Source organism: Equus asinus, chromosome 24 (assembly GCF_041296235.1).
Source record: "Equus asinus isolate D_3611 breed Donkey chromosome 24, EquAss-T2T_v2, whole genome shotgun sequence".
NCBI classification, from domain to species: Eukaryota; Metazoa; Chordata; class Mammalia; order Perissodactyla; family Equidae; genus Equus; species Equus asinus.
This window is the reverse complement of record NC_091813.1, coordinates 64,971,376-65,043,464: the sequence shown is the minus strand read 5'-3', so window position 1 is coordinate 65,043,464 and position 72,089 is coordinate 64,971,376. Positions and strand designations below refer to the sequence as shown.

At 40.1% G+C, this 72,089-nt stretch overlaps 1 long non-coding RNA gene across 3 annotated transcripts; it reads left to right on the top strand.

Moving 5' to 3' along the window:
* Positions 1 to 19,253: 19,253 nt before the first annotated feature.
* On the top strand, positions 19,254 to 47,109 carry LOC139041814 (uncharacterized). 3 transcript variants are annotated; one of them, XR_011497784.1, is made up of 3 exons: positions 19,254 to 19,513; positions 30,321 to 30,533; positions 41,288 to 47,109. It is a non-coding gene; the product is annotated as an uncharacterized lncRNA (long non-coding RNA). The 3 variants fall into 3 exon arrangements; XR_011497785.1 differs by lacking the exon at positions 41,288 to 47,109 and adding an exon at positions 34,476 to 40,027 and having other exon boundaries at positions 19,254 to 19,501; XR_011497783.1 differs by having other exon boundaries at positions 19,258 to 19,501.
* Positions 47,110 to 72,089: the final 24,980 nt, after the last annotated feature.

Below are 72,089 nucleotides of genomic sequence, written 5' to 3'. Positions count from 1 at the left end.
CACCTTTTACAGATAGAGATTTACCTTACAAATGTAAATGTGTCCCAACAAGGGCAAGTTCCATTCCCCAGAGCCTCCTTCCCTGTCCCAGTTTATCGAAAGCAATCAGCCCAAAACAATCCTGATGCCAAAGAGACATATCCTGGGGTGGCCAATTTCAGGTCCCTACAAGGTCATCCCCCCTTCCTTCACAAACGCAAATGTCTCAAAAGGGCAAGCAAAATTCCAGTCCTCGGAGACTGCTTCTCATCTGCAGTTTTAAAAGTAACCAGCCTAAAAATCCTCATCATAAACCGTTTTAAAATTAAGCAGCCTAAAAATCCTCATCAATTTCCAGCTGCCTGAATCCAGTCAGAGTTTGGTCCTTACTAAAAGTGTTAAGTTTTTTCAACTTACAGCAGAGACAAGTGCAAGAAAAAGGTTTTGCTTAAAATATTTTGAGAATCAAAAGGCAGGGCCCCTGTGACCTAGGTAATAAAGGGTACACCTAAATCATCAATTTGGAGGACATTTGGCCTGGAAAGAGGAGGATGAGAGTTGAAGAGGAAGCAGGCTTCAGTACTGACAGTGTCCCCATTAGAAAATCTTGTGCCCAACCTCAGCCCCAGGGCCAGGAGGGCAGGAGGAGCAGGGCGGTGCTGATGGGGAAAATGAACTACAAACCTCAGGCAGATTCTGTATGTTTGAGAGTATAGGATGACCATATCACATTTTAGCCCAAGTCAGAATCACCTGAGGGCTTGTTAAACCACAGTGTTGGGTCCACACCCAGTGGTTGATTCTGATTCAATAGGTCTGGGGTGGAGCCTGATAATTTGCATTTCTAACAAGTCCCAGGTAGGGCTGTAGATTTCAGCAACTGGATGTGAGGTGCTGACATAACAGAAACCTAAAAGGTAGGAGAAGCTTTATAAGTGAGCAGTGGGCAGAAAGTGGAAGGACTCTAAGGAGAGTATTAGGGGAAATGTAAAAGCTTTGAAGGTGGGTTGTTAGCAGAATCCTGGTGGCATTTGAGGAGACTGCCAGTGAAGGCTTGAAGGTAAGTACGGAGAATGTTGTTGGGAACTGGAGGAAAGGGGATCCTTACCATGCCAGGGGCAGAAAGGTTAGCAACACTGCCACCTGTGGTAATGGGGAAAGTAGAAAATATGCCACTTAATTGGGTACCTCACTTGGAACCTCAGATGTGAGGATGTCACGTCAAGTGCAAATGACAATTGGCCGTTCTGGGGCACCAAACATGCAAATCCCTCTGGTCAACTAACCTCTCAGGTAGCTAAGGAGGTTTCCAGGTAGTGTGTTGAAGCTGCTGCCTTATCTCTTCTTGATGCTTGTATTAGAAAGACAAAGGAGAGAGAAGGTAAAGGAAGGACTGTTAGCAAAAAGGAGGCAGGAATTGCCAAGGTTGAATATTCCCAACCTCTACAAATGGCTAGCTTTGAGAAGTGGATTCTGGGCAAAGATCCTACGCAGGATACTATCAGGAAACACGATCTGAAGATGAAGCTGAGGATGTGACTATAAAATCTTCTAAGGCTTCATGAAAAGCTAAGGCTTCGCCTCAGAAAACCACTTGATCATACAATAGGGCTTTTGTCTAATGGAATGAACCTCGGTGAGCTGCTCAGTTTGGGGGTAATCTGTTGCTCAGCATTAGCTGACTAATACAATACGTTGTGGATAATTGGGTTACTTTTTGTTGTTTTGCACAACTAAGTTTGAAGCCTTGGAATTTTCATCCACAGCATTTTGAAATTCCAAAGGAAAACACGCATTCAAGTGAATCAAAACTGAATTCTCATTCTGTGTCCCACTGAATGGAATCGCCACCCACTCTCCTCAATCACTACTTAGTCCTTTCCACTGGCACGCGCGCACACACACACACACACACACGCGCGTGCGATCAATTACTGGATATCATAGATTCTGCCTCCTTAATAACTCTCTATCTTCAAGGCCATTGTCTTAGTGGGATGCTTCTTGTCCAGATTCTTGCAACCCTGGCTGGTCTGTTGGCTTCCAATCTAATCCCTGACAGTCCCATCCACCATGTTACTACAACAGTAATCTCCCTAAAATGAAAATCGGGTTATAGCCCTTTTCTTTATAGATAACTTTATTGATTTTTAGGAGAAAATTCAGCTCAGCACACAAATCTTACCACACTTTGATATCTGACTATGCATCTGCTTTACCTTCCATAGCCTTCCCACAGAAATGCTTTCCTCTGGCCATATCCGTTTACAAAGCACACAATCTTTTTTGACTGTGCTTTCATACCTGTGGTATACATGATGTAGATTACTCTTCGTTTACTTCTCTGACTAGCTAATTCCTTTTTATATTTTGAAACACTATAAGTGTAACATCCCTAACTTAAGGGTATACGATATTGGCCAAATTACAAAAAATCTCTGAGCCTCTATTTTCTCACGAGTGAATGGAGATAAGAGTAGTACCTATATTCTGGGCTTAAAGTGAAGATTAAATGAGATATTGCCTGAAAAGTATTGATCAGAGTGCCCAGCATGGTACCATTGTGTATATGTGTTTTCATAGCTTCACATGAAAGAATTTCTTTTCAGAACACTACAACCTTGTTTAAAGAGAAAAGATCTCAAGATGCTAACATCCTAAGACACGCTTAATCTCACATGCAAATGTGTCACTTCAAGGGCAAAGAGCACAGTCATTCTTCTCTGCTGGCTATCCTGAGACATCAGACAGAATGCAAATATCTCTAGTCAACTAAATACTCTCAAGTACTATTATTTCCGTATGATTCTGGGCTTACATTCCCAACTATTTTTTGTTCTATTAACCTTCCTCCTGATTCTTTCCAGTATGTCTTTCGAAAACATTTTCCCATTAAAATAAATCCTACATTGCATTCTCCAAAACATACTCGCCAATCTTGTCTGACACTAAAATCTTGCTCCCGGCCTGAAGAGCAAGTGATGGGTATTCATTTTCCCACACTGTGATTATCAAAACATCACAAAGGCAATGTTTACATTCTCTCTTCCCCCTTTTCTGTGGCTACTTCTAGGCCATTGCTTTTCTATATTTATGAAAAGCAAGCAAACAAACAACAAAAAAACCTCTTTGAAGTTCCTGGCATTTCTGTAGAATATGCCTCATCTTTTTGGATGGAGCCTGATTCTTACCTCTTTTTTTATGTCTTCCCCTATCTTTTTAAAAACACTTACCGTCTTTGTTTAAAGTTTTTATTATCTGAAGTTCTTATTGATCTGCTCTTGATGTTTTTTGTGATCTGCCGATTTTTCCGGAGTGGTGGGTTGCTTCCTTGAGTGCATCTGTGACCTGGATGGTGATCTCCTCTTCAGGGAACATTGAGAATGTGTCTTCCTCCAGAGTTGTGTTATGTTTACATTATTATAAAATCATCACAAAATTATTATAGAAAGTAGACGTTACTACTTTCAAAAAATAGTTTCACCATTTTCAGCTTCCAGACCCTACAGGAAGGATAAGTTCAAATCTCAAAACCACGGAGCAGAAGGCTCATGGGTACAAATGACGGAGGAGATTCTTTTCCCATCCTGACTCTGGGGAGGGACAGAGTACTCTGCTGTGGTCTCCCTGTGCTGCAGGCAGTTCGTTGCTCCTTCACCAGCTCACTGAGGTTGCAGCCCTGGCTTTAGGCAGAGCACTCAGAACTTCCATCTTGGGGTACCTCAAAGCTTAATCTCCCATTTCCAAAATCAAGTCAAAGCCAAATCCTTGGCTACTAAGATTGGCAAATACCTCTGGCCACTCCTACCTAAACTCCCTCTTACTGCTCTGGTTTTCATTTGCCTCTCGGGTTCTAGCTTCCAGAAATTGCTTTTACATACACATATGTGCATACTTATATATGTATGCGTGAACGCATGTAAGTATATGTGTTTGAAAGCTCAGTTGGGCTTTGAAATTGATATTTGTTGTATTGTAGCCAGCATTTCCAGGTGGTAAGAAGGTTTTTCAGGATGTCTAATCTCCCAGAAGTGGAAGTCTTCTGGTCTACTTCTCCTACCTTTTTTGTTTCTTTTTTCTTCTTTTTTGGTGAGGAAGATTGGCCCTGAGCTAACATCTGTGCCGATCTTGCTCCGTTTTGTATGTGGGATGCTGCCACAGCATGGCTTGATGAGCAGTATGTAGGTCCACCCCAGGATCCAAACCAGCAAACCCAGGACTGCCAAAGCAGAGTGTGTGAACTTAACCGCTAGGCCATGGCTGGCCCCTCACCTACCTTTTTTATACTGTATGGTTTCTACTTACTTCTAATTTCCATTTATTCAGAGCTTTAACTTTTCATGGCCTCTGCTAACAAATACATCCTTTTTACCATCTGAATATCATGCTTCATGAATTTTCCCATTTATAACCCCAAGAGAAAGGAGGGCCTGTCCTTGCTAATGACCATTATTCCTTGTGTGGGCAGAGCTCTGTATACCAGGCCATCTCTATGGGCCACTGGTCACACTGTGGATTGGCTGTCCCAGTGTTTGTTACCCATTGCTCGGTCCGGTCAGCAATGAGCACAAAGGTACAGCCATTCAAATACAAGACAGATGCTATCTCAGCAGGCTCTGTCAGTGAGGCAGTTCTCTTATATAGTGGCTATAATTATGAAAGTAGTTGTGAATGACCTATATAGTACATTCCCACAATCGGAAAACCCACAAACATGACTTGCACACCAAGGGTGAAGTCCCAAAGTCAGTGTGATAGAGCTATTTATCCTGTTTCCACTTCAGTTTAGCCAAAGGCTCCCTCTGGAGAGAATTTCCCCCAACTTCAGTAGTCCTCCAAATGGTATGATTATGTTGTCATCAGTTCCCAGACCCCTAGGCCTAGAAAGCATCCCAGAGACCATCTCTCCTAAAGCTAACATGGAACAGGTTGCCAGTAGGCGGTAGCTTCTAAGGCTGAATATTAGCATTTTTCAACCACAATGTTTTGATGCATGTTTGTTTCAATAATTGTGAGGTAATTACACTTTGTTATTAACAACAATGTAAAATATTTATGAGTGATTTACTCTATATTTGATAATGTCACTTGCATTATGATCATTTGCATTCTACATGAAATTGTAAAAATGAAATTATAAGTAACATGCCTGTGAAATCTCTTGGGTTGAAAGCTACAGACATAGAATTTATTGGAAGGATATCAGAGGGGGAAGAAGGGTTCAAAGTTTATCAGCAGGTAAAGAATAAGGCTTCAGCATGCTCGGGAAGCAAGTCAGCTCCCAAAGCTAGGAAGCAGGAACCACCAGCGTGGTCTCACGGCCGGGCAAGGACAAGGAGGTTCACACCAGCAGGAGCGAAGGAGCCTAACCATTTTGGTCTGTTTTCTACTCAACATTAAAATTCTAAAACAAAGCACCTGATTGGTCTAGATTCATCTTTGAGCAGACGACATCAGGCCTCTGATCATAGCAGTAAGGATGCTGTTTAAAAATACAAAATGAAAGGAAAGGAAATGGGTGAAGGTGTCAAAAGGTACAAACCTCCCATTATAAGATAAATAAATCCTGGAGATGTAACGTACAGCATGGTGACTAGTTGATAATGGTGGATTGTATATTTGAAAGTTGCTAAGAGAGTAAATCTTTAAAGTTCTAATCACAAGAAAAAAAACCTGTAACTGTGTGTGCTGATGGATGTTAACTAGACTTATTGTGGTGATCATTTCATAGTATATATAAATATCAAGTCACTATGTTGGACATTTGAAACTAACATAATGTTATACATCAATTTCATTTCAAATAAGAAAATAAAATAAAAAGAAATGATGACTAGAAAAAAGGAAAATGCATGCTGGAGCAAAATAAAATAGAACAAAACCACTGTCCCCTGTTGCTTTCATTCTGGGAATGGCAGATAACAGGTGACCTTTAGGCTTCTGTACGTGCTAAGCATCCAGATCTCAGCTGAGAAACACACCCCCTTTAGAGCAGCTTCTGTAAGCTAGCCTCCTTTGCCGTGTTTTCCTTCTCACTGGGAAGAGCAGATGGAGAGTTCCAAAACAGTAGGAACCAAGGATTTGTATAAAATCGTAACCTGAATTTCTTAGAAACTGCTAATGCTTTTTAAAAAATGTGTAGGATGCAGATAACCCCTGATTCAAATTCAGAAGCGTAACTGATGAGAATAATGTATGCAATTTGTAAATATTCTTAAATCAACAAATGCCAACCTATCGCTTGTTATAAAACTGCTTGCTCTACTCTTTACCCCACCCCGACAGCCTCCTTTGTTGAACCCTGACTCAGTGCAGGGTTTGAGTCTCTCCTCTCCGTTCCTTCCTGCTCTGGACTGACTGCGTGTGAGTCATGGTAACACAAGAAGCAGGAGGCCCAGCGTGGGGCTGGCATAGGCGGTCATTCTTGAAGTGCCACTGGGCATGATGTGCGGACGATTCCAGACTCTTACTTGCCTTCACAACTTTTTGTAACAGGTGCAGCAAATGAACTTCTGCCCCTGTCTTCCTTAAATGCACACAAATAAAGCGTTACCATGTCCTGGATATGAAGTCATGCCTACTTCCATGAATCGTATTTTGTGTTCATGACTCTGCAACTGGGAATTAGTCATTTAGACCTAATTAGTTTCTTCAAAATAGGAAATGCTTGTACCAACGATTTAATATCCAGATATAATTTATATAGTCAGAAAACATCTAAAAAAATGCCAGTTAAGATGTTCAACCAACAAAAGCAAATGTATATATTTTTGCACCCTGCCATCAAAACCCCAAATGAACCCTGAGGGTCATATGTTGAAACTGGCTGCTCTCCTACATTTGTGGAGGGCAGTCACAATCAAGGGCAAACTTTCAGCAGTGTTGAACCCAGCCAAGTACTTGACAAGGCTCCATTCAAGGAAAACGCAAACAAACAAATCTTGCTTCATGCAGCTTTTAAAAATTGTATTTAAATTCAATAATTTTGTCATTTGACCAAAATGACACGTATTCAGGTACTCAAACCACAGCTATTGAAAAAGCAAGCATGCCACCAGAAATATAAATGACTCTTTGAATCTGATGCCTGTGTTTTACACAACAAACACATGTATTCAAATGTATAGAAATGTACCCAGCCCCCAGCTTTATTTCTCTATGCATTTAACATTCATGAAGACAAAATAAAAGAAAATTTAATGTGTAGACTGTCACTAAAATATTTTAAAAATTGTTTGCAATTCCTGCAAAAGTATAAAAATCTATTTTGCTGAAGATGAGCAAAGCACATTTGTATTTCCAAGTAAATTGACAAGACTATTTCTTTTTCTACCTAGGTCTAAGTATATGTAACAGCTCCAAAAGTGACTGGAGAATATTTTCTAAACACAAGTATTTGGTGTTAATTTAATTAACATTCGTTTAACATCCACTAGTATGTTTTATAATTTTTGGTGTAGAGCTCTTATACATCTTTTATTAAATATATTCTTAAATATTTAATTTCTGATGCTAGTATTAATGGAATTGTTTTATTTTGTAATTTTCGCCCATTTTTGGTTGCTAGGAGATCAAAATAACTGATTTTTGTATGTTTACCTTGTATCTAACAATTTTGTTAAATTTATTTATCAATTGTATTAGATTATTTGCAGATGCTTTTGTATTCTCTTTGCACAATCATGTGATCTACATTTCCCTTCTTTTTTCAAATATTTTAACATTTTATTTCTTTTTCTTGTCTTATTGAACTAGCTAAGATCATGGAGAGATTTTGAAGGGAAAAATGTCATGGTTTCATCAGTATTTTTAAATGATATTCTGGTAGAGTTATGTAATACTTATTGAAGAGAGAAGTTCGGTCTAGAGAAATCTAACTAAGGAAGCATATGTGGGAATTCAGAGAAAGACGCACATGCAAGCGAACTTTCAAAAATAGAATTGACAAGGGATAGTAATCATTTATGGGGCCTGAGATCTCTAGCCAGGGGAACTAACCATTACATGAGATAAAGGACGTTTAAAAAGAATTAACTGGAAGTAGGTTGAGAAAGGGTAATGCAGAAGAACATATTTTTAAAACCTTTGATATCCGACTCAAATCACATTTCCAGATCTTATAAAACTAAACCAATAATTTTGACAGCTGGATAGTTTAGGTATCTGCCTCACCCAAGGGAGGTAAGGCAGATGGCCCTGGGTAACCATTGTTTGAACCCTGAGCCACAGCTGGGGGGTCTAAGTGTGGGATCCAAGAAAGTTGATTTACAAGCTGACCAGTGGCCTGGGGCAAAAAATAGTGTCCCAATAGGAATTAATTTGAACAGCCTGTTTCACTAATCAGAGCTATAAAAGCTGAAGGGATTCGGGTTGTAGGAAGAAGAAACAAATCTAAAAGGAAAGAATAGAATCCATGAAGAAACTCTTGTTATGGTTTAACCTCAGTTGTAAGGTAATAGAAAGGTAAGAGGGAGAGAAATGATCTAGAGACAGAGACAGACAGATAACAAGGAGTATTTAAATGAAAATTCAACAAATATTTGAGCACTTACTCTGTTCCAGGTGCTTTTCTGGGTTCTGGGAATACAGCAGCAAATAAAACAGGCAAGAAGATGCCTGCCGTCCTGGAAGGATTACCCTTAAGTGTGAAAAGGCCAATACAATGAACGAGAAAACTGTGTAGCATATCAGAAGGTGGTAAGTGCCATGAAGAAAAATAAAGCAAGGGAGAGAAAGAGTGTGTGCTGAGTGGAGGAGAGTAGTACAAGTGTAACAAAAGGTGGTCGGGAAAAGCATCCTTAACATGATAATATTTACAAAGCCCTGAAGGAGGTGACAGAACCAGCAGTACAGTTATCTGAGAAGAGTGTGCCGGGCAGAGGAAAGGGCCCTGGGCAGCCATGTAGGGGCAGGCCTTGAGAAAGGGACACCTTTCCTAATGCACACAAAGGCAATCTTAAGGCTAATCGTGATCTTGCGAACAGCTGGTGCTAAGTCCTGAGTTGGGTGTATGTTTGATATATTCAGAGAACTCCAGAGAAACAGCAAGGCTGGGATGGATTGAGCCAAGAGGAATGTAGGGGAAGAGAAGTCGAATCTAATGGAGGCCATGGAAAGGTACACTGATGTGTGTGTGTGAGGGTGTGTTACAGACGGATTGGTCACTCCCAGATTTACAGTGTCATTGCGAGACTGACTTTAATATATCACCCATCCCCTTGGTCTGCCCCATCCATGAAGTTAACTAGCCCATGATATTAGCCAGAATCAAGCCCAGGTTCACTCTTCTTTTTTGTACAACTTCCATTTAAGTACTTGCTACTCACTTGGGGATCCAGTTTCTTTAGCCAAGTCAGCTTCTCAGCTCCCTTCCTCCATTATTGCTTTTCAGCCTCAATTCTTCTTCCATCCCAACCAGACTCTGACACTGGCATTCTGGCATGAAACAGTTCACCTAGTTATGACAGTAACACTATAGATTTTCTTGCTCTGGTAGTCACAAGTTTAGCAGAAAGCCCAATCAGGGTAGTAAGATTTTCTTTTTTAAAGAATATTCCCAGAGGAGAAACTCACTTCCACTGGAAAAACTCACAGGAGGTCAGTGGTTACTCGAGGTCCCTCCTGGCCTAGGGGCTTGATTTGGGAAGTTGGTCAGCTCACCTCTCATCAGGGCTACCCTGGGATTGGCAGAATTATAATGATGTTGTGGGTTTGGGAGAATTAGACATAAATAAATTACTTAATTCCGTTTCTTGCAACTAATGTCTTTCTTTGCATGTGCTCTAGTCACAGGGCATCAGCGCTGCTTCTCCAGTCAAACCACTTCACTCAACAGGACACTGAAATAGACAGAAAGCAGGGTTTCTTAGAGATCTGATGCTCCGGCCTTGGTCGTCTGCATTATTCCTCATTTCTAGTTTCTTTGCACATGTGGGAAAAAATAAGAAGCTGCTGTGTTCATGAGATCTCAGAAGTCTCAGTACAAGGAAGTGATTTGGAATAAAATACGCTGATGTACTTTTAAAAAAGTTAATTCTCTTCTTTTTCCTAATATAATTCACATCTCCTAAAGAAACGATAGCAGAGTTATAGCTTGAAAACAAAAGGTCCAATGTAAACCAAGTTTAGAAAACAATGAGAGGCTGGAACACTCAAGTTTGCTTGCCTTCAGTGAGCAGAAAATCTTAATTTTAAAAGGGTAAAAATATATCGCAGGAAAATCATTTTCAAATTTGGAATGACCCTTTTACCCCCAGAAACTCTAACAGATCGGGAATTCTCTAGGTATAATAAAATTCAAAGCATATGAACAAATTTCTCCCAATTTTTAAAGTTGAAAAGGAAATTATTAGTCCACATAAAATTGGCCAAAATCGAAATTTGTGTAAAGGATGGAGAGATTCAGGAAACTGAAACCATGACAGTGTCGCCAATCTGTATTGTTAAAGGTCAACTCTGCTGTCTTCTGTACAACGTTTTCGGTGGGCAGTGGGGTGGAGGACCAAGGACTGGTGAAAGACTGTAGACTTGTTCTGGGTGTCCTCACTTTGCAGAACGGTGATCAAATGTTGGATGCTACCGTGAAATGGGCTTTACACAGATAAGAGCGAGATGTTGAGGTGTTCAGAGGTATCTGAAGGTGGAGGAAGCTTGCTGGGCCAGCAGGGAATTTTCCACTCTGAGCTTCTCAAACAGAAGCCAAAGGCCCACCAATCTTCACAAATGATGGTAGAAAATGATTTCTGAAGCTTTAGTCATTTAAAAACTTTTATTATTAATTTACCATATTTATGTACCGTCTTAATTTTTTACATTAAAAAGATAACTTTTTGCCTAAATAATTTTGTTGAAAGCAATCATATCTGTTATATTAAAGGTCTGATGTCTTGGTGCTTTATTTTTTTTCTAAAATACTTTGAAATGAGCACATAATTTAGAGAGTTCACTCATGTACCATCTAAAGTCACCTCCTGGACTAGCAGTGGGGCACATTCCAACTTTAGGAAACTGTCATAAATGACACTTATCCATAGAGAGGCACCTTTACTTTCCTTTTCTCTGAGATCTATCTTTCTAAATAGTTGATAGTTGCTGAAGCAAGACTTTTTTTTTTGCTGCTAAGCATGAGAAGCCTCCATAGTCACCTAGAACCTTCTGTATCAATAGACTTTTATCATTTCAAAACTGCTTCTACTTTTATTACCTTATTTTACCCACTGAGCTCTGCATAGAAATAGTAGAGATGAGAAAATAAAAGTACATGAAGTTGCATAAAACTCAGCGTCACACAGCTCCTTCATGACAGACCAAGTCTACGGATGAACTCTGAGCCCAATTAAACTAAACTCTGTCCATTAAACTAAATTCAGCCTTAGCAAAGAGAATTATTTAGACCTTTGCTGTTTTATACACTTTTTTAAGAAGAATATTTTTCCAAATTAGTTTTCCTTTATTTCTCTAAATGGGGAAACTTTGGCTCAAACAGAAAACGAAACTCTGGGTAAGTCTTTTCTTAAATACCTTGTCTTTATACACTCATGTAAAGACAGTTCTAAGTATAAAATGCTATTTCACTTAAAACAATTATGATTGTAATAATATTTAAATGTTGGAAGGAAGGACTTGGGTAACATAACCTTTTCTGCAATGTATTTGTAATGTATTTTTCTTCACATTGTTTTGAGTCGCATTCTGATAGCCCAATAAATCAATTAAGAAACCTGTGTCTGCTGAAGACCACATGTATGCCCAGTACTAGAATAGATGCTGTGGAAGTTTAGGTAGAAATATAAATCAACAATAAGCTCACATCTAATTAATAGAACAGATCTAATACAAATGGAAGAAGTAGTAAATAGCTCATTTGATGGAAAAACCATATTCTAGTGTATTTGCTCTGCCTTTGGATAAGACGCTTATCCTTTCTGAGTTCTTTCATTTGCAGAATAAGAGGATTGATGTCGTTCTCCTCACTTTCTGAAATTCTAAGATCTACGTCTTGGAGTATATAAAATTAAATAAAAGAAAAGGTCACTTAAGAAGCTTGGATATTCTTTCCTTCCAAAGAATGCAAAAGAGATCAATCTGATAGTCATTAAATAAATGTTGGAAAGCCTGCTGAAGTGATACCCATATTTAAGATTTAAATAAGACATCAGGATAGGTTAAAGTAGCAGTAAGTTAGTTAACAAAAATTTCTTGAGCAACTTTTGTGCCAGACACTGTTGGCATAGCTGCTGGTGATACAGGCAAGAGTTCCTGTCCATCGTGGCACTTATATTCTAGAATTGGGGAGGAGGAACCAAAGAACAAACATTAAGTTCAGGTATCATCATGATTTTGGATTGTGTTGAATGCCTTCAAGGAATAATTGAGTCCATTCCTTGTAACTTTTGTCTTTCTTCCCATGTGCTCCAATCACAAGGCATCAACTCTGACTCTCCAATCAAGTTGTTCCTTCCAACTGGACAGTGAAATAGACAGAAAACAGGATCAGACTCGCGTTCCTAGGAGCTTTCTTCCGTTCTTGGGAGAACTATCCCTTAAAAACCGCTTGAGAGCTCTCCTTCAAGTTCTGTTACCAAGGGCAAATCCACCTGTGTTCTGGCCAATCTTGCTCCTTCTTCTACCCATAGGCATCCAGTGCCTTCTGTCTGGTGGCCTTCTGTTAGAGTCTAAATTAACCCCATGCCATTCTGTCACACTTATGGTCCGCAAGATGATCTCACACATCCTCTAGTCTGATAAACGTCAGGAGTGCAAATCTCAACACAGTTGGCCCTCCTTGGCTTTACATCAGAGAAGCTGGTGCTTCCATTACTGACTCTTTAGATTTTCTAGGCAGGATCCAAACACTGACTAAATGCAGAGGGCTTATATTAAGCTCTCAGAGTGTCTCATTAAAGCCTTTTTCTCTTGATTTGAGGTGTAAAAGAACTCATAGCATACCAACTCCTCTCTTTGAACATCCTCTCCATTTATAACCCTTACTCTTTCTGTCCTCTTTGTGAGGGAAGGGTTAAGAGGATTTGGTTTTGGCCATCTTTTTTAAAAATGTGGTGTTCTTCAAGTTTACAAGGAGAACAGAGAGCTTATTAAACAGGAATGCAATCAGCAAAATCCAGAATATGGGAAACTACAGGACAAACATCCCAGTTTCTTCAACAAATAATTACAAAGGGAAAAAGTAAAAAGGGGGAAAAACCAATAAAGTAAAAGAGGCTGAAGAGACACATCAACCAAGTATGATTCACGGACTTTGTTTGGATCCTAATTCGAACATGCTATCTACAAAAAAGTTACAAGGCAACTGGGAAAAAGTAAACACTGGCTGGATGATTGACCATATTAAGGGGATATAGTTAAATTTTTCAGAGGGGTAGTAGTATTGTTGCTATGTTAAACATTGCAGAATCTTTATCTGTTAGTGATGTGTACTAAGGTATTTATAGATCAAGTGATACGATGTCTGAAATTTGTTTTAAAGTAATGCACTAGTGGAGAAAGTAAGGAAAGAGATGAAACAAGACTGGCCATGTGTCAAAGCCAAGTGATAGATACTAGGGATTCATTAGGCAATTTTATTTGCTGTAAATGTTTGGAATTTTCCATGAAACTACAAAGGAAAATGCTGCTTCATGGTTTCACAGATCCCTTTGAATTGTGGCATTGATTGTCTTGATGCCTCAACTGAAATATTCATTTAATATTTTTCATATAATGCATACAGATGTCTATATGTCCAATTCATGGGTTGTCTTATAGCCAGCCCACTTTCTACCATACTGTATTTCCCTTCTTCAGAAGTTCAACCTGGACAACTGGTCCACTCTTTCCCCGACCCCTTCAGAACGCTGTTGGATGGTCACATGATGCAGGAGCAGCATAGTATGGAAAGCAACTCACAGCATTTATAAGTCTACGAGTCACTGATTGAATACTTTGAAATTTCTTCTTCTATGGCAATCCTGAGATTCAACAAGTTCTATCATGAAGTTTTGTGTAGGAGACAGCTATTTTTCTTATCAGTCTCAAGGGAGTGACTTAATTTTGAGGCCAAGCACTTTAAAATACATGCATTGATACCTCCGTTTTTATAGCCCTTTAACACAATATTTTAATGCAGATGATTTATGAAGCAGCAGTTGCACTTCTGGAGTACACTGGAATTAAATGTCATTTAGAGTCTTTTCCTGTGATGGCATTATGCCATTCTAGATACTTTCTCTGTGAAATTGCTTCTCTTTTTAGTATCTGTTGCAAATTTCATGATTGATAGCAGATATTTGTCTGCAGGGCCCAAAGCCCTTATACTTGTTTCTTGTGTTGCATTCTTTATTAGGTCACCCAAAAATAACAGTACCAAAAGCCATTATGAAGACAGACATTTAGAAGAATTTTAGGGTAAAGCTCACGGAAAGCAAATAAAAAGAAGGAGCCAGATAATATTTCCTGCTTGGTGTTTCACTCTCTCTCAACTCAAATATTCTCTTTTTTTATAACATGGGTAAAAGAGAGGGCAAATTAAACTTTCTCACCACTATTAAACATTACAAGTTACAAATCTATTTCAACCAGGCATCATTAATATGTCACAAATTAATCTGAATCTCTTTCCCTTCTAGGAATGGCCAGAAAATCTCAAACACACACAAACAGCCCCAAGATGACACTGAATTTATATCACTAAGTATAATTTCCAAATTTCTTCATTTCATTTCCTTGAACACTCAAATAATGGGTTTCAGGGCAAGCAAGAATGAAAAAGATCTAAAATCTCATCATTCAGAATATTTAGATAATTGCAACTTAATTTTTTATTAGTGCTTGGGAAAGAGAGCAAAGGTTGGCACTGAAATACTCTCCAGTTAAAAGAGAATGGACATGGGACTGGTTATAGCCATCAAACTGACAGACAAAAGGTTGGAAATATATTAAAACATTCACTCAAAATCTATTTATGAGGGTCAAAATCATTGGATTAAGTAAAATTTTAATGTGATGAGTGAGACCAATAAACCAAATTAGCTTGAGAATGTTTTTCATAGAACTACAAATCTAATAAATCAGAAGAAGGAAATAAGTATGATAAGTTGACCCCGAAAAGCAATTATCTAAGCATATCCTATAGATGCACTGAAATAATGGGGATAAAATAGTTTTGCAAATGATGAGAGAATAGGTACCTGAGAGGAGGCCCGGCCAAGGAAAACGGCTTGTGCTAGAATATTGGCCAGAAGGGGTGAAAAAGAGAAACACATATGACAAATGCAACTGAGCCAAAAAACAGAAATTATCTTCAAAGAATTCTGTGTTTTTATCAATTGCTTGGACTTTTGAATGATATATTACTTCTTGATAATAACTATATTTACTGTGCTTATTATGTATTAGAAATTGTTCTAAGCACTGCATCGACCCTTGCAATCTTCGTAACAATTCTATGAGAAAGTCCTATCATGCCTGGTTTTACTTGTGATAAACTGAGGCACCGAGCGGTTACATAACCTGCCCTGAGGAATGATTGAACCAGAGCCACCACTCTCTCTACTACCTCTTGCCTTCGAAAAGAAAAGACTAACTTAAATTAAATAATTAGAAAACAATTATAAATGTATTACAAAGCTCTATGTGCAAACCAAGGAAACAGAGAATGAATATGCATGTATTAGAGAAGGAGCTTTGCCAAAGGATGAAAAACAATCATAATGTAATTGGGATAAATGCAAAATAAGATACTTTCACATCTGTCATCTGATTCAAGGGAGAAATGAAAAAAAATAATCTGCACAAAGATGGTACAGAAAAGAGACATGCTAGAGCACAGTCTCAACCTGAGTTAGCAAAACAAATTAAAAATTAAAAAATCTAAATAAAATTAAAATTAAAAAATCCAAAAATGATGAATAGGACCCCAAGAAGTAAGAACCTTGAGGATGTCCTATCAACATATAAGGTCAGGTTATTCTTTACCATCATGTCATTTCGGGATGCAGTATCTGGAGCTCAATCATACAGGAGACAACCATGTAAATAACTAGTAACTTCGTATTTCCTATTCTCTAGGCACTGTGCTTTATAAGTAGTAGCATTATTTTCATTATTACTGTTAATGACAGAAAATCTACTTTTTCTTGCTGTGGTCCAAAATCAGTGTTAAAGCAGACAAGGTAAACTTGACAAGAATGTTAAGCACAGGCCAGAGGTAGGAAGGACCGTGTTAAAAAACCCAGGTCAGAAAGCCTGCAGCAATAAGAACTTGACCAGAGAGAGAAGCTCGGGCCTGGCCACTGTTCCCAGGGGAGACTTTGTCCTGTCAGGAGTCTCCTCAAGGTGGTCCCCGTGGTGGAAGGTTGTGAAGGGATAGTTTATGGCTGATAGTAAAGACTTGCTTTTTTAGCACAACTAGAAGAACCTGCAACTAGAGCATACAGCTATGCACTGGGGGGCTTTGGGGAGAAGAAGGAGAAAAAGAAAAGATCGGCAGCAGATGCCAATCTTGGCTCAGGTGCCAATCTTTAAAAAAAAAAAGAATTGTTTTCTTAAAATTTTATTTTAATAAAGAGCAGAATGAAATGCTGCTTTAAAAATGGTTGGATTTAGTTTAGACTTAGGAGAAATTTCTTGTCTGTAAAAACCTGCAGCCTCTGTTGTAACATAGCAAAGTAAAGTAGGGACTCAACATCTCCCAGTATTTTTGTGACTGAAGGAGAGAGGATATTGCTGGCCTGCCTGGAAACAGGGGGATGGACAGAACGCCTTCAAGGATTCCTTCGTGCTAGTTGGTTTGGGGATAATACAGGAAAGAACAGAATCCAGTCTACCGTTCAGACTTTGGTTTACCCTCAAGTGATTGAAAACGTTTAAAAATATTTGAATAAAAACACTAGAGTACATGAACTCATTAAGATATCTTAAATACCCTTTCATCAAAATCCTTGCGGGTGTGAAAATGTGTTTCTCCTGCCTTCTTGTATCTAGTATCTGCTGCCCTGGGCAAATTTAGCCCTGGTGTATCCCAGCACTGAGGCAGAGGTTTCGAATTACCGATGAGGTCTTCCACCTCTTTAAAGGTGGTATTAAGAGTACCTAGGAGTTGTGAGCAATATCATCCCTTTTTAGATCTGTCCATTCATCATGATCCCGTGCCAGAATTTGTTAGGTAAACATGATTGACAGACAGCCATCTTTATCCTTTATATGGCTGGAGGTCAGCCCTGGTGGAAAGTAATGCTTTTTTAATTAGCTGTTAGAAGATTGAGTTTCCTTTGTGTGGATCGCATGCTGCTCTCTCTCTGAGCCAGTATCCAAAGTGGCTATCTCTTGTGCCTTTCATGCTTCGTATAACTCAGATGACTGAAGCACAATCATAAAAGATTCATATTGAAGCTGTTTTATAAAAATTTGCACAGCTGGCAAAAAAATAGGGAGAGAAAACATACTTCAAATAACAGAGTCCTCAGAAAGGAAAATGAGCAACATTTTCAAGGCTATCTTGGCAAACAGTGACTGCAAAGAGAGAACTGTTGTCACAATACTTCTGCTGTGAAAATAAAATAAATGTAATTTTTAACTGTAATGTGCAAAATATAATTTCCCTCCGAGGAATTGGTCCTTCCATTTAAAGGTAAAATAAATCCCTGAAACAGTTTTGGTTTGGCAGAGTTTGCAAGAAAAACAACGCAAGCATTCGTGACTAATTCAATGGCACTATGCTTCTTCCACATCTTTTGTGAGGCAGGATGTTCACTTCAGAAAAAGCTGATGATTTTGATGCCTAAAACAATTAATTCAGCAATATGTGAAACCACCGTGAAATGAAGAATGGGTGTGCACAAAATGTTAATACATCTTCAAAACACATGCTTTTTATTTAAATGTAAAATTGTTGGGTTGCAAAAGAAATATTCTCAAGCTTATAATATAAACTTCTAACTAGTTTCTAAATACAGTGACTATATATGATGGTTTAGTGAAGGAGTGATATTATATTAAGGTCCTAAAAATAAATTTTTCACTTTATGAATCAAAAAATAAAATCGATTATTTGAATACAATGCATAAATAGACCCAAACTCTCTTTTGTCTAGTTAATGTTGAAGCTCCTGTATTGATTTTCTCTGTTGTTTTCTGTTTCCAATTTCATTGATTTCTGGTCTTTTAATTATTTGCTTCTTGAGTATATTATACTCTTCTTTTTCTAGTTTCCAAAGTGAAAGCTCAGATAGTTGATTTGAAATTGTTCTTCTTTTGAGAACTTTCTTCCATCACGAGCTTCTTTGTTCTCTCTTTTTCTTCCCTTAAGAGGTAGTATGGTGTTTATAAGAGCATGAGACCTGGAGCCACACTGCCTGGGTCTGAATCCAAGCTCTGCTACTTACAAGCTGTGTGATCTTGGGAAAATTGCTCAAGCTCCCTGGGCCTCAGTTTCCTAATTTGTAAAATGGGGCTAAAAATACATCTTGTCCATTAGATTGTTGTAAGGAATAAGTGAGTAAAGATATAGAAAGAACTTAGAAGTTCTTTGCAATATATACAATTTGAGTGCTATTATCCTTGCAAGTGGCATGCATTCATAAAATGTGCAGGCAGACATCAAATATACTCCACGTTAAATAAGCTACCTTCATTTAAATAATGCATCAGCAGTAGTCAATAATTCTTTGTTTTCTTGTTTGTGCCTCGTTTCTCACTGTATAAACAAAATGTTGGGTTGTATTCAGGAAAGGGGAGGGAAATTCATGTACGATGTTGATGACAACTGTCACCCCGTGAAGATCTCTAAGCCAATCATATGCAGTTTCAACAGAGAGGCTTAGAGAAGTCTGCTGCGTGTCTTTGTTTATGACAAGAACTGATTGGTTACAGGTTGTCCTTGTTAGCTAATTAAGCTCCAGAAAATTAATGCATTACTAATCTCTATTCCTTCACTTTTGAGTGACCTGGCGGATATATTGTTTAAACAAACAACAACCTGCAAAAGGAAATAGTTCATTTAAAGCAATGACTCCAAGGCCAGATGAAATGCATGATTTTTAAAAATCAAGGATGAAATGGTTTTAGGAGGTACTCCAAAACGTAGTTTTCTAGTTTCATGCTTGACATTAGGCAGGCAAATGCTTTTGCCCTGCATCTTGCAACTTCAGACGGCAAAACTGGTCCGTACCATCTGAAACACGGACCACATTTGAAGTCACTTGAATTTTTAACTTGCTAAGGTTGAACGTTTCCCACAAAAGGGTCATAATGGCTGACAAAGAAATCCACATATAAAATTTGTTTACCGCAGTTTAAACAAGCCATTTAATCTGCAGCTGGTCTGGCCGCACGTGACCTTACGGGGTGCTGAGCAAAGCAGCAGCAGTCACACCGCGTGGACGGCCGAGATTCGTGTTTTTACACCATTGCTCGCCAAGACACGGCATCTTTGCTTTCGGCGTGTGACTATAGGAGTGGTAGCCAGGGTGGAGACCAGAAAAGGAAGAGAGGATAATCCACTTCACTGAGAGTTACTATGTGCCAGGTACTGTGCTGGGTAAGCCTATGACATATTATCTCATTTGATCAATTGAACGAAAGCAAAATTAGAAAAGCCTTTCAGAATGAATGATTGTATGAGGACTGGAGGCTGCAAAGAGGAGCTGTTTGAGCCAGTTGGAATACAAGTCACCGCATAGGATTTTAAGATGCTCCTTTGGGGAGGGTTTTTTATGCATCTCTTTTCCTCTGTGTTACGTGATTTGGGGGCCAGGATTCCTCCTTGCTCTAGGTGCACTCCAATCCCAACATTAATGAACATAGAAAGTTTAAAATGCATTGGCTCCATTAAAAGAAACCTGTTACAGGAACAGGTTTCAGTTGTACATTTTTATTCATCCTAATTCCTTTTGCTGAGATCTAGTTTTGAAGGGAAAACACCGCTGCTCTGGTGTTTCATTTCATTCAAGTCCTCCGTGGAAAAGGGTTTGCTGGAAATTTATAAACAAATGCAGCATTATGGGTCTAAGTAGCTGGAAGAATACCTGTATAAACGCAACCTGTCGGGCACAAAACGCTGCCCTTCCCCCACTCACTTATATAATAATCCTGGCTTTCAGAAGACTAATCGCACACACCATCTACACAGCATCTAATTTCCTCATCAGATTTCTCTGCTGGGTTTAGCCATGCTTGTCAACTTCCCAGCTCCCTGTTTAATAACTGGGTTTATTCTTAGTGTCTCGCCAATAAACATTCCTATGAGCAAACCCCTGAAAGAATGAAGTCCCAATTTCTTTATCGCTCCCTCTTTCACGAAGGGTTTTCTGCTCACGCTCCTGGGAAAGGTCACAGGTAATTTTGGCTGGTCACCTTAGGGTGGCAGGATTGCACGAGCACATTGGGCTCTTTTGTTTAAGTATCCCAAGACCACCAAAGGTGACCACAGGCTGCAGGGAGACCCTTAGAAAAGTGAGCAGGCAATAGTGGAGGCAGCCTGCCCAAGTCAGGCTCCCTGTAAGCACAAACTAAGTGGCTCCTATTCAGTTTCAGAACAAATGCAGCTTTTCTGCAAGCAAACTTATCTTCTATATTGTTCACATGCTGGAGATTGCTGAATGTCTACAAGGAGTTTTAAGATCATTTATCGTGGCAGAGAAAGTTACCACGAGTGAACTGAAAGCTAAGTCCTTTTCACATTAATTTTATCACTTTAAAATAGAAAGTTCGTTTAAATCTTTCCCACTGAGTCTCTTTGAGATGTCTGCATTTCTAGAGTCTCAGAAGGAAAGTGAATACCCAGTAAATTGTGGAAATGCAAAACAACTGAACCGGCCATTTCTAAACAGCATTGGCCTATGGTGCTGCATGGGTTGAATTGCGTTCCTCCGCGCCTGAAAAAAAGGTATGTTGGAGTCCTAGCGCCCAGCGCCTCAGAATGTGACCTTATTTGGAGACAGATTCTCTACAGAGGTCATCAAGTTAGAATGAGGTCATTAAGGTGGGCTTGAATCCAACATGACTGAATATCCTTATAAAAAGGGGAAATGGGACATCTATACACACAGGAAGAATGCCACGTGAGGAAGGCAGAGATCAGGATGACGCAGCAGAAGCCACGGTTCGCCTGCAAACCACCAGAAGCTGGGAGGGAGGGTGGAGCAGGTCCTCCCTAAGAGCCTTTAGGAAGAACGACCCAGCTGACACCATCACATTGGGCCTCCAGCCTCCAGATCTGTGAGACAACAGATTTCAGTGGCTTAAGCCCCCCAGTTGGTGGTACTTTGTTATGGTAGCCCTGAGAAACCAGTACAAATGTTCATGAGAAGTTTCGGCGTACTCAAAAATACAGGTGGACCTGAAAATTCATTCCATGCCCACGGAAGAGTCAGTAGAAGTTATAAAAGTGTGGGCTTGATTCTGCTGTTACATAAGCTTCTTCTGGGGCAAATTCGTCTTGTTCTCTCCTTCTGCCTACATGAGTATCTAAACAGGATACGTGCTCTATTATTCTCAAAAGCTAAGAAGATCTCTGCATGGTAACGTTTTGGGTTGGATAATCCTTTGTTGTGGGCTGTCCTGAGCACTGGAGGATGTTTAACAGCATCCCTGGCCTCCACTCACTAGATGCCAATAGCATCTCCCCCGGGGTTGTGACGATGTCTGCAGACATTTTCAAATATTCCCTGGGAGACAAATGCCCACCCCAGTTGAGCACTACTGCTCTAAACATATTTTCAAGGGGCAATTGCAATTGTTTTATGCAAAAAAAAAAAAAAAAAGAAGAATTATAATTGGTATTCTCTAATCACTAATTTTCATGGCCTTCAGAGAATTTTTCCAAACCTTAGTAATGAAAGCCTTGTTTTATTCACTGGCAAGCCAATCCTTTTCAATCCTGTTCTACCAGCACTTCCTGAGAACTTCTCATTGGCGTCCTCGGTTAGGCTGGAGGCTCCTTGGCACATGGATCTTACTAACGTTGCCTCGGAAAAGTACCCCTCGTCATACCTCGAAAGGGGTCCCTCCTCATACCTTCCGGCCTAAGAAATGTGTCAGCTCAGCAAGCATCATCTCCCCCTTGTCCTGGGGGTAAAAAGAGCAGTTTGTGGGCTTGAACATCACTCCACCTGGAGGAAAGGGTGGTCTTCCATGGCTGTGGGGCACCTCCCCGCAGCGAACACTCAGTAAATGCTTGTGGGATCAACCAATGGCTGTTGTTCCTCAAAGACAAAAAATAAACACGGGAAGTTTCAGGGAGAACACTGAAAAACTGGTATATTGTTAAGTTCATATTTAGTGAGTGAAATAAACCTATTCTTTTTTTTTTAAAGATTTTATTTTTTCCTTTTTCTCCCCAAAGCCCCCCAGTACATAGTTGTATATTCTTCGTTGTGGGTCCTTCTAGTTGTGGCATGTGGGACGCTGCCTCAGCATGGTTTGATGAGCAGTGCCATGTCCGCGCCCAGGATTCGAACCAACGAAACACTGGGCCGCCTGCAGCGGAGCACGCGAACTTAACCACTCGGCCACGGGGCCAGCCCCTAAACCTGTTCCTTTTATTCTACACCATTTTTTATGCTACACATTTTCAAATCCCAGAATATGCACTTGGCCCAAAAATAGAAGGATTTTCTTCTCTCATGGTTGCTTTGTGTAGGAGGTCCCAGTAGTCATCATCTTGGTACATTATTGTTCTGTGATGCTGAGATCCCGGGCTCTGGGTTCAGGCAGCCCTGGACGTGGGTTTGCATCCCAGATGCAACAGGGAGTGGTCGTTTGCCAGCTCCTTGTCCCGACTGAGCTTCGGTATTTTTATCTGTAAAATGGGACTGATAGTACCTGGTAGAGTTACTCAGGGATCGAATAGGACAATGCTTGCAAAGCATTTAGCTTGGTAATAGGAGCACAGTTACTGTTCATTTGTTTTCGGAGCTAGACATTTTCCAAATTGATCCATGTAACATTTTCTTTTCCTAAATCTTTCTAAATGACCAAATTCTGCTGCCACAAAGATTTTTTTCCATGCCGGATAACAATAAATAAGGGAAGTCTTTCTAAACTAGGGATCAGCAAACTTTTTCTATAAAAGAACAGGTAGAAACACTTTAGACTTTGCCGGACAGACTCTGTCTCAACTACTCACTCTGCCATCGTAGCATGAAGACAGTTGTAAGCACCATGCTGGCAAATGAACCTGGCTGTGTTCCAATAAAACTTTTATTTACAAAAACAGGGGAACGGCTGGCTTTGGCCCACAGGCTGTAGTTTGTGAACACTTATTCTAAAAAGAACGAACAGCTTTCCCTTTTCATATGTCACTACCCAAGCTTTGCATGTTGGTGCTTTATTAAAAGATGACTTCAGATAAAAACCGTGCCTCACCCTTATTCCCTAAAGCTTTGTATTCTTGCATATGATTCAGAATAATTAGTAATTAAAATGGATTTGTAAACTGTGAGATGAAATCAAGGCTGAGGATATCAACAATCCATTGTAGTAAAAAGAAAGCTGGGTGGTTCTTATGTTTCTCTTCTGCTCAGGAGTACAAGTTGGGCACCCGGGGCTGCAGGCCTCCCCACCATCCCACCCATGACCGGCTCGAGGGGTCTCTATGGAAGCCTGTGGGTATGTCTCAGTTGGCCCTTCTCCGGCTGACTTTATCAAGAACAAGTGAAGATGGATTTCCTGGCGTAATCTCCTATGGTATCAGAAGGACTTCGGTGGGACCTGCATCTCATACGTCACGGTGGCCATAAGGACCCAGTGCCAGGAATGTCAGAAGCACTCAAGATTTTTTGCCCACTTTACGTTTACAAATCTTTGATCCCTGTGTTCCAGACTTGGAGTGGGGGTCACAGCTCAGAGAATAGAGTCTACTTCACCAAAGTCATTTCAAAAAACTCTCAGTCACTTATTTCAATTTTTAATACCGTAGAGGGGATTTGTAGAGCAGAGAATGCCTCTAAAATCCCATTTTTGCCTGCCATCTATGTCTTTGTTTAACGTAGTTGATAAAAAAAAGTATGTTAATACCAACTACATGGTAGACAATGCATCTCACACCAGGTATATTGGGTCCCTGCCAGGACAATTTCCCCAGAACAAGATACCCAACCCTGGCATTTGTGCCTCCTGCCATACTTTCCTTTCCCTTTCCTTCTGGTTCATCATTAAAAAGCCAAAGGATTAGCCTGGGAGGAAGCCAGACATCTCTTTAGAAGACAGCACAGAGAAAAATCTAGGAAACCTCATGAATAATTATTTAATCCCATAACAAAAATGTTATGCATCTTGATTATGATGCTGTGTTTTAGAGCCTTCAATCAGAATTCAAACAAAGCCCTATGCCTTTTGAGAAATGAAAGAGTAGCTACTAACCATAAAGGAGAAGAAAATGAGATGTTTGACAAGAAGAATGCAACAACCACTGCCACCATTTATAATTTCACATTCTTCATAGCAAGTAATTTGCGGCATGCGCCATGTGGGTACACTTTTCCCCTTCTTGAGAATGCCAGTCTTGTTGATGTTCAAACCCTAGATACAATTTATACTGAACACAAGTGTATTCGTTTTGTGTTGCTGTGTAACAAATTACCACAAATTTAGAGGCTTAAAGGGACATCCATTTATCATTTCACAGTTTACCCAGGCTCTCTGCTCAAGGTCTCTCCAGGCTGAAGTCAAGGTGCCAGCCAGGGCTCAGGTTCAGGTACTCTTCTAAGCTTACATAGTTTGCCTGAATTCAGTTCTTTGCTTCTGTAGGGCTGAGGTCCCTTTCTGGATGTCAGCTGGGCCTGTCTCAGCTCCTGGGGGGGTCTCTAGTTCTCGCCATGTGGCCCTCTCATCGGTCCTCTCACAAGATGAGAGCTGACTCCTTCAAAGCCAGCAAGAGAAGCTCTCTGATCTCAGGGAGGGCCTCAGTCCCTCTTTTTAAGAGTTCAGTTAATTAAAGCTCATTTAATTTAAGGACTCACCTAATTAACTCAAAGTCAACTGATTAGTGACCTTAATTACATCTTCAAAATGCCTTCACCTCTGCAGTTTAACACAACACAACCTCAGGGATGATATTCTATCACATTCACAAGTCTTACCTACAATTAAGGAGAAGAGATTATACAGGATGTGTACGTCAGGGGACAAGAATCCTTGGGGTTATCTTAGAATTTTGCCTACCACAGTAGGAAAGATCACTACCATGGAAGTGGCAAGAATTGACCCCAAACAACTAAACGTAAGTGTGTATATATTGGCATGTGTGTCCGTGTGCCTGTGTCTGTGTTCGTACCCTTAGGAACTCACTTCTGAGGATGGGCTCCCAAAAAGTATAAAATCCCACACTTAAGATCCACAACTATCACACAGAGTATTCATTGTTTATTTATTGAGACTATTTCGCAATTGGCACACACATTTAATATTTTCACTCCATGAAACAGGGTGAAATCTTGGGGTAACTCTGATGATAGGGACAGGACCCAGATGTGCCTTTCAGGCAAGGACTTTCTCTTGCCTGGAAAACTACAAAGTGAATCTGAAACCACGGGCAACACAGTGGCAGTCACATGGATACGATTTAAAAAAAAAAAAAAGAGGAAGAAGAGAAACATCAGGAGCCTTTAAGCTGTTTTCTAAATTCAGAATCAGCAGAATATTTATGTTGGCAGCATCCTGTAACTCTCAGCAGGAGATCTGACAGAACGCACTCCATACATAACCCACGTGAGCCCCAGATCAAGAGGAGAGTATTTGCCTAAACAGAATCCTAGAGACCATGTCATCGCTATCTTTCTCTTCCTCCTTCCTGCCTCTGTGCCCTACAAGCTTGTCGTCGTATCAAGTGTCCCGGGCTGCCTTCCATGAACATCAAGGAATGCAACAGAGATGAATGTTACATTGACACCAGCAGTGCCACCATCGAAAACTGTTTGTCCGCTCTTTTCATTTCTCAGGACAAGCAGGCATCTAAAGACTTTGCACCTGTTCTCGTTAGCCCTGGCAAATGCGGTCTGTATTTGTATTAATAGAATGATGTTTTCATAACAAAATGGATGTGCAGCTATGGGGGTGCTCACTGTGGATGCTCTCGTAAGTGCACAGATACGGGGGAAGGGCAGCTCTTACGTAAAGTCCCATGGCAAGGCTGAAAGATGCACAAATCCCGAGCTGGATCATCAGGACGGTTCGAGAACTCTTTCAGCATTGACCAGACTCAAGTATTGGAAATTAAATCAGATCCTCGTTTAAGAGGAAAATAGGCTGGATATAAACGGGCTTTTCATGGAGAGTTTGCAGCTCTGCACTCTTTTGTATTCCATCTCCTGTTTCTGTAATTTGTGTCTTATCTCCCCAGAGCCGAGCCGAGAACTGGTGAGATCATACTGGGCTCAGTTCCTGAAAGTTTGTTTTGAGTCACCAGTGTAAATATTGCCCACCCAATCTGTACATTTGCACAAATTAACTGAAACCAGCTACCCAATTCCTTGTTCATGTTTGGATCTCTTGATTAACCCTGACAGCTGTAACCTCATTAGTCCAGGCTCTGGCCATGGCAAAGCAGCTGTCAAATTAGGAGGAAGTGGACTCGCTGAAGTCGCCTCTATGGACCAGGCGTGTTACAATCAATAGGCGCTCTAAAAGGTTTCAGTTATGATTCTAATTCTAATTTATGTTGTGCTGTAGGCTTTTCACCTAGATCCATAAGATGGGCCTGAAACCAGCTGTTTATGGAGAAAGCAGAGCCTCTCTCACAAAGCAGGAACATGGGTTTTACCTGAAGATTTTGGATCCGTATCAGTTGAAAATGGGTTTTTAGCATGCACTGTAACACAGACATTTTAATATATTTTAAAATATTAGTTCCTAATGTATTTTTTGGCATGAGAGGGTTTGTTAGTTTTGACAAGAGGCCAACAGGGTCCGGACTAGAGAAATAAGAAAGATCCTGCAGCTGGTGCTCACTGGAAAAGTAGAGATAAAAAGTGAGGCAAGAATGAGAACACGCTCCAGCAGGAACGTGGCTCCCCGAAGCAGAGCGTGAAGTCCTCAGAGCAAATTCTGTTCTCTTTCATAAGAATCTCTAGGGTGAGAAAAGAAGGGGACATTCTCAGTCTCTATCCATAAAAACTGGGGTTCCGGGAACGAGATGGCTTTCCATCTACCAGTGTTGAAAAGGACTGTGGGGCAGATCAAACGAGGTGTGTGAACTTCCCTCGTGCTCTTTTCCCTGTGAGGAGACAGCATGGCGGAGAGGAAGAAACTCTGAAGGAAAACCCTGGAGACCTCAGTCCTGGTCCTAATTCTGGTCCCGGTTCTGTCACAGCCCACCAGCAGGAGATTTGGACAAGTCCTTTCATCTCTCTACATCTCAGAGACTCGTTCATAAAACAAGGAGTTTCGCCTGATGATTGCAATGGTCCTGTCTGTCTCAAGTGGGTAAAGCCTCTTGGCACAAGCCCGTTATCCTAAGAAGATACTCCACCACGGACCAAGGTGGCTCCGAGCGCTGGCATCTCTCCTTGGGGTAATTCTCTTCTGCTCTGTTTCTGGAGCAGACAGGTGCTGTCCTTTGGCACCCCCTGCTGGTGCATCCAGCTGTTACACCGGCCTTCGCCCTGTGGCCCTTGAAGACGCTAAGAATGCTCCCAGTGGGAACCCGCGGGGCCCACTCCAGACGGCTGCTCAGCAGGGCAGAGCCGTCCAAACCCAGGCTGTCCTTGCATCAGAGCTTTCACACACTGCTTTAGAGACTCCCGTGAGCACGCTGACTCTTGAAAGAAGCGGCATTCATCAGATGGTTTATTGGCCTAAACTCAGCCCGCTTCAAGTTGAAGGATTTACCAAATGGCAAGGACTTCTACTTTCATTATTGAGAAAATAGATTGATAAAATAGGAAGTCTTTCTGTATTTAGTAGAAGCCAAGTGTTTCCTTTGCACATGACGAATTTAAATTACCAGTTATAAGATATAATGTAGACCCTGAGGAAACAAGAAAGCACTAAAAGTTTACCGAACCTTTTCTCATACCTTTCCTTCAATTTAAAAATCCTTTACAGGGAAAACTCTGAAAGTCAAAAGTCAGTGAAGATGAAAAAATAAAGAGAAGCATTTTTTGGTTATGGAACGGCAAGTAAATATACTTTAAGTATTATGAGTCCTCAGAAACCAGATTCTACCCTCAATCATGATAATTTATATTTAAGCTAGCAATTGGATCATGTTTGTCCTAATCACGCCAGCTTTACTCCTCGTTTACAATTATATTCTGTTCCTTTCGCTTTGAAACTATATTGAAACTTTGTAAAAACTCGCCTTTGATTTAGTATAAAAACAGATACAACGTTTTTAATTCCAATGCCAAAAGTTACGAGTATCCAAAGAAATTAAGCAAATACAGTGTAAAAAGGAAAACCTCACAAAACTCTAATTATTCTGAGTTATGCTGACTACATTGACTACACGGCGTGCTAATGCTAAGGACTTTCAAGGCTAATTCATTTCCAAGCATTTAGTTTGATATGATTAAAACAACTGTAACTGTTTCCAGGTAGGGTGAAAAAACCAGTCACAGGAAAGAGAAAAGTCAATATTCCCTAAAGGAGAAAAACATGGCTTTGCCGTGTTTACTTGACTCCTTCTGGCAAAAGGCTGTTAGCAGTTGTACCACACCGTTGAACCAGAGCTTGTCTCCAGAAAAAAAATATAATTGCATCTCAGAGATTTGGTTTGGAAAATCTGCTTTTGTTTCCAATGCCTTTTCTCTTTTCAACCACGTTTATAAGCATTTTCCAAGCTCTTTACAAGCATTCTGCCTGCCTCGCCACGCTCCTAAAGATCGCCCTCTGCTCCTTATGGGCAGCCACGTTTCCAGCCTGGGCCAAGGAATCAAACATTGGTTTACCTCAAAGGCTGCCATTAAATTTACCTCATTTATTGACCAGCAGGAGGTGCACCCACCCCACCGGGGCCAACGTTAACTGTCATACTGTAGAGCTCATTGGCGCCCCAGACTGCTGCCCTGTTTAATGACTGTTGGGACCCTTGGGCCAGGTAAATTCTACTGTTGACATTTTGGTGGCCATGCCCTTGGAACACCTTTGATCCATTAGTATGCTCTCTCCGTTCAGGGATGTATTTTACTGTGTGTTGAATAAAAATAACCAGATATGGAGAAGTGAAGGAAACATAGTGAGCTCCTACTGGAAGAATAAGCCGTTTATACTTCTCTGCAGTAGATACCAGGGCCTCTTAGGACATCAAGCTTAAGGAAAATAAGGCCTTGAGAACCTCGCTCTCTGGGTAGAACCACCCTCGGGGCTCTGCTGCCCTCGAGGTGGTCAGCAATAAACAGCCAGTGCAGCAGTGGGCTCACTGAAAGGCTTGCTTTCACTGCTGAATGACCTCTTGGCATGGACTTCTTTGCTTTTCCTCATCATCGCTTTACCATCACGTAAAAATGTGAGCTCTCTCTGCACAGTGACTGTGTTTAAAACAACCTTGAGTGTGCCTGTAGTCTCTGCTTATATTTTTTAACTGGCTGATAAAAGATCTTATTCCATATAAAGAGGGAGGATTTCCATTTCTTTATGAAATTAAGTTCATAAAAATGTGCCAGATGGGAAAGCCTAGAAATCAGAATGCTCAATTTGCCCACAGACCGTCAAACGCTATCAGGCGATGATAGCCTTCCATGTTCCCATTTCACCCTGCGGCCACGCCCCACTCAGCCCTGACCTGGAGTGACCAGGTTAGATGGTCAGGGCTCACAAGCCCGAGTGCTGATTCAGACCTTCTCTCTTTGCTGCCAATAATAGTTCATCTCAGTGCCAAATTTAGTGGTGGTTTCTTATGATGTGGATACCTGTCCAGCAGGGATTGGACCGTGACCACAAGCCATTTTCCTTAAGCCGCAGAACTGTCAGATGGTGACTGTGGATAGTGACTCTCGCCAGGCTCCTGCAGCCTCTGAGTAAGAGACTTTCATGTCCCATAGAAATTCCACTGACCAGCCCTGGCCTCCCTGAAGCAAGTTTTGCCCATCTGTAGAAATTCTCTAGGCTAATAGTTCAGTGTTTCATCTTCAGTTCTTTAAAAAAAAAAAACAGAACATCAAAAAAAGAAAAAAGAAAAAAATACTCCTGCTGTTTTCTCCCCTCTAGATTGGTTCTTCTTACTGTTGTAGTAATGATTTTCTATTTTATTGCACTTATATATTCTACTGTAAGCTACATCAATCTTTGGTCATGAGGGGAGACTACATTTTGAAAAAAAAATTATAAGTTCTATGCATGTGTTGCTTTCCTCTGAAAGTTAAAAAATACTTGCAAAATGTTTTTCTTATAGCCTCTTTCTTTTGTAGGCAGAGTCCCATTTTCCTCTCATTTCATAGAAGAGGGATCTAGCCACTTACTCGGGAGTGGTCCATGCTCAGCAGGAAGTCAGACCAGCAGAACACGGCAGAAACAAGCAAACAGACAAACAGAATCGGAAAAATAATTCAACGCTCCTACCTATTTCACGAGATGCCAAAGCCTCTGTTCTTCAGTCAATGTGTGTGGACGATGAGTTTCAGGTAAAGTGTTAACACGGACAGGCTGAAGTTTACTCTAGGTAATGCTGACTTCCTGGAGTAAATTTCCTAAAAACCCCAGATTGTACCAATTTCTCTGTTTCATTCCCCATAAACTAATAGCTTTGTCATGCATGCTGGTCTCTGAAAAACATTATTCCTTAAGCCATAAAGTAGTCAAGCTCCTCATTGTAAAAATGTTTCAAAGAATGAACCAAATATAAATATGTAAATTTAATTACATATACATATTGTGTGTGTGTTTGTGTGTGTGAAGGAAAACAGTGAAATATGTTTGTAATTAGAGTCATTCTTCACATTTGGTCTCTGAGATTTAAAGTACATTCATTGGGAAAGTAAACGAAGCTTTTCTTATAGCAAGAAGTGAGATAATTAATGATTTGGAAGCTATTACACTTCTTTTGACTAAAATTGACAGTCTTTCCTTAAATAAAAAGTGTGAACATTTTTTATTAGAATAAGCTTGAGGGGCGGGCCCCATGGCGCAGTGGTTAAGTTCTCACGTTCCCCTTTGGCGGCCCGGGGTTTACCGGTTCAGATCCCAGGTTCAGACATAGCACCGCTTGGCAAGCCATGCTGTGGAAGGCGTCCCACGTACAAAGTAGAGGAAGACGGGCCCTGATGTTAGCTCAGGGCCCGTCTTCCTCAGCAAAAGGAGGAGGATTGGCAGCAAACGTTAGCTCAGAGCTAATCTTCCTCAAAAAAAAAAAAATAAAAATTTTAAAAAAGATAGAATAAGCTTGAATCTTCATGATCTTTTAGCTCAGAAGCCAACTATGCAATTATAGAATTTTTGTACATAAAGCAACTTGTCTTCCTGAGTTTGCAGAAAATAAGACTTGAGAATTTTAGAACTAAGGATCCCTGTGCTTTGTGTGGTCTGACCCATTCATCTCACAGAAGAGGATAATGAGGCCCAGAGAGATGGAGTGAGCTCCCTGAGGCCATGCAGCCTAAGTTAAGACCTTGCAGGTGACTTTGGACTTAACCTCTCCACCCTCACCTCAGCAGCTCACTTATTCAACCGTATCGTAAACGTTAAGATGTTGGTATGTGTCTGCCCCTCTATAATAGCTTTCTGGCCTCTCCTCTTGCATCTCCCTGGTAGAAAACCCAATTCAAAAAAATTACATCAAGCCCACTGGTTCCATAGACTCCCAAGCTTGGTCTCCAAACTGCCAGCTATAATGTCTACTAAGTACTAACATCATCTTATGCGTAGACATCCACAAAAGTTCTTCAAAGTTCTAAGCCTAATAATGTACTTTTTATCTGCAGACACTGGAGGAATAAAACAGGGAAATAGACCAAGCTGCCATGGATCAAACTAGAGAATAATCAAAACTTTCCTGTATGTTTAGGAGTAAGAGCGAGGTCCAAACATGCCTCGGGATTCTCCCCTCTCTTCCCAAAGTGTCCTGGAAATAAGTGAGATGTAGGATGAAACACCACCCGTTTCTGATAACCCTTTCAATTGCTACGTTTCCTTGGACACATTTTCAAAGTACTTGAATGAAGCCCCACATGCGAATTATCTTCCCTGAAAAGAAAGCCTTCGCTGGCAAGTTGGCCGTTCAGTTTTTGTGGCAATGGCATAGAGACACAATGTATTTTTAACATTCTTGTTTTGTTCTTGTCTTAACTGACACTAGTAATTTGAGAAATGTTGAGGGCGTTACTGAATATAAATTTGAAGAAAAATAGCTCTTCGAACTATATTGTTAGAAGTAGGATGAATATTCAATCAAAGATGAATCAAAAGTTTAGATTGTGTCTGTGGGCACGTACCTTCCCGTGATGCTTTCCTCTTGATGTGGCATCCACAAGAATCACACTGCAATTTGCAGCCAACTGTGCTCTGAAGGATAGAAACCTGCCCCGCACTCATTTGAAAGCTCTTTTTATAGGATTGTTGAATTTCAGAGCTGGAGGTGATAGCAGAAGAGGTCACAGGTCTTGAGAGCAAAGCTGTTTGCCTCAAGTTATAGAGTATGTTAAAGCTGTATTCAAAAACCCAGATTCCGACCCTTAGCTGAGAAACCACCTCCTTGCTCTTAAAAATGGTCAACACCATGTCTCATACTCACATTTTCTTCAATGTTTGTATTTAGCCATCCATTCTTAAATTCGTTCTTGTTGCTCCTTCCCTCCCTCTTTCCTTCCTTCCTTTAATAAATATTCATTTACCATGTGCTATCATTATGATGAGCTCTGAAATACTAAGAACAGAATATGGTCCATGACTCAAAGAGCAGCTCTTTTGTAGAGAAGACTGACGTGGTACCCAACAGGTCTAAACTCTTTAACATGGCCCACGTGGTCCTCTACTGTCTGACCCCAACCCACCTCTCCAGCTACTCTCTCTTGCTATATATGCTCCAATTTTACTAGATTCTTTGGGATCACTGAATGGGTTCCTCCATCTGTGCCATTGCATAAGCCCACTTCCAGGGACATTTCCTCTCCTCTACCTTCCTCATTTGAGTGGCACCATGTCATCCTTCAGGTTTCTGTCTAAACACTTGTCCTCAGGGAGTTCTTCTTTGCACCACAAGACTAGGTGAAGTCTCCCTGCTAATTTGCAACATTTGCATAATGCCTCTCTTCCTTTCTTCACTGGCGAGTTCAATAAGGGCAGTGATGAGTAAGTGACACAGCCATTCTTTCTTTCTTTTTTTTCTTTGCTGAGGAAGATTGGCCCTGAGCTAACATCTGTGCCAATCTTCCTTCACTTCATATGTGGGACGCCTCGACAGAATGGCTGACAAGTGGTGTAGGTCTGTGCCCAGGATCTGAACCTGCAAACCCAGGCCACTGAAGCAGCGTGCACTGAACTTAACCACTAAGCCATGGGGTCAGCCCCAACACAGCCATTCTTATACCCCCATTTACGTACTTCAGGGTTTGGCACCTAGTACAAGTTCAATAAACATCTACTGAATGAAAGAATTTGTTTGGCACACAATGGGAGCATGAAGAGAGAGTAGTCAGCTCCACTCGGAGAGGCAGCCAGTGGACGTCATCCAAGCTTAATTCATTTGAAGGCTTAGGACGAATTTCATAAAGTCGAGTGGATACGTATCATACCCAATTTCTCATCTTCCATTCTGGTAAAACTAAAAACCAGTAAATAAGACTAGTTTTGATCTCCACTATCTATGTCCTGATTATTTTTCTAATATAGGCCCATAATCCCTTAGCTACAATTCTGAAATCCAAAAGAAAATCTGAAGAAAGAAAGTTTTTCATAAGTGTGGATAGCAAATCTGATCTTCACTAATCTGAGGTTATGATCTTCATCCCACTACATATGGATATTCGTGTTTTGCTGCAGAAATATCAATGTTATTAGTCTTTATTTATCTCACTTTGTATGGAGGTTTGTTCTGCTGCAGAAATGTTTAGTTTTGAAGCTCCCCCAGGATGTTATATAATTCTAAATTTGAAACATTCCTGGTGCCAAAAATTTCCAAGAAGGGAATATGAGCGTGCATTCATTTATTATCTTGTGTTTCATTCAAATTTCTCCATCAAAGTTAGGTCTCTTTTCCAAGTTTTCCCTTGATTAAAATTTTTCCCTACTAGAGTAATAGAAGCAAAACGTACAGAATTCGAGAACCCGAGAGCCCCGTAATAAGGCAGCACACCTTGGGCCGTCACCAGAACTGACGCAGCCCAGGATCCTGAATGAAGGCCCAGAACTAAGAACTCCTCTTCAGACTTCACTTTTTATTTCACAGGATTAATGAGGAGTAATCTTGCCCAAATGCCTCATATTATGGGGAAAAAAATTGAGGCCCAGTGAGACCAACTACTTGTTCTGGGCCACACAGCAGGTTCCTGGCTGAGCTGTGCCAAGAATACAAGTCACTTGGCTCCTCACTTAGTGTTTGTTTTCTTCCCCCTCAACCATGCTATTCAAAGAACAAGGTGGAAATATGAAAAGTGGACCCTCAATGCCTGACAAGTAAAGGCAACACCACAAGAGCTTCTCTATGTGCATTTTCGCAGGAGGGCCCTCTTGCACCAGGAGCCTGGCCTCAGATGACACCCCTGGCCTCGAATGACAGTAAACAACCAGGAGCACCACTCCTGTGGACCAAGAAATTGGCGAGCAACATGACAATGACAGAAACCTGAGAGAAAGGGGCTGCACACACGATCCGAGACCCTGTGAGGGCCTGGAGTAGCTGGGCCTAGAAGGAATTTGGAAAGTAGACTTCAAACATTTCACAGATAACACTGCCATTATCCCAGCATGAACTTCCAGAAGCTAAAATTAGGACAAAAAAGAACATGTACCCAAGAAGAATCCAGTCCTGGGAGCTTTCCAACAAAGTCAGCTTTAACAATGAAAACATAAGAGATGGGAGAGAGACTTTAGCAAGGACAAATAATAAACTTGCAAAGCCTTACTTTGAAAACTTGTGAAGAATGGCATTAAAGATCCCTACATTTAAGGTGGAATTTTAGTTATTGTCAGAAAAAAAAGATTATAAAAGAAATCTATTTATGTGCTTGAGATAATGGTGAAATGTTGATGAAGGAGTGAGGCATGGAAACTCGTCAGCCTTCTGAGAACAAGAGTGATCTTGGAGCTAAAAGAGAGAGAATGGAACTAGCCAAAGAAGAAGTGAAGTCCAACATGACAGAAGCACTGTCTAGTGTCTCTATACGAGTCCTAGACCCTGGTGACACGTGACAAGAGGACAAGCAAAAGATTTTGCTGCCCCATCAATGGGAATGGCTGAGAAGTTAATGAGGATGTGATACCATGCAAGAGTAATGACTAGAAAACAGAATGTGTTTACAGGGAACAAATTCTACCTGCTCAATTCATTTTTCACTTCAGGAGGTAACTCATGGACAAGGGAAATGATTTTATGAGCAAGACAGATGGATTAGCCTGAGTGCTTTACAGCTGAATGGATTAGTAATCAGGTAAAAAAGTCAGTGCTAACCAATAGCCCCACGGAGGGAGGTCCAGGGTATCTTTCAGGGCTCTGCTCTCAGTTCCATCCTTTTCTACATTTTCTTCAGAGGATGAAGGGTTGAAGGTTGCAAATTTTCATTTGCTACAAAGCAAGTCAAGTGATTTAGAATAAAATATTCTTGGCAAAGGAGAAATATGGCTTATAGCAAAACGTAAAAATATCTCGTGGTTTAACTGGCTTACGTGCCTGGTAAGTTCAGCACTCCCCAGGAGAGGCTATGCCTCACTCCTAGGATTCAAGTCCCCGAATGAAGGAGACAGAATCCTTCACTGTTTTGCCCTGACCAGACATTCCTCGGTGTTGTGCCCATTTCTGGGAGCCACGCTGTAAGAAAGACTAAATTCAGAGGGCAGAGGGCTCCAGTTAGGAGTAGAGACAGTGCTCAAACTTATGTTTTCTGAAGAAATTTAAAAGAATTGGGGATTTTTTTAACCTTAAGATTAGACTTCAGTAGGAACTGCTGACTTCTTCAAATAAAGTTTCACATGTGAGGAAGGGACTAGGCTTGCTCTGTGGGACCCAGAGGTCAAACCCTCAAGGAGACAATTTTCGTTCTCCAAGGAACAGAGTTGTGTCACCTCCTTCTGTCTCAGAGCTGCCAGGTGAACAGACCTCTACCTGAGGTGGAGGATTCTCAAACAAAGAATAAGCCATGCCTCTAGCAAAGATTTAAGAAGGATGGAAGAGAATTATATCTCAGTAAAGCTGTCAACTGAGAAAAGGATGGTAGAAGCAAAGATTTTGTCTTTTTCTTCCTGAAGTTTTAGTACACTTCACTAAATTAGTGCAGAGAAGTGAAACAAAAGCATTACTGAAAAGTGGGCAACGTTGAAAACTAGTCTAAAAGGAGGGTTTACATTCTTACGTTCTCAATCATCCACCGTCAACATGGAAACTGAAAATGTGAACCATGGTCTGTACCCTCCGCCAGAGAAGCACGTGGCAGTTACTGAGCGTGTTGTTGCCGACCCACTTCCACACACACGGGACGAGGGTTTGAGACTCCGGAGGGTGAATCCAGTAACCCACTCACGCGTACCCCTCCACGCATACCTCTGAGCGACCTGCACTAAATCAGACACAGATTTTGGCAGGCAAACAGCTTGGAAATAGAACAGTTTTTAAAAGCACTGATTTTTCCATTAATCTCAAGCATGAATGGAATTTTTTTTAATGTCAGTCGAATGTCCACAGCGGGAACTTAAGAGCAACCCACACATTTCCTTCCAATGTATACGTTAAAAGGGCTCCAGGAATAAATGTATAATTTAAGAAATTCAAAGAGGGTGAATAAAAAAGAAAACTAAATCAAAAACATAGAGGAGTGAAAACAACAAATAATCGGCTCTGTTTTCATGATTTCTAAAGGAGACTGAATAAAAAATGGCACTTACTTAACAGGCAACCTCTACCCCAACAGCTCCCATGCTAAGAGTGTTTGCCCAGGAGATGATTTCTGCATCCTAGTCAATTGTTAAAGAGAAACCAAAGCTCTACAATTTCCTTACCATCATGACGTGTTTTCGGACTGTTAAAGATGGCTGTGGAAAGGAGGGCAACCTTACTACCATTTGATGAAGGTCAGGGATATTTAGTAATTCTGGGTGGAAAACGTTATGGAAGATCCATTAGAAAAAGAATAGATTACCACATTCTGCTGCCCCAGGACAGGACAGCAGCACTGGCCGTATTTCCCAGCAGGAGGAGAAAACAGCCGGGCAGAGCCTCCTCTCACAGTGTTTTCAGGTGTCCAGAGGCCACTCTGGGGCTTTCTGGCTGGCTGACCCCCAGGGTGCACAGCGCAGTGTGTGCAGCCATGGCTCATTACAGATTGGCACACACCCACAGAGCAGAACTACCTCGAATCCCAGATATGCTGTGTTTGCTCAGCAACGTGCGGTATCCAGAAATTAAGGGAGATGTAATTTATGGTATGAATATGTGCTTTCTGGAAGGACTACATTTAGAATTTTCCATCTATGTTATAGAAGTTACGTAATATTTGCTATGACTCCTCAAATAAAAGTATGCAGATTTTTGTGTTTCTTTGTTTGAATGATACTTCCTTTCCATTTTTTCCTTTTTTTTTTTTAGCAGACTTTGTCAATGGTTAAAAATGCAATGATTACCTCTCTGCGTGGTATAGGATTGATTGCAATAGCGATGGTCCTCCACAGATACCTTGTTGAGATCGTGGTTCCCAAATGCCAGTGCAGACTGATGCAAGACCATGCTAAAAGTTTTACTGGTACAATACAAAATAAGAAAACTGAGGAGAATGTAGTGTTTGCTTAAAAAACTAAATCTATTCTATTTAAGAGTTCGTTATCTTTTTTGATATTATGTCATTTGCGTTCTCGTGGTATTAAAAAAATTCTCTCTAAAAAGAGAATGGTGGTAACTGGATGGGTAAGATGTGCTGCTGTTTTGTTTCCTGAGGTCACATACAGCCCGAAAGTGGCAAATCTGGAATGCAAAGTCAGGTAATGCCACTGCAGAGCCCACGCTCTTAATCAATATGCCCCACTAGCTGCTCGTACCTCAGTGTCCCCAACTGAAAAATGGAGAATAATGAAAGTATGCTCCCCAAGTCGTGAAAATTAAACGAGTTAATATTCACAGCGTTCTTAAATAGTGCCTGACGTGTCGCAAGCTCCATATAAGTGATTGTTTGAAAACAACAAACAAACTAGTGTTTGATACACAGTCACCCAGCTGGTAAGCGGCAGAACCGCGATTGCGGTCCATGTAGCTCCAGGCTGCACCCTGAACCTGCATGCACCACTGCCTTGGAGTCACGCTGATGCACACCATTAAGCGCAAAATGAGTGTGAGAGGCAACTGCTCAGTTAAGGCACAACCAGTCTCCAAACTCTCTGGGATAGAGGCAGCCAACCATGGAAATGGGTAGTTGCCTTGTTAGCAACTGAAAAACTAAAATTTCCTCTGGGTGGGAGGAAGAGAACGGAACCAGGTGGGCTGTGCTCCCCAGGGGTCCCCACACACCCCCGTGTGCAGCTGTTCATGAGGCTAAGAGGCTTAAGACCAAACTGAGCACCACCGCCAGCATGGGCCAGCCCTGCTCAGCCCCGGTAGGAAAGAAAATGTTTACAGAAGTAGCATTTATTGATTGCTTTTTAAAAACTCCAGATTTAGCACTTGTCATTAGTTTACTTCTAAATGCTCAAAGTCATAAAAGGAAGAAATGCTTGCCTCTCAAAACCAAGCTCACACACAAATGCACGCAGCATTTTCAATCATCAATGGGGCTCTGTTCATAATGAAAGAGTAGAACGCATGTTTCTATTAAAGGAAGGAAAAAGAGATATTTTGAGGGTTTTTCTATCATCTCTTACTTAGCAGCAAACTGAAAAAAAAAACGATGGAATTTTTGCAGTTTCCTGGTCCCACATCTATGTTTCGTCCATTACTTGCATTTCATCAGCTCAGTGTAAACATCTCTGCTTTTGCTGCTGCCAGGTTAGGAAGAACCATTTAGCCTTCCAGGAAATCACCAACACTTTGTACTTATATCTTGATGAGTGAAAATTTGATGGAAGAATGACCAGCAGGACGGAGCAAACGTTTAGGGACCCATTATATTTTGCTCTTCCTACAGTTATCATGCTGGAGAATGATCTTGCCAGTTAAGCGCAGCCTTTGCTAAGCATCACACATCAGGAAAACTGGCTAGTGAGCATCCTCTCCTGCAGCCTCAAACTCAAAATACAGCTCAAACTTTTCATTACTCGTCATAGTTTTGTAAATAACTTCAAGCGTATGAAAGAGTTTTCTTTCTCTTACTGGTAACCATGTTTACCGTATAAATACAACATAAGTTATGGCATTTTGTTTTGGACTTCTTTTTTAATTAGTTTTTCTGACCAGGGACCCACTGTTGTTGAAACAGATGTTGTGGGGCCCAATAATAGCCCTCAGCTGCCAAAGGCAAAATATGAAACTGTGCCCAGACCACGCAGAACAATTGACTGTAATGAGGGATGCTCGAGACCAAACAATCGAGCAAGTTCCTATGTGTAGCAACTTATGTGTGAGCACAGACTGGATGCATCTGCCATCACTCTTCTGATACACTCCTCTCTTGTATGATTAACTAGCCCAAAGGGCAGATACAGAGTGAACTCCAATCTTATCCCTCCTCAAAATAAGACCACAGGTATGGACACTCGGGAAACTATAGTCCAGCTAACTCACAAACTGCAAGTAAAAGACCAGCTCACTCTCTCACCCAGTCTGTAAAAGTAGGCAAAGATTGTTCCGTGTAAACTGGTTTTATGTTTGAAATGATAACCAAAGTTTTTTAAAAATCAGTAAACATAAAGAGTAAATGCAACAGGTTTACCAGAGTGGTATACTGGTAAATATTTTAACAGCAGTCTCTCTGGGGAGAACAGTCCTGATTCGTTGTGTTTTCCAGTTTCCATGGTGTAAATATCCCAGCATGAATGATTTCAAGCTTTCAGTATGACATCACTGAATGCAGACATGGGAAGAGATGAGGAGTGGCATGCCACTAGATAGCGTTTCCACAAGAGACACAAAAAATGTTAAGAGCATGAGTAATTGGGAAATGTAGCAAAAAAAATTAGTAAGTCATGAGTTACAGGTATTTATTGCCTTTGTTAACAATTTGTTTAATTGTATATTTATATAACTTAGTAGTTAATAATGACTGTGCTTAACAACTGGCCCCCAATATTCCTGAATTTAACAATTGTCTCTTACAAGCCAGTAGAAGTTGTTTCCAGCACATTGTGGGTCCACCACCACCATGTGAATAGTCACTTAATACTTTCCCACTCTGACTGTGGTCCTCAGGCCAACAGCATGGGCACCGCCTGGGAGCTCGTTAGTCCCCACCCCATACTTCTTGAGTCAGAATCTGCGTTTAACAGGATGCCCAGGTAGTTCTTGGGCACATGAAAGTTGGAGAAGCATTGACCTAATGAATGACTTGAGTGGATGCTACATTATGGAATTTAAAAATATACATACAAACTCAACTTTTAAATGCTAGAATCAAAGGATTTTTAGAGGAATTCTCCAACAATCAAGACGTTTCAAGGCAGCTGCAAAGAAGTGCTGCAAAATCCATAATGCCCCAAGATTTTCGCTTGGGTAATTCTGGATACACAGTGTGTTGGCATCCCTGTAGCTTCGGGAGGCAGGGATTTTGCTGTTCAAACTTTTGAGTTCAAATCCTAGCTTTCTGCCAAATTTGCCAGCAGGGAAACAGAGGAAAAATTACTTCACTTCTCTGTACCTCAGATTTCTCCTGTAAACTGGGGCGACATTACCAGTCCCTAACCCATCGAGTGGCTGTAAGGAGCAGTGAGATTGAAGTGCTCAGCGAGCGCCTGGCTTATAGTGAGTGCTCAATAAATTGGAATAATTATTACTCTTTACTAGAGGGGAAAACATTCCAAACCATTCTCTATGTATCAACCCTAAAACATGTTTAAAAATAAGAAAGAGATGTTTTCCTTGGTATGCCTTCTAAAAATTCAGATTATGATCAGAAACTTTTATACTATTCTTATTCCCTAAGATTTATAAGCAAATATAGCAATTAAAATCACTTCTAAAATATGCCCAAATTTCAGAGGGACTCATTCCAACATCGAAAGTCACTTGGGGTACTTCTGGGAAAGGGTCTTGCATTCATAAAAAGAGACTCAAGGAAGAGAAGGCCTCTTCTGCTTAATTTTTTCTCACATCTAGGTGCTGCCTTGACCCCTGTGACCACAGAGGCCTCCAGCATGGCAGAGGGAATGGAGGGAAGAACCTGAACCTCCCGATGTCACCAGCCCCCGCATTACCCAACCTGGACCATTTGGAGCAGCTCCACCTAGAGACTTCTGTCCTTTGTGATAACAAATAGTCCTTAATCTCTAAACCAGATGAGTTTACTGTCCTGTTATTCACAGCCTGCCTCTGAGCTCATGCAGATCCCTTTAGGTTAAATTGAGGCTCAAAGTGGGTTAAATTACTTGCTCAAAGGAGCAGCTGGTGACAGAGCCAGGCTTCACAATACCCATTGTTTCAAGGTGGGATTTCTCTTTTCTCTTCCTTCCTTCTCCTCTCCTCTCTCTCCTTCTTTTTCTTAACAAAACTCACAGGAAAACTCACCATTTCAAATTTTATTTGCAACATGTCCAATTATATGACTGAGGCCAAACTGTCCCCAGGGAGCCATAGACAGCCAATTGGGCATTCAATTCCAAAGTTTGTGCTGAGTAGACTTTCTCTGACTAACCGTAGGGGAGACAGCAAATATGGGATAAAATTACACCAACACAAATCCAAAAAATTACCCAATTATGAAAGAAAAATAAATCTATTAAACTGGCTATTTGGTATCATGTAGAAAAAAAATACCCATTGATTTATTTTTTAACTTTTGCAATATTCAGCCAACAATGTTGGTATAACCTAGCCTTTTTTTCTCCTGAAATATGTAACTCTTGGAAAATGTATTCAACAATGACTTATAAAAACAAGTTGGATCAGGAAATATCTAACCAGGAAGAAAGAAATGACTTCTGGTGATTTTAACGCAGGGAACTGATTACACAGGTGATAGAGAAGCTGAGAAACCAAACTGGTGACAGTGAGGAAACCCAGAGATTAGCAACCCATAGGAAGTCATTGCCACCCTAGGCTGGACAGACAAAGGGAGAAGATGCTATTGTAGGAGCCAGGGGTCAAGGTCACTCAGAAGAAGCTGTGACAATAGCAAGCAAGTCTGGTGAGAGCTGGAGCCATGGAGGAGATGCAGTCATTGCTGAAGATGCTGCCAAAGGCAGAGAGACGGGCTGAGAAATGCTCTCGCCTCTCTCTTTTCCCACTCTCCAATCTCCCACCTGAGCCTCCCATTGTCAAGCTCACCAGAAGCCAGATGACATCAGAGCCTCGGAAATGCAGCCTCCAATATCAAGACCAGGAGCAGAGCATTGAAGAGCGAACCACAGGTCTGAGAACAACAGGCCACGGGATCCTCTCAAGGGCTTCAGAAAACCTTTTAAAACTCCTGTGAGAAAACTCCTTTAGTGATTCCATTAATTATTGCATTTTCTCTCAATTCAATTGAACACGTTTCAGAGGAACATATAGATCAAAGATATTTTTATTCTGTCTTGGTAGGTCTCCCGTCAGCATATTTAATAGGTAATCAGCCTTAAAGATGATAGGGCCTACTCTAACTCTTTAAAAGGAAGCTTCAGCGAGGAGACTAATTCAGACACCAACCTCCGGGAGGGTAGGTGGGCATTGTCCCAGGCTTAAAGATGAAATAAGGGCAGACACAGGCACAACTGAAAACATGCACCCACTCTCACACTCTCTCTTCCAAATGAAGGAGGAGCTGACGGAGAGAGACAGACAGAGAGACAGACAGAGAGACAGAAGGAAGAAGGGAAGGAAGGAAGGTAGGAAGGAAGGAAGGAGGGAAGGAAGGAAGGAAGGAAGAAAAGAAAGAATGATTGCATTCAAATCAGGAGCATATTATCTACAACACAAGTCAAAACACGGACGTTAACAATGACCATTTAGCCTTTCATTCTCTCATGATTCACATATCTTTCAGCATTTTGTTGTCTGAAGGAAGCCAATTCATTTTCCATAGTCTAACGATATATTTATAAGCTGGGCTGAAGCAAGTGGCTGTAAATTGTGTTATATGTATCTGGAAGAGCAAATTTCTTTCCTCTCCCACATGATATTTACCTTAAGTGTAGTAACATTTTCTCAAGATTTGGGGTTTTGATTCTTTCCATTTTTCTATCCTTCAGGGTGCATTTGCTGGCTCACAGCCCCAGCTGAGAAAGAAAGATTCTAGTCTCATTCTCCATTTCAGGTGGAGTGGAGAAAAGTCCTATTTTAATTGAAATTGAAATCCCACAATTAGGTTAGAAGAGCACTTTCTCTGTGGATTCTTTGGAAGGTTATCTTTTCTAAGTTGTGTAACTAGGAAATGAAACGGATCATCAAGAAAATTCCTTAGGTCTTTTGCATTGCCCATCAAGGAAATGTTTAGCTCATATATCAATTCACTTTTTCCTCTTTTTTTTTTTCCTTTTTGTATTAAGTGATTTTCATCTACAAAAAAGATGACCCAGGGCACTACAAAATGACTTGTAAGTTGATATTAGAAAGCAGGAGAAAGAAGGAATTTTAAACAAGATGAGTGTAGAAGATTGAATACCAATTACTCGAATAAAGCCCATACTTTTTATCCTACATAGAAAATCAACAATGTGTGTGTGTGTTAAAAAAAAAAATATCCCATGTATTTAGTGAGTGTTTGGAAATGAAATGAGAATCTTAAACTTTATAAAGTGTTGGGTTGGTTGCATGTTAGACGGGTACTGCTACTTCATGAGATGGATTGATGAAACACCTTTATGGCTGTCAGAACTCAATACAACAGTTCTCATCGAGCAAGAAACACTACAGAAGTATTGTTTGGCAGGGGTTTAAAGTCATGTTTCATATCAGTAGAAATTATGCCTAAGGGTTTGTGTGTGTACGTGTCGGCTATGTATTAACTCCAAAACGTGTTATGACTCTACCCTGAGAAGACACTCAAAACCAGGATATTGAAACACTTGAGTGTTCATGAGGATATTAATATATGGATGACTCCCAACGAGAAGGAGAAAAGAAATAATGTCCAGGCTTCCCATAACATCTTGACCACTTTACTAGAAAAGTACATGCTGTAATCTATTTACTTGTCTGTCTCTTCTACTAAACTTTAAATTCCTTCAAATTAGGGGTTGTATCTTTTAATCTAACTTGGAGTGCTATCATGGTCCAAGACACATTGGGAATTGTAATCAAGGTTTTGAAAAAAATGGAATGACAAAATAAGAGTATTATGTTTACTTGCATTAAGACCTTTCATAAATATAATTGGAAAAGAATAATATCATGGAATCTAATCCTCAGATTTGGGCTAAAACACTTGCCCTAAAAGGTAGTATCAACATTTATTCTATTTGCTTAGGGAATTTTCAAGCATTATTGACATTGGTCATGAAAATTAGCCCCGTGGATAATTATATAAGATTACATTTTGCTTTATTCAAGCAAATAATTAAATATATGAATTTGGCAAAGTCATTACTTAAATTTCTTACATAGGCTTATTAATCGGTAGGATTTGTGACTTGTAATAAGATATTTAGAGACGCTTAGTAAATCATTGTAATTGGTCAGCGCAGATCATTGCCATTTAGAATTTCTAAGAAATTCAAACTTGAAATTGGTACTACATGGACAAATTAATATTGCTATACATTTTTATTAGATTTAAACTAAACTGTTTAAATCGTCACGTTAAATGCTATTTTTCTATCTCCTTTGATTTTTAACTTTGTAAAGATTTACACATTACATTTCTTGAAGCAAAAATTTATCATATTACACAGCTGTGAAGGATTTCTGAATGGCTCTTAAAAATGTACATGAGAGCTCAATGGTCTGGGTACTTTGTACCTGGAAGTCAAATTTAGTAACAACATTTGATTATGTCAATGCCAAACTTCTCCTAAACTGAGCAAAACAGGTTTCCCTACCGAACCTGGTTCTGTCGCCTCTTCTTTCCCGATTTCCAAGGGTTCCCAGTTACATAGAGGAAACTCCGATACGTTTTTCCCCACAAGATCTTTGAATTGTTAAATGAATAGTCATAGGAAGTAAGTAAGACTGTCACTATATGATAGTTTTTCTGGGGTTTGGGTAGGGGACACCGGGTAAGGAGATTCTGTGGGGGTGGGAGGGGTTGTTGCTTTTCATGTTCTTTTGCAGGGAAAGATTGGCCCTGAGCTAACATCTGTTGCCAATCTTCCTCTTTTTTTTTGTCTTCTTCCCAAAGCCCCAGTGCATGGTTGTATATCCTAGTTGTAAGTCCTTCTAGTTCTTCTATGTGAGCCGCTGCCACAGCATGGCCACTGACAGATGGGTGGTGTGGTTCCGTGACCTGGAAGTGAACCTGGGCCACCGAAGCAGTGAAAGCGCCAAACCTTAACCACTAGACCATCAGGGCTGGCTCACTATATGATAGTTTTAATTGCCAAGTGAGTAATCCCTGCCTGCCCACCAGGATGCCCTTGTAAAGGAAATGGCCTTGCTCCCAACTGCCATTTGAGCGTCTGTTTGAGTCGCCTGAGTATCATGAGATGGTCTAATCAGCCCCAGCAAGTGTATTAAGGGAGGAACCAGCCCGAGGATGACTAAGCCACAGCCCTGCCATGGCGTTTCACATAGTCTAGGTTGAAGAAAAGAAGATAGCTTGGCTCAATCAAATTCCTTTTCTCAGTGATTTTAAGTAAGAAATACCCAGAGAGCAGTAAGGCCAGTTAACCTAGATGCTGAAATGGTACCATGACAGCAGGGGTTGTGACTAGCCAAAGTAATGGCAGAGCAGAACAGCTAGCATCCAGAGAGAGAGCAGAGTGGCTGCCCAGCGGGAGCACAGATGCTCTTGTGTCGGAAGCCTGCGCCCCCTTTCCATTTCTGCGTCATTCACTTTCAGCTCATGCAGATCCTTCCAACAGTTTCCCAAAAGGAAAATAACTTTGCTGCTTCCCTGGCGGTAAACATAGGACATTGTAAAACAAATAAAATATTTAAATACAACAAGGATTTTTTTTCAAGCCACTTGTAACTATTAGACTTCTCTTTAGACATACATTAGTATTCACTTGTGATTTTTCACGGCTGGTTTGTAGCATGCATTTTTTAACTTAAATGTCAGAGCACATTGCCATGCTCATAAATATAGCTTTGCAGCACTGCTTCTAATGGCTCATACTATACCATTGTAGCCATATACTATACTGTGTAACAGAAATGCCTTCATGATAGACATTTATACTGTTTCCAATTTTACTCTAGAATAAGAAATGTGGCAATAAATCTACTTGACCATTCTAAATATCTGCTACATATATTTTTATTTAATTGTCTATTTTCTTAACTTAAGATTTTTGAAGTGGAATTATTGGGACAGATGGTATATGTTTTTATTTTTGATTCATTAATAGTAGTAGCAATTTACATTTCATAAGATACCCAATTTTTCTAAACCATTGTTAACACAAAGTATTGATCTTTTCCAATCAGATAAGTGAAAAATGCTATCCCATTCCTGTCTTAGTTTGCTTTTGTTTGATTATTACTGATATTTTTTGACCATTTCCATTTCTCCTCTTCTGAAGTGCTTCATAAACTTTGCGCCACTGTGCTATTAAAATGTTGTTTATTTTCTTATTGAGTTAAAAAGTTCTGTATATATTAAGATCATTAATCCTTTGTTTAGCATATACATTATGACTATTTCCCTAGTATGCTATTTGCCTTTTGAATTGTTGAAAATATATTTTACAGTCAAAAGTTTGAAATATTTCACACTCAAAGTTATCAACCTTTTACCTTATGATTCCTGCTTTTCTTGTCATACTTAGGATAACTTTTCCAAAAACATAAAAATATTAATTCTAATTTTCTCTTAGGATGTTTATGGATTCACTGTTTTTATATTTGATCCATCTGGAATTTATTTTGGTATGATTAAACTAAATATTCAATTTAATTTTTTTCTCAATTTATAGTCACCCGAGCACCATTTATTGAATAATGTCTTGCTTTTCCACCAGCTGATTTAAAATGCTCCTTTTATCATGTACTAAATTCCATGATATATTGGAGAGACTGTGGACATAGTGGTAAAGCAGTTTGACACTAGAATTAGAAAGACTTACGTTCACACTGACTAACTGTGTAACTTTGGACAACTTACTAAATCTATCTGCTTAAGCGTCAGTTTCTTTGTCTAAAATATGGAGATAATAATGCCTCCTAGGACCAGGTGAGGATTAAGTGATAAAAAGTATGCAGAACACTTAGCCAGGCATCCGGCATTATGGAAATTTCAGTAAAATTACTCACTAGGTGTACTTAGGCTTATTACTAGATTTTTTTTTCAGTCCTATCAATTTATCCATTTCAGTGAAAATAAATTACTTTTAATGATTATGTTTTTATAATATGGTTTCATATCTATACAGGCAAGTGCCTTACTTTAATTTTTTTCTTAAAATTATCCAGTCTTTAGGATATGATTATTCTTTAGAAAATAGTTACTTCCCTTAAAGTAACTTGAGTGGTATAATTAAAACAATAATAATTACTTAATCTCTCTGAGTTTCACCTGAAGCATATACAAATTGGGTATAATATCTACTTATAGTTTTTGTGACAGTTGAATATCAAGGTAAACAAATTGCCTAATACAGTGCCTGAAGCATAGAAGATGCGCCATAATTGGGGGCATTATGATTATTGTAATCTTGATGTACTATCTATCATCGTATTCGGGCAAATTGTTCCCGTGGTAACATTATGTTTTAGAAATCGGATTCTGGATTGATAATGATTACTGCGAGAAGATAAACTCCGATGGTAAACTCAAACTGAACCAGACAAAGGGATTCCTGAAGTGCATACAATGCAGGCTTAATCTTACTGCAGCTGTCTTCTACACGATAATTAGAAAAACATTGCTGGAGGACAAGGAAAAGAGTGGGCATTTCAACTTCCCTTACTCCACTAGGTCCAAGACAAAACAAAACCTTGGTGCTAAAATTGCAACATCCAGGTTGTATTTTACAGACCTTTATGCAGGGGTGCGTGTGTAACCGTCTAGATGAGGGGTGATGTGGAGAGCATTTGTTACTCTTCAGGATACAACGTCTAAAAGATAAGTAAAAGTATGCACACTTAAGAATGCTGAAGGACTCCAAATTGAAATGGTTTTGAGAAAACTGACTCATGGGCCATTTCCTGAGAGTAAGAAGATCTCTAGGGAATAATGAAAATTATTGGGCTTCCCCTCCTTCCTTCCTTTCTTCTTCCCTTCCTTTCTTCCTTCCTTCCCCCACTTATGTTCAACCACCAGGACCTCCTCTTACAACTCAGGACCTGTCATTAGGAAAAAAGAAAATGTTTACTCTCCTCCTTTACCTCTGAGAGAAGGGAAAGGACAGAATTTCAGAACTCTAGTCAAGATAAATATCAAATGTATTATTATTTTTAATGAGTCTTCCAGGGGAAGAGAGTTTCTCATCCAAACCACCCACACAAAATACCTCAAGTACAGTATCTTCTCCCTATGAGCATAAATCTACTAGTTAAGAAGTAAAAAAGCAGAAACAACAAATAAATGCCAAACTCCTTTTCTTCTTCTTCTTCTTTTTTTTTTTTTTTTTTGGAGTAATTCTCTATTTTTGCAAATGCACTATGACCAATCGACGCCAGGCTGTAAGAGTCGAAAGCGCCTACAACACAGCGCATCCCCGGTCTGCGTGCCGCGGGCGGTCACCTTCCTCTTGGGTTCTGAGGTTATGTTCACGAGGAGAACTGCCGTCGGTGGTATCACATTGCACAAGCTCCCGGAGCTTGGGGGAGAATAATGACACGAATCAATAATGCTGTCTGGGAAATGGCTTAGAATAAAATATTACAGAAGGGCACGAACATCCCCCGCGGGGAGACTTCAGTGTTGATTAAAAATGGCCGCCTCAGCTCTCTTCCACGACGTGACAGATGGGGAAGAGGTGCTGACTTTGGCTTTTGCTGCATTTTTCGGGACTCGGGTTACTCAGGTAGCGTGCAAACCGGGCAGCGCGTGCCCGCTCGTTTCGCTGCGCTGCGCTTGGCTGCCCCCTGAAGGCCAGGGCCGCGCGCACAGGCAGAGAGCTCCCACCACGCTTCCCCAGCATCACCGCTTACAAGGTCTCCAACTCTCCGCTTCTTTTCAAAGCATCCTTGTGAGAAGAAATTAATAAACAACGCACACAGAATTTTCCTTTCCACCAATCCCCAGACCCCCAAAGGGGGTATAATGAAGAATTAACAAAATACTCTGAATGAAAATTAGACTTTAAAAGACTATCGAGACAAATGCCAACTTTTAATCACACTTAAATGCATGAAAAAAAGAATGAACACAAATTTGCACTGCCAGTATCAATAAATTGTTCTTTCTTATTTCTTCCACGTGTAAACTACTGTTTTTAAAACATCGTGCCATGCCATGAAAAAGAAATACGATGCTTTTCCTCCATTCCATCCGACTCTAGTATAAACTTATCACGGTGCTAAGCTAGAAAACTCTCAATGCCATTTATCCACCAACCCTTTATTTTGGCCTTTTGTAGAGGCTGAATTTATTAAAAAAAAAAAAATACAAACCAACATAACTTATTTTATCCCTGGGAGTAAAAAATGTGGGTGGCAGAAGAATTAGCCTTCAGTAGTCTGGGCACTGCATTTCCTGTGTGCACGCCTGTGTCTCTGGGTGCCCTGTGATTGGAGACACAGATCCAGAAATGCTTTCTGTCTGCTCAGCTCTGTTATAAATTTGATTGAAACCATTAGCTAGAGTGTAATGAATTCCATGTGTCAGTCTTATTTGGCATTTTTTTAAAAAGATAAGATTTTGAATACATAATTGTGATAAATCCACTCTGGATAATTTATGTTTTTCTTTTTTTTTAACTAGGATTCCTTCCACATACAGATTTTAAACAAATGGGCATTTACATATTAACTGTTGGTTATAATTCCTGCTTCATGAATTTACCCTTTCGGCCACCTTTTTCAATATCTTACTCCTTGGGAATTAATGAAGCAGGAAAAACAGATTCGCTTTTTTAGGCCACTGACACCTAAAAACCTTTTTGTTGACAATTAGACATACCTGAAACTCTTCTTCAAATGTTGTATTTCTGGAAATCTTTATAATAGTTAAATAGGAAGCATTTTGTGCTTTCAATTTAATTTCCCAAAACCCAAGCTTAATAACTGTGTTCTTTTAGCATTTTCATAACATAAAAAAGTCTATTTTAAAGAAATATTTTTATTCAAAAGCATTTTTTAACCAGTGCCATAAATGAAAACTGAAGAATAATCTATCAGAACTTGAAACACTGAAGGATTCTAAATCTAAATGACATTGGCCGCTGCCTAAAGTTTCTAATTCAGATAATTAGGTAATGACAGTAGCCACATCTTTTAACAAAAGATTTTCGCCAAGGGTCCAGTCATTCTCCTTTAGAATATATACATATGCAAACAAAGTTCAGATCTCTCTTTCACAACGTGCACTGTCCATTCTTGAGAATCAGAATCAGACCTTCTGAAAGAAAATAATAACTGAAAACCAATTTCCCATTCTTTTAAATGAAAAAAATACAAATGTGCTAGAAAATAATCCCAAAACACTAACCAAATGATTAAAACACAACGACTCCTACATATAAGTAAGAAACTAGTAAGTTAGAATATAAAATGCTGAAAACGATTCCTAATTACTGAACAGTTAATTCTCTATTAACACACAGCTGCTTCGCGTGGAGTAATGTGGCCTTCCTTAACGCCAGCAGCCTTTACACACGATTCTGATACCAACTACATGTGGAAGATGACATGAGTGTCTTCCCATATATTAGTGATTTGGGGGGAACATCTTTTTTGTCCTCTACAAACATCTACAAACCTCTACAAACAGTAAATAATGTTGTACTGAGGAGATAGACATGTTTCATCATCAAAAACCAGGAAGCATTGTCATGGGAAAATGACAACAGAGGAGAACCTGGGCAGAGTGTACCTCGATGGCCCGTGTGACCCAAGAACTCAGCGGGCTGCCTCAGGAGGTATGGATTTCTCTCATTCTGGAGAGCAGCAAGCCCAAGCTGGACGACCTCGTGAATGCCATGCCCAGAGCCATTGCTCTGTATTAGTTTCCTGGAGCTGCTGTAACAAATTACCACCAACTTGGTGACTTGAAACAGTAGAACTTTATTCTCTCCCAATTATGGAAGCTAGAGGTCTGAAATCAAGCCCTCAGCAAGGTGGTTCCTTCTGAGGTTCTGCAGGAGAATCCGTTGCATGCCTCCCTCCTAGCTTCTGGTGGCTGCCAGCAACTCTTGGCATCCCTTGGCTTGTAGACATGTTGCTCCAATCTCTGCCTCTGTCTTCGTATTTTCTTCTCCCGTCTCTTCTCTTGTAATGATACTTGTCATTGGATTTAGAGCCCCTTAATCCATGATGAGCTCATCTCAAATTCCTCAACTTAATTACATCTGCAAAGACCCTTTTTCCAAATAAGCTCACAGTCACAGATTCTGGGTGGACATATCTTTTTTTAGGAGGTGGGGGCACCATCCAATCCACTACACCCTCTGAGCTTGAATTTGTATGATAACATTTCATCTGTACCACAAATCATACCTACAGGGGCAGGGCAGCCATTCGCCACAAGTCCTCCTCCACTTCAGGGACTGTCTCTGCTGTAATTATCATTTGCTGCATCAAAGGAGGGACCAGAACTTCATTTACATCTTCACTGGAGAGAATCTGATGTAACTAATTCTGTAAGATTTCTTCCTGCTACCACAGTCTAGACACCTAAACATCATCTCAAAAATGTCACTTCCTCGGAGTGACCCTGTGACAGATACCATGTAGGGTCTCTGTGGAAATGTGTCAAGAATTCCCGTGTTTTTTCTGACTTCTTGCCTAGAAACTGCTTCTCATTCTCCTCCATCAAAAAGGCCAAATAGAAATCATTCTAATTGAGAAATAGCATGGGGCAAAAAAACAAGAAGTGATCCAAAATTGTGGCATCACTTGCCACTAAGATGCCACTAAGATGAAAATTAGAGTATTTATGTTATAGCACAGCAAGAAAATAAGCTACAGGTTCACACAGTTTTTATTCATGTGTAAAATAAAATTAATCCATGATGTTTATAGATGTGGATAGATGCAGAGTTTATACGTTTTCATAACAGTGTAGATTTATTTTTTGCCGGGACATCATTTACGAACGACTATTCATGCATTTCACTGTTGAAGCATTTTGTTCTTATCAATTGACTTTGCAGTTCTGAGGTTCCCCACCCCCGCTTCTTTCTTTCTCCTCTTTTTAATTTTTTTAAATAAAGTTTTCTTTCAAGTCCTCTACTGTTACCGTGTTTTGGCCATCAAAGTCCCCTCCTAGCCATTTTCATTTACCTTGTGACTCTGACCCTTTGTGAAGCTGAGCATTTTCAGAGTAAGCCGATCCTGTGGGTCCCCAAGGATGTTATTCTCATTTATTCACTCAGCCCTTTGAATGGAGCAGCCCTCACTTGGCAGCGGTTCAGCAGAGCAAGATTCAAAGAGCACACAATCCTTTTTCTTCCAAGGGCCTTTCAAAACCCTGTCCAAGGTTTGTTGAGGGCTTTTAATGGATGTCAGTCATTTAGCATGTTACATTTCATTCATGGCTGCCAGGGAACGTGATGAGTAGAGAAGGAATGAAAGAAAGCAGGCAGACAATAGGGGCAAAGGGATAATTTCCCCAGCCTTTGTGACGTGACATTACAGAGGGCATTTCTGAGCTGCCATTACTCACGATGGGGAGTTAAAATCGAGGAGTGAATGTGCTTGTACCGAGAGCCCCACCAAAGCCTCGCAAACAACTTCAGAACCAGGATTTCAGGGACCCGGGGATCCGTTTGAAACGTGGGTGCTCTGGATCTAAGACAGCTTCTCGGTGGGGCCCTGCTATTCCCTCCTGGTGGGTGATAGAGAGATGGAGTCCCTTTTGTGCCATCTGCTTGGTCACCTCAACAGCTGGCTCTCTTTTTCTGATCTTCAAAATGTTTGGGGACAATCTCTGAGGACCAGCAGTAAGGCAGGGAAGCTCAGTGACAGTCCCAGGGGGCAGGGAAGGGGGGCTGGAGGGAGCACTCAGGGCTGTGTCCCTCTGTACCTGCCAACTGGTGTGTCACAGACAGGCTAAAATTACTGACTGGTCAATTATCTGATTAAAGAGAGCCTTTCATTGGATGCTTTTTTTTGTTTTAATCCAGACTGAAATCTAAACCTTCTAGACAGTTACCAAAACTTTTTTTTTTAACTTGGGCATAATCAACATTGGGGTGGGGGAAATGATAAAAAGGTACAGGCAGAAACACTTTGTCACTGGCTGTAAGCCATAAATTGTTCTGGAATTTTCTTTTCTTTTCCTTTTTTTTTTTTTCTCTTGGGTCTGACAGCAATGTTATGCACTTATTTGAAACTCCTAGCATCAGATTTAATCTTACTATCTTTACACATGAACAGAGAGCTACTGGGCTGATTGTATTTTTAACTTGGTAGAATCAATTGATAAAAAAGGTACCAGTGTTCCCCAAAACCAATTCATTTTTTATTAGCTTTACAATTGCACTGAAATCCCTTTAAATTGTAGAGTCCATGAATTATGTTGCTGTCAGGCGGCATCAGAACTCTGTCTTTATGGCTCTTGGAGTCCACAGGGGCTGTTGTGGTTTGAAAATAACAGAACGATGTGCTGCAGCTTCACCAGCCGCTTAATGACTCGCCCCACAGTTAGAGGCCCCAAACCGCACAGGGCGCGCTGGCCAGAGCCGCCCGGCCGGGCGGCTGGCCGGAACCGCGCAACAATAGGGACAACATTCCACATTCATCATTCAATACGTGCTGAGCTGACTTCTTGAAATTGTATTAAAAATTTCTCCATAGTTTATGCTGGCCTGTTTTTGTTCAAAAAGAAAAAAAAAAAGACATTGCAAAGTTCTGGAGTCAGCAAACAGCAGTGCACAGGAAAAGGTTAAAATGCCAGACCTATGCCGAGAAAGCATTCTTAATCTCTAGATGGAAAACGGGGCTGGGGGGGGCCTCCAAAAAAATAGTGCCCCTTTGGTAGAAGGAGAAAAAGAGGAGAAGGGGCAGGAGGAAGAGGAAGAGAGAGGGAAGAGGAGAAGGAGGAAGAGGAGGAAGAAGGGGAAATGGACAAGAAAGAGGAGGGGGAGAAGGAGGAGGGAGGCACATTTTCATACAATGTTTCTACCCTGCAATCCCCAAGAAAAGACACACACATCTGCAACGTCGTTTTTGTAATTTAATGCAACATCTTCACGATTTTTATTACAGAGCGAACATTGTTGGTGTTTACCTCTTGCGCCGTCCTCAGTATACCTTTTCCCCCCTGCAAGGGACAAGGCGGCAGCCTGGCTGATGTGCACCAGGCTAGTTCATGAACCATCACAGCTAGAGTCAGAAGTCAACTTGGGGAAAATATTGCTGCTACAGTTGCTGAACTGACTTTGATTACAGCTTAGCCCACTGTTACTCATCTACCGAAGTTGTCCTCTTTTTTAAAAAATTAAGAGATGGTAAAAGGAGGAAAGATGTAAAATATAGGTGTAGAGTGTCTGTGAGCCTGTGTCTGTGCATCTGTCTGTCTGTATTGGGGGAAGCCTCTGCCTTAGGGAACCATCCTCCCAAAGGCATAAAGGTACCCTGAGCGGGTTATCATGGGAATGAAGATGGACCTTGGTGCTAGAGGAGAAAACTTTGCCTGAGACCCTGACTGTGCTTCCTGTAGGAAGTAAGCAGAAGCATCTTCACAAGCTCTGCTCAGCCTCCCAAGGGCTCTGCAGCCCTGCCCCTCTTCTCCCACTGCTCTGACAGGCGGGGGCACAGACCCTGCCCAACACTCTTCCCAGTGGCCAGCAGCTTGCTGTTATTGGGTCAGCCTGTTGGTGCTCATTTTAATTGTTAAAAAAGTGTTTTCTTCTCTGAGTCCAAATTTGCCAGCCTGTGACTACACCCATTCGTCTTCAGTCCTGTAACCATGCAGGAAAATCTACCTCCCCTTCTGTAGAACGGGCTTTGAAATTTTTAACACAACTTGTCATTCTCTCAGGTTAAATGAACACATTCTTCCAGTTATTCCTTATATGATATGGTTTCCAGACCCTTCACCGTACCTCCTTTGAACATGTTCCAGTTTGCTGTCAACTTCTCTCTTAAAATGTGGCGCCCAGGACTCAATATAGCACTTCCTGTGTGACCAGCAGTGAATGAGGTTAGACTAATAATTCCCTTGATGTGGACGCTACACTGCAATTAATATATGACTGAGTTAGGTGGTTAGCAGCAGATCCACACTCTTGGGTTACATGAACTTGCATTAAAACCTAAAGTAGTTTTTACATTTACTACCAAATCGAACTTTCACCATTCTCCACTCGAGAAATTGTTATTCGAATCTAAATGTAAGATTTTTTTCATTCATCTTGTTGAATTTCAACTTCTGTTTCAACTAATCTCTCTAGCTTATAAAATACTTTTAGGGAATTCTTTTTGTTTTCCAACTTATTAGCTAATCTTCCTAAATTGGGTCACTTGCAATTTTGATAAAACTTTCTTCTTTGTCCAAGGCATTGAACAATAGAGACAAGAACAGGTGACATCATAGATGAAGAAGTCCTTGAAGTACCTGACTCTTAGCATGCAAGAAATGTTAGCTGTCGCGATCATGAAAACTCTTGAGTCCTTCCTCTGGCACCTACCTGTCCTTCTTTCATGACAATCACTTGTAAAGACTTGAAAAACAAACAAAACAAGGCAACCCAGAAAAGTGGAAATGTTATAAAGGGAAGAGAGCGACCAGAACATGAACATAAAGATGCACCCAATTCATTTACCCTTGAAAAAGCTGCATGGCTGCTCCCACGGTCCAGCTCCTGGGCAGCAGGCAGGGGTCTGGTCCCCCTCATGCCCTCAGAATTCTCTCTGAGGTGTGCTCCATTTGTACCTGGTTCTCCATCTCTACCGTTATAATAAATAAAAGCAAGAACTAGAAAATTGAGAGTGTAAGTCCGAGGTTTTCATTTCATTTCAGTAAACAATGTTCCCTCATGTCTGCCTCAGTAAAATGGAGGTCAGAAATGGCCGTTATTACTCATTTATGCTTTAAATAAATAACTGAGTACTTTTAAGCTGGCATGACAATTACAAGACGTTTCCTGCTGCTTCCAATTGCATCTTAAGCATTTACTTGAAGAAAATTCCCTTCAGTGCACTACCACAAAGTTTAATACATTTTGAAAAATGCTTTGAAATATAATCAAAACAACTGAAAAGGTGGTCCTGAAATCTGGTAACTACTGCAATTTTTATTATTCTGTTCCTTCAATGTGTCTGCTTTTATTCTTTACTTGCATACAAAGTATATAAATAGTCTTTATAATGTGTGTTTCTGGTATGTATTAGATAAGTCCAAACAAATGTGGGTTTTATAAAGCAATGCTCTTCTTGTCTGTGTTCCCTAACTGCCTATTTGTGTTGTGGAGACAGGCAAAGATAATGTTCATATTCAGGAAAAAAGGATTTGTAATATAGATGGAATATAGATTTTTATATTTATGAACTTTAGACCTCTAAAAAAAAGTCTGAAATTATCTAGTAAAATTAATTTAATCAGGACCCTAAAAGCAAATTGAGAGGGTAGATGACATTTACGTATCCAAAAATAAATGTAAAATTTATATTTCTACCAATTGCTTACATTTTTCTACTATTTTAAGCTACTCAAGGACCTGATTTCTAAGAGATAGTCTGATTTTCTACGCATATTTCATATTTTCCATAAGAAAAATGATTTTATATGCAAAAAACAAAGTTCTAATTATGCAACATTTGAATTCATCCCAGTGACTTCCTAGCTTATGAGAAACAGAAACAGACATGCATGCACACCCTCAGGTATGATAGAATAATATTAAAGACGAGTGAAAATACAGGGATGGATATTTTCTAAGAGCCCCATGGCCGAGAGATCTGGTAGAAAGGGTTCTTTATCATGTCGTGCCCCACAGCATCTAGGTCATGGTGGAATCTCCCACTTTGCAAACTACCTTAAACAAGCCATGAGCCTGTTCTCTGTGTACCTCTGTAGTCTGAGACTGGCCAGGCTCCCCACTGTGACTGGAAGCTCATTAATCCTGAACCAGGGTCTTGTTCATCCATGTGGTGTCCCACAGTTACTAAGACACGAGTAAACGGGAGAGAATGGAGAGCAGGGGTTTTTGCTGACCCGGGTCCTTCCCCTCTGTGATGACCACCTTCTGGGCCACCGTGGAGAAAAAGCACATGGCACCCCTTTACTGTGCTGGCTTCTGCCTTCACTTACTAATGGTTTTTGTGACTCTGGTTATTGATTCTTTTAATGTTAGCTGAAGCTAATTGCTTTTAGTCTCTACCTACATAGTGATGGCTGAGAAAACCCATAAAAAAGAAATTCCCCAAAGTTAAGACATCTGACAAAAACAGAGAATAGTTGTAGGTAGATAGGGGACCATTTTGATTTTGTGAACCTCTTTGAGGAAACAGAGGGACCAGCTTTTGTTAGCCCCACTTCCACCATAAATCTGCTTCTGCCTCATTGATAAGTTACTGTAGCTGCCCCTGACGCAGGAAGGGTTAATAATCACTGGAAAAGGCTTGCCAACAAACTGTGACCCAGAGGTGAGAAGGCCAGTCAGCCAATGACGGGTAAGACCTCCAGGGCGGGACAACCTAAGACAGGCATGGTCGCCTGGGGGCACAGATGGAGACACGATATTGATATCGGGAGCAGGAGGGGCCGTTGCCTACAAGACCTTGCCTGCTCCGAGATAAAAATATATGAGCACAGCAATAAGATGATAATATCAAAACAGAGGCCGAGGGAGGGCTCCTTGAGAAATCACTAAGAATTCTTGGCATTTGCTAATTACTTCATCCAGAACACCTGTGTATGTTTAACAGATGTAAGCTATGTATATATTGCAATGCTGGTTATAATAAACTCAGAGTGGCCATCAGCCCTCTCCACATCTATCCTGATGTGTACATTGGATTGCGACACCGACAGTTACTTTTTCTGACTTTTTTCTGTAAGTATGCTATATATCTAAAAACACTTTCTGAAGCATTAATTATTTACATTTTTCTTTAGGAAGATAAAAGGATTTGGTTGGTTTGTGACTTGATTTTTACTTTGCAATTCCCATGTTCTAAACATCTTTTATTCTAGAATTCAAAATCTCTCCTATAATCCTTATAAATGTTTCACATTTACTTTTTTACCTTTATTCATTTGCATATTCTCTTATTTTCATTTGATAAAAAACAATCCACCCATTCACCCTTCAAAAGCAAAATAGGTTATTTTTTTGAGAGTTTATGAAGCACAGAATACTCTTATTTTTTACAGACAATTCTCTAATATTGATACTATTTTTATACTCACATTACAGAATAAAGTATGTGCTTCAGAGGGTTTAAATAACTTTCTCAAAATCTTGTAGCTAAAAGGTATGGAGTTAGGAGAGAAAGTACATTTCTGCTCAGAGTTATACTGGTTTCCATCTATCCTCCCTTCTCAAACTGTAGCATGGACCCGTATTTAACACCTGCTTAGTACCCACAGTCATCATCCCCTATGTGAGAAATGCCATATCTTCCACTGATGTGCGAGTGTGTGTGTGTGTTGTGTGTGAGGTGTGCGTAGGAGTGAGTACGTGTGTGCATAAGAGAGATAGAAAGAGAGAGAGAGATGGCAGAGAAAGGAAGATGGGGAGGGAGGACTCGTTTTTGTATTACTCAACGGTATGGGCAGGAATGGTTGTTTGCATTAGAAAATATGAAAAGAGACAGAAGAAAATCTTTTTCTTTATTGCCAGAAGAAAAAAATTATCCATATCATCTTAAAACCTATGTGGACGTTACAGTGTCACAGTCACCTTGCTTTTTTTCTAACATGCATTCCATTAGACCATCTTAGAATTTATTCTAACTACAGCACTGTACTTTTACCCATTATTGCGTATTTGAAATTAAAGGGTTATTGCTTTGGCAATTATAGGGAGAATTTAAGAAAAAAACTGAAGTATATTATACAGAGGGCCCAAATTACAGCAGTGACCAGTCGTACACTGACTTAATCTAGACCTTAAGAACAGCAATAGACCTTAAAACATCAACCTTTTATTTGCATAGTCAGTTTCTAATCAGTAAGGAAGATCAAATCCGTACTGTATACATAAAATCTGAGACGATTTTGACATAATGTTAGCAAAATATGGTTGTTACAGCGACAGAGTAAAGCTACTATTTAAATAACAGGTTCTCTGAATTCTATTGGGTCCTACACAGCTTGTCAGCAGCACAGTATCAGTAAACGATAAGAAAATGTTTTCTTGCCATATAATAGAGTGTCATTCTAAGTTACACTCATTGCTAGGTTGAGTTCTTACCACTGGAAGGCATTTAATTGCCTCTCTTTGATCTACATGTGAGAAAACAGGGCCCTGGGTAGCTTGTCCAGGAAAACACAGATAACAAGGGGCTGAGCCAGACCCCAAACCAGGACCTCTGATTCCAAATCCACAGGGCTTTCCCACCACAGCAGGCACATGTACCACTCCAAGACACACATTCTAAACAGGATGTACAATCTGGACAATTTCCTTTGAATTATAACCTTGTGTCCTGATTAATTTCTGCCAGTAGTTACCTGTGTACATTTCTCTGTCCTGAGCGTTCTTTCTTTTGGATCACTGTTATCTGATCTTTCTAAACATTCCTGCTTGTCTTTCACTTTATCTCAATAATTGTCTTTCCATTTTTAGGCCTTATCTCTACTTTTATTTTCATTCTGAGTTTTTTCCTTTTCCTATTTTCTGAAAATATAAAATAACATGACTTCATTATCAAGAACTTGCATATTACTCGTATATTCCAGATACTTACATTTATCTTTGAGATTGATTTTTTTGTAATTTTTATCGTTACCCAATGTTTGTAATTTTTATCAAGTTACCTAAGGCCTTTCTTCCCTTTGGATATCTGTTTTGAAATTTGCTTTGTAGGCTATGAGAATTCTCTAGATGCAAAAAATGGGATGAGTGTGGTTGGTAAAAAGAACATGTTTCTGGCGTGTAATTGATATGGAGAAGCAGAATTTCCGATTGTTATATTAGTTTTAAACCAAATTATGTATTGCTCAATCCAGGAAGTTTGATTCTTCCAACATGTTTGAACCATTCTCTGGAAGAAAATTGAGTGCTTTGAGAACAGAATAAAAACCAATGGCGTCTACGGTACAGCAGAGTCCCAGAGCCTCAGAGATTCTGAGACACAAACATAGGGCAATTTAAAGTCAAAGGATTTGCTCCACTGGATACATTAATGCTTATAAATGTACTCTCACCATTCCCAGATAGCAAATATTTTAGATTTTAGTAATTTTACACATTTCAGAATTAGAGACAGTGGAGAATTTTGAAAGAGATAAAGCTGACTTCAAATTCTACTACAGCCATCACTTACTAGCCTTGGGTATTTGGAGCTTTACTTAATTTTCTGAGCCTCACTTGTAAATGATGCAGGGTTGTTACAACAACTAAAATAATGTACACAAAGTGCCTGGCACATAATTGGGTCCCAGTGAGTGATATGACAGTGATGATGATGGTGATGGTGGTGGTGGTGATGGTGGTATGGTGATGATGGTGATGGACATGATGATGGTGATGGTGATGGTGGTGATGCTGATGATGGTGATGATGGTGATGGACATGATGATGGTGATGGTGATGATGATGTTGATGATGTTCTCAACATCTCTCATTGATTCAAGGAGGAGGAGGAGAAAACCAAGCTTTGGGGTAAATCTTGATAGTAGATATAACTGACACAAAATAAAAACTGTGAAAATTGTAAAGAGAAACAACAACTTAGAAATTAGATTGGTGTTTCATTAAATAAGTCTTCTAGAAAAACACCACTGTGCTCTTAATAGAAGACCCACAGAAACTAATCTGACAAATCTATCAATATTTTTATTTGGCCTCGAAATAATGAACAATTTTAAAATGCACTTTTATAGATCTTTAAAGAAAGTTATTAGTATGTTAAAATGTCTTCCCCAAAGTCTTTTGTTTTGCAGTACGTGAAAGAAAATGCAAAATAATTTTTAAAAATTCACCATTTGAAGATACTTGTAAATGTGAATGAAGCAATTTGAAGCATTTGAAATATGCTTCAAAACGTAGTTTCTAGAAAGTTACTTGTAAAGCTTCATTCTACAATGTTTTATTTGTTTTGTGATTTTAAACAGCAGAAGCTTGAGGGAGAATCTGCCCCTTGGTAAGGATATGCGTATATCCTTATATGCATGCACTCTATGTTTTATGGTCCATACCCAGAAATGCTTATATGCGGAGACAATTTTAGAATAAACAAAGATGAGACTAAGGCAAAGACAGCAAGCCCTTGTGGGAGAGCAAACTGGTGACTCTCTTGGCAAAACTTTCTCAGGTTTTTGGTCATCAAAGCAAAGTCCTCCAATGTTGCAATGGGTCTTTTATTTTGTTTAGCTCTAAGCCAGAGGTAACTTTGCCTGCAGCCACTCTTCTCTCTCTGTGTTCGACGCTTCACTCGCTCTCCGCAGAGAAGGGCCCTCTGAAAAGAGAGGCTCAGTGGGAGCTGGAGACCCTCTTGTGCCTCTCACTAATTCAGTCCCCAAGTGGCTCTCTCTCAGGGGCAGATGCTAAAAAGAACAGCAGAAGACCCTTTCTGTTCGCTAAACCTAATGCTGTTATTCCTATTATCCTAACTTTGTTTTCGTTTTCAATTTTTTACATAATCATTCGAATCAAGCAATATACCCCTAAAAACAGAAGTGGACATTTTAATACAGACTGCAGTAAAAGAGACATTGCACCGTAGCTCCCTCACATGGGCCCTAAGTGTTGAATAACAGCCTCCAAATAATTATTTCCTCTATCCCACACTCTTCTCCCTTTTGGTGCGCTGCCCAGGTGGGCAGCCAGTCATAAGTATCTGATGACATGCCTTGTCCGGCCATGTAGAATAATATTTTGTTCTGAGCCCTGTAATCTTGCTTCTCCGCAATCTAAGGCTCCACGCCCAGCACATCTTGTCTCTTGGGAAAGCCACAGTCTCAGTGGCCAACAGCTATGCTATTTCTACTTCTTCCAAACCAAGAAGATTATTTGAAATTTCTGTTTGCTATTGCCCACTGAACATATTCACACATTCCAAAAATTCTGAAGAAAATGGACAGATGAAGTATTCTCTGAATTAGAAGCCAATGTCTCCTTGAAGCCGATGGTACTGGTTGGTGCTATTACATGTACTTGTAAAGACTGTATTAAAGGAATTAACTTACATTCACCTCTGCTATCAAATTCAGTAAGTGTTATTATAGTTCTAATATGGAAGGATACAAAACTTTAAATTTATTTGCATATTCTCTGCTAGGTTTCTTGGTTTTAAACACATATTGAATTCTCTTCTTTATATTTAGCCAGACAGCATTAGCCTTATTTTAGAGATAAAAAACTGAGGCCCAGAACAATAAGAAAAATAAGTCACTCAAGTTAAAAATACAGTTTTGCTCTGATGCTAAGAATGATATGATCTTTGAACACGATCTTTGAAGATGTCGCACCTTGAAACTGGTTTTTTTTGGTTCTTTTTCTGAAATTGCCAGTGACTTCTCATAAGTGATACATAAAGGTAAAGGTCACATTGTTTGGATTACTGACTTCTCAAGGGAAAGGCAGGGGACGGAAAAACACCATGCTTTGCTTTCTTCTTCGTAGGCTAGCTGCAGAGTGAAAAAGAAGTGGAAATCACCATTATCTTGATATGTAAATCACTGCTTGACAATTTTATGGTTACATTGTACAGAATCGGGGGGGAAACAGCTGCTCACATAGTGGTCCAACCAACGCAACACCCTCCCCACCTTTCCCAGGTGCTCTCTTTACCTCTCATACTGTACGGAGGCCCTGCTCACTTTGTGACCTAGGGTACTTCTGACAGACCTCTCTGCAGATCACATTTGTGTAAGCCAAATCACACCCATTATCCTGCAGCAAACACAGTTTCAAAGGACAGAGTCCTCACTGCCGTGATTAATCACGCCCTGGTCCACAAACCTAACAAATCAAGACATCAGTACAGCTGATTGTCTCCTGGTGCAGGACACAGGTGTATTTGCCGCCACATGTTCCAGGGCTTGAGAATAAGACCAGGAGTCCCCAGGAGGCTCCCTGAGTGGTTGTGCATCCGAAGGAAAGACTTTAAGGCAGAGAGGACTTAGCAGCTGGAATCCTGGGGCTCAAGAGGACAAGGGGAAGGAGCCCACGTTGGGACTTACAGGGAGTCCTGCCACTCCTCAGAAATGGTCTCCAACACTGTCAGTTTTACCTCAGTTGGAATTTCTGAATCTCTGTGTTTCCTAAGTCACCGATGGATGAAATGAGGAAGATCCATATTATACAAACGAGGGTGAGAAATGACTTTTAGAGTTTCTCTTGGTCACTGACAATTTTAGATGTCCATAATTTGTTTCTGTCCCAATTCAACCCAACAAACATAAACGCCACATCTCTCAGACAACATATGTAAATCACATTTATTTTACCCCCGAAACACTTACATAACAGACCTTTAGTTTGACAGCCAGTAGTGAAGTTGGCAGTCAAAGGTTGGTTTAATTTCTCCCCTCCTGATGGAAGCCTGTGTGAAGCGATGGGACTCCTTATCCTGTCCTCCTTCAGCTTGTGGGGATGCAGTAACATAACAGAGATGACTTTTGCACGTTGTGTGATGGGCCTTAGGTCTGGGGAGCAAAGGGCTGGTGGAGGAGGTGTGAGAGCATGTGGACGGCCCTTCCCCTGCCCTCTGTGCTCCGACTTTCAGGGAGGGGCCCCTGCAGTCAGTTTCCGGGGGACTACTTCATTCTTCCTCCCACTTTAATTGGTCCGTGGGTCAGCAGTTGACCTTCTCTGCACAAGATGGGATTGAGAAATCGCCTCCCAAGCAGCAGGCTGGGAAGGTTCCATGTTCCATGGTCCTTTCCTGGAGCAATGGGACACAGGAAGACGGACAGAAAACACCAGGTGCTCCCCCCAGGCCACAAAGACGAGACCACCTTGCCTTCTGCGTACCTTGAGAATCAGGCAGCCTCTGTAGTCTTCTATTTACGGGAGGAACTATGACAGTTGCCAATAAAATAAATACAGTTTTCCTAATTTCCAGTTGTCCGTGGCAAACTAAGGACTTTCAATCTTCCAGACCAAAACAGGCAAAATTGCATGTGATGGGCTACTTGTTTATTATCCCGAAACTTCTAATTCAGAAGCTCAACTTGCTTAAAATGATTTTAAGGCCAAAACAATGCAGTGGTTATGCTCTCTGACATACTGTTTGTAACCAGAAGACTCGGCAAAGCCAGAAGCCTTCTGCTGTGAGTACTTTTGTTTCTCTTCTTTTGTTTTATTAACCTCTCCACAGCTGGTGCAGTTGAAAACACTCTTTCATCACATGCTTAGCACAAGTTCGAGTGTAGCTGAGAACGCTGCCAAGAATCTGTCTGCTGGCTTCCCTGTCAGAATGTCATGTTTCACTTCCAGCCGAACTCCTGTCTGATACGGCGGACGGAAACAAAGAAACTTTGCGACAGGAAAGGCTCTCCCCCACCCTCCAAACTGATTGTTCCCGAGGAATCGAGGACAAGTCAGGTCTAGCAGAGCTGTAATGTTTTCACCTTCGTATAAGAATTCGGAATCCACAGGGTTTTCTGCTTGTCCACCCTTTTTTTGAAGTAGTAAATAAATAGTCTACAACTCATGGGGCTGCTAGGTTCTGAACCAATAATGCCCTCTTGTCTGATACTACTTAGAATTTACAAAGGAAAATAAAAATTGAAGAACAAAAAATTTAACAGATTTCTTCTTTCCTGCTGTATTTCAATAAAGCACTTTATATTCTTAATCTTTGCACCTCAATATCTTTTTTGTAATCTAGTGAGTTCTCGTGATGATTGTTGAATATGTAGGTAAATACGTTGATTTAGTATTGTTGCAAGGTGACTATATTGGCTGCCAGAATGTTTCCTATAAAATAAAACCAGTACTCAAGCTACTTTTCTTGGAGAAAGGATACATTTCAGCAGCATCCCCCAAACTACGTGGTTCAGGTGAAAATTTGTCTCCGTTATAAGATAAGTATTTTACCTTCTTCTCTAATCTACTCATAATTTTTTCAATACTTTGATTTTAGTGAATGATTGATGGATCATCTCCCAAATGTAGGCACATACACTTCTTCTTCTGTTGTGACATTCAGTTTACAAGCACATTGTTGGAAATTAAATATCTCTTAACACTTGAGAAATGGTGAGACCAAGGTGAGGAATTATCAACACTCCGCCCATCATGTATATCTGGCTCCTTCACTCAATCCAACAATAAATATTTACTAAGAGCCTATTGTGCACCCAGTACTGTTATAGGTGATCCTGGGGACAATGTAATCAACAAGAGAGATAAAGTTCCAGTGTTCTGCTTAATTTAAGTGGGGAGAGTGAGATAGGAAACAAAAATACAAACACAACAGGTAGCAAGGAGTTCCATGAAGAGAACCAGAATAGAGTGAAGAGATAGAGAATGACTGGCAAATCTCCTTACTAGTGGGTAGTCAGAAAAGTTCACTCTAAAGGAGTGTGATGATAGTTTAATTCTCCCCCATGAGAAGAGGAAGCAGCCATATGAGATTCAGGGAGAATTAGCTAGTTCAAAGACCATGAGCTGAGGAATCCAGAAAAGATCTGTAAGGCTGACAAAGGATGGGCTTTAATGTAAGGGTAATGAGAGGCCCTTTGGAGGATTTCAAACAGGGGAATAACTTGATTTGATTACTGTAGTAAAACCATCACTGTAGAAATTAGGTGCATAGTGGAAACTAAGAGACTCTGGGAGAAATGACAGGACCTTAGACTAAGTGGTAGCTGCTATTTGGCTGTTGCACACAGATAAAGTCATAATGTAATGTTTAGTTGATAGAATACTGAAATACTTTCCTACTAGTTGATAAGTGGCCCTTGTCCTGCATCTCCTGAATGGTGTCCACCTTCCTGTCCTGGCCATGCCATCCTTTCTCTCAGGACCTCCAAACCGCCTCGTGATCCAGTAGCTACAGGGTTAAGATCTGGCATAGCAGGGAACTTACAAGACTTCAGCACTCTTGCTGATGGTCCACGCTCCTACTGCATAGATTGTTAAATATTTTGAATATCACCGTTGGAGTAGGAGAGGAAAGATTTTACAAGATAAATATTTTACAAATATTTATCGAGCACCTATGACTCAATACTGCGGCTATGAGATGCTGTCCTAGGTCCTGGGAATGCATCCCTAAATGAAGCAGATAAAAACGTCTGTACTGTTACTGTACTATAGTATAGCTGGTCATGTTTCTGAAATAAATTCATCAGGATCAGGACTTGCCAATGGATTTAACGTGGGGAGAAGGAAAAGAGAGAAATCAAGAAACTTCCTAAGTTTGTTACTCAAGCAACTGGTAGATGATAGCACTGCTTATTTAGATGGGAAAAGGTGGAAGGAGTAAGTTTGTAAAGAGAAAGTGTTTGTCATGCTTCACAGCAGATCTAAATTCACAGAAACATATAAGGAGAGGCCAATGTGAAACCTTTGAAAAGAACATAGAGCCACTTATCCTAGTTACATGCCAATTCTTCATCTATAACGTGGAACATTAATATCTACCACACATACTTCAGAAGGTCGTGGTAATAGTCCAGTGTGTGGTAAAAGCTAGGAAGTCTTTCACTTTCTCTAGAGAACTGTGGATCACTATCACTGAAGTATCAATAGAAGCTTCACAAAGGTTTCTGGGAACTACCCTTGTTTTTCCAAGCTCTCCCTAAATAGGAAGGTAGGAGGTGGGAGCTCCCAAGGATGGGCATAGAAAAGCTGGAACATGGTAGGTTAGACCAGCAAGCAAAAGATCCTAAAAGTTAAGAGACTGTGTAGAGATGACCTAGTTATCAATTTTTATCACTTCAGGGATGGTTTCTCAACAAATCATTTGCTTAGCGTTAATGAAGAATTGTACCAATTTCAATATATTTTTATGTTAGGTAAATAGTATCAACTGCAATTAAGCTCTCTTCTCTGATATAATTACAAAAAGCAAGATGAGGAGAGAAAAATGAGTAAGTGGTGGAATTCCCATGCTTCATTCCTGGTTTTTGCATTTACAGTCTTTGCATCTGTAAGACATGGATCATATATGCACTACTTACCTTCCGGAGTTGTGGAAAGAATCAAATGAAATAGTGCATGTGAGCATGCTCTTCAAATGTTTGCTATTATTATAGCAACAGGACATATAGTATATAGTGGGAAAACTATTTGCAGGCTACAAAGAGTTGGTTATTTGTTTTATGTCTTCCTACCTCACCCATGGAAACCACAGCATCTTGTATTTATTCCAGCACACTTACTATCCTTCACTGGATTAAATGAATTATTCTTGAAGACAGCAGATGACGAGAATATCATGTGTCTAATTTACTGTACCTGGAGGCTTCGGTTCAAAGCTTTGGCACCATTCCTAACGTACTTTGCACCCTCCACACCATACCAAACAACCCTTAAAAATTTCAGTAGTTGAACTTCTCTGCCAATATTTTTCAGCTGCTTCTTTTTCCCTCTCTTAAGGAAAGAATAATGTAACTTTGTGAAGCTTCATAAAAATTAAATAATATGGGATAGTGGTTAAAAACACAAGAATTGGAGTCAGGCTACCTGAGTCTGAAACCTAGTGATATGACTGACCTTGGACAAGTTAGGTAAGCACTTTGCGCCCACAAAAGATGAGGAAGTTGATCATACCCATCTCTAGGGTTGTCATGAGGAATAAACAAATTGTTATATGTGAAAGGCTTATGCAGTGCTTGCCATATAGTCTGAGTTCAATGAATGTAAGAGCTTATTATGTCCTCCAAATATGACATGGCATGTACAATAGCAAAAAGAAAAACAAGAGAGAAACTGGGGTGGATATTTTCATGTTACTATATCTTAATACCAGTATGTAGAAAAATATTGCAAAGGATCTTTGTCACTAAATCAATCAAGATCTAGAGCTTGATTGGAATGATGATATGTAAAATCTGTTGATTAAATAAACATTTGTGAGATGCATACTATGTGCCAGGTACTGTGACGATACAGGGAATATAAATGCAAACATCTGCAGACCCTGTGCTCAGTCATCCCCACTGCAGTGAGAGAAACTGATTAGAAGTGCGTGAAGACGTTTTTTGTTTATGCCCATCTAGTTCCAAACTTCTGAGTATAATACGATGTGAAAGGTGCTCGAACAGAGAGGAGCACAGAGCACAGTGTTATGGAACTGTGAGCAGGTTGCATAACTGGGGAAAGCCATTTATGGGACCCTGAAAAGAGAAAGAGTTTGAAACTGATATGTCATAGCAGAAAACATGGACGAGAAAACGCTTCTAAGAAGATAACGGTGCTAGATGTGATTCTTAAAGGAGAAGCAGCTTACCAGGTAGACAGAACTGGGGAGGAAAAGATAGGTATCTTCAGGTGCATAAATAAGTAGATGCATGGAAGCATGAGCTAGAGTGGCCTACTCTGGGAATCTACGTAACTAAAGATGGCTAAAATGAAGAGTGTGCCTGGAGGCATTGAAGGAGTTGAGAAGAGAGAGTTTGTTAAGGGTCAGACCAGGCAGGGTGGGGCATATCAGGCTTGGAAGTGTAATCTACGTGCTGAAGTTAATGGGGTGGCTTTGAAGGGTTCGAGCAAGGGAACATTGCAATCACATGTGTATTTTCAAAATATCTCAATGACACCATCCTCATCCCACTGCCAGGATCTCTTATTCTTTTTCCTTGCTCTGTTTCTCTCCATGGCACTTATCACCACCTAACATATTATTTGATTTGTCAGTCTCACCCTGCAGAATGTAAGCTCCATAAGGACAGGCAGATAGGCGTCTGTCTTGCGTTAAACATTCACTAAGTAAGTGGCATATGGAACAAACATCACACAACTTTTCACTTTCAAACTCACCCATTTATTTGGTTGTTCTTTCTTCCGGGGACAAACTATTTTGATGGGGTAGTTAATATCCTATAAATATGAGGACTAAAATTTTACTCAAAATTCTCCTGGAGACTCCTTTCAATTGGAACTAAGGAAAGCCATTTAAACACTAATGTTCATTCTGACTTCTTTCTCAAGAAAAGACACTGAGCATCTAGAATTATCCAAAATAGAGCTCAAAGGCCAAGTGTTTTTACAAAAAGGTAGAAATAGCACAATGGAATACCTTTATTTGACAATATTTTATCTCCTCCTCCCTAAAAAATAATACTTATAAAAGCTTATCATTTCTACAAATATTTTTTTACTTTAATGTGTTTAGGAAGAAATGTAATACAATGATTACTGAATTAATATCCCTCACAAAAGAGTGTTTTAATGGTCTAGAACTTTAATCCCTTCAATTTACACTAAATTCCCTAAAATAGATGAATGTTTGCATAATTAAATAATGAGTTAGTTAACTACATTTAGTGAAGTCTTGACCTAGACAATTCAGGGGGCCCAACTAAGACCCATCAATTTTCCAGAACCAGGCATGCTCTCATTTATTTCATGCCATTTCCTTACCAGCTGGGAAATAATGCCGCTGGGTTTCACTGTGCAGAATGCGTCATGAGTCCAAGCTGCACTGGGACCTTTATTTACTTCCTGCCTTTGATCACCAGTCTTGTTCCCTGACTCATTTTGAGTAGGAAAGTTCCAGATTTGATTCTGTCAACCCACATCCTGCCATCCTAAAAGCACAGGATGTACTTTTCTCTTCCATCTCCAGAGCATTTGACGCTGCTTGTGTCTCTTACTCTTTGATGGTATCCAAGACCCTCTCTTTGGTGGTATCCTTTGAAAGAAGCCAGCTGGGCCCTGCCTGGCCTGCCCCGTTGACTGACCCTGGTGTCTACTTTGCCTGTACCTACTAGGTTTCATTTTACCAAGCCTAAATTTCGTAAACCACAGCGAGCTGCTGTCCATCATCGCTTCCAAGCAGTCTCCTACTAATTCTTGCTGTCATTTGCTTAATATTTAGGGAGATACTTGGGTTTCTATTCCTTAGGAAATAGTTTGGTTGGAATGTGATCTTCAGAGTTTAAAATTCAATCCATTGCTTGCTGTGACTCAGAAGCAATTACTATTCCCACCCAGAAGAGAACGCTTCTGAAATAATCATCTTTTTTAAACAAACAAACCTAGGAAAAGTTGTCGTTTTTTAAAGCCAAACATTTAAACACTATTACTGAAAGACTTTAAAACATATTATGTGTCTTAAATGTTGAATGAGCTAATTAGGTGTTTAAATTCAATCCTGAAAATGAAAAATAATAAAAGAAAGAAAAGAGAAAGGAAAACATTAGGGGCAAAAGTAGAACTCCAAAGAATAAAGGAAGAGTGCTTTGCATTTTTAAATGATATCAAATGACTGCACCAATATAGCCTTTTGAAATGTCAAGAATTGTGAAAAATCTGAGATGTTTACTTGTAAGTTACAAGTTAACTGGTCACCATTTTATAAACACTGTCAGAAAACATGGGATTCCTGGGTCAGAGACAAAAGACTTTACTACTCACAGCATAGTGGGCAGCATGAGCTTCATGTTCATGTTAGCTCCTCTTGTACCCAAAGTCTCATGGGGATAATGCAGGTGGGGCTAGGTGGGTGCTGCATACCTAATGGGTCTGTATCATAGCTGACAAATTCCGAGCTTAGGAAAACTCCAATCTCTTAAGGAGTTGCTAACAATTCTGCCCAATCTTTTCCAGAGGGAGATATTATCTTTATTATGCTAGTCAGGAAGCAAATATGCCCTCTATTCCAGAAGGATCTCTTTCTTTCAATTTCTGTGCAACATGTATGGCAAACAGCCTTGAAAAGATAGTATGAAACTAAAGCTGTCACGAGACCTTTAGAAATGCCATGAAGAATTGATCTGAACGATATCTACCGCTCAATGTAGTCTTTAGAAATATAAAACGTTAGTTGAAATTTTATAAGAACTGTCACTCGACTTTATAAAACATAGTTACAGAGTTCAGCAACAAACATAATCACCATTAATTCAGCAAATATTTTGAACTCAAAACTAGCAAATAGTCACTTATCAGCAATAAAAAGTTTGACATATTAAGCACTGTTTTGCATTTGGCACAATGTAAATTTGTTCCATAAGACAGGGTGTTCAAGTAGTCTATGTGATCTTATATTAAGGTAAAAGATTCCTATGGACAGATATAAACTGAATAAACAATAATGACAACAGGGAAAACTTTTAAAATTATGTAAATTCCTAGAAGTTAGTGTTTTTATCTTTATACAGGAAATTGAAGAAAAAAATTACATTAAAAATGTAACATGGAACATATCATGACTGTCTCATACCTTTCATTTTTCCTTATAACTCAAACATCATCTGCTTGCTCCTCATTCTTAGCTAACTATTCTCTGATTTCACTGAGAAAATAGAATAAATTAGAAGAGACTCATCCTATTTCCCACCACCAAATCTATCAACCTACCTATCCATGTCCATACTTTTTGTCTTACCTCCTGTTAAACCGAATTAACTCTCCCTCCTCATTTCTAAGACTATTTTTGACCCTGGATCCCATCTTCCTCCGGCTTCTTCAGAGACTTTATTCTTGCA